The following is a 65654-nucleotide window of genomic DNA, read 5'->3' as shown; positions in this document are numbered from 1 at the left end:
AAGTTGATGAACGATGTCAGGCTCAGCTGGACATTTTTTCAGAAATTGCTCAAACCCACCAGGCATCCAGATGTTTATTGAAATAGCCGCATGAAACAAAAATATTAAAAAAAAAAACACAACTGTATATTTAAAAAAACAACACTTTTTAGGAAGCTTTCAAAAGACTGATTTTGTTAAAATATTTATTTTCGGGAATTACATTTAGACTTTAGATAAAAATATATTTTTTAAAGAAATATTTTTTCGAGTAACACATAAAGTCGTGGGTTTTTATACATTTTTCACATAAAACAATTCATATTCTTTAAATTTTAATTACAATTAAATCACGAAATAGCCAGACTTCCTACCTTTCATATGGCACACATTATTTTACAAAAGAGTAAGGAATAGCCGCTTAAGTGGGTCGATTATACAGCCATAACATTGAAGAAACGGACTGTGCACCATTTTAACAGAGCACGCATTTTTATAAAAAAATCAATGATTTGTTTGTATGACTATTCATCGTTAAATTATAGCCCGAACTGAAGATGTTTGGCAGTGAAACAATACACGAAATACATGTAAACTGTTAAAAACAGTGTTTCCAAAAGGATAATAGCCAAAATATCACCCTTTATAATTGTAAAAATTTGGAATGACAGTGTATAATAAAACTTCAGAATTTCCTCTAACCATATCTGGAAACTTTATAAAAATCGGTTTAGTAGTTGTCGAGATATCTGTATTTCAATTCAACGATGGTCCGAAATACACCTCCTGCTCGATTCTGGTCGCCTATTACCTGAAAATGAAAAACCACACAAAAATCGGTCTTTTAAAAAAGGCAAAAATTGTTTTCATAACGTCTGCTGTTGTATGAAAATTATAGCATACTTGTAGGGGCAAAGGGCAGTTCGAGGTGCAATTTCTTGTTGCTTGAAATACTTAACCGATTTTTATGAATTTTGCAGCAATGGTTAGAGGGATTTCTGCAGTTTTATTACACAATGACATTATATATTTATTACCCCTATAAAATTGATACATACAAACGATCAACGCTTTCAAATCATTGAATTTAAAAATTAAAATGCGTGCTTTGTTAAGAAAGTTCATTGCGCGTTTCTTCAATTTTATGGCTGTATAATGGATCCATCGAAGCGGCTATTTTTTACTCCATTTCGTATATATATATTTGGAGACGGAGAGCCATATTTTGATGCCATAAATGGAAATTTCATAAATCTAGAATTTAATGTCCTGGTTTTTGTGTCATAACTTTGGAACTACTGGAGGTATTGTAATACAATTGATGTGATCTATTTATTCTAATTTGTATATTATAGCCTTACAAAAGTTTTTAAAATACAATTTGCCGATTCTATGTCAAAGACCAATATTTATCCTTTTATTTGTGTTAATAGAGCTAGTTACAGGCCATGAAAGACATTTCTGGAACAAAATATTTTGCTGTTACCGATCATTCCTTTCAATAGATAGCGTTCTTGTAGGGTCTTGTATGGTGATGGGCAACGTCTTACGTCTTACAGACACCAATAGACACGCGGACGATGAGTTTATAAAAATTGCATACTCCATTTAATTTGGTAATTCGTATTGCAGATATGTCATGTGGAATGTATAAACGTATAATTTCTTGTGAAATAAGTAAAATTTCAAAATTAGTTGAATATTAATATGAAATTGGAGTTTCAAAGTTGGATTTAAAATAATGTAATATTACTTTGTATTGGGATGCACCAGAAGCGGGGAACCGATATTCCCCATCTTCGAACTTGATTTAAGTAAGGAAGAAATTTTACAGTATGTAATTGGATAATCCCTTCGAGAGCTATCTCGCACACCAGTCAGATAGACGGACATTTATGAAGCCACTCCAAATTGTGTGAAGCGGATTTGGTCCAAAGAAACATGGAGTCTAAAATCAATATTTCGATGAGGCAGTGTATATACCCTTAAATGTTTTCTTATTTTCTTCTTCTTTTAAAATATATAGTGCTAATGTAGATGGCTTGTCGGGTTCTATAAAACGCTGCTCATGATCAGACAATACCCTACAGGAAAGGAAATTTAATTTATAGCTTCATACTTACCTTTCCGCAATCAACCACAAAAATAAAATAAAAAACAATTTTTAATATTTTCATACTTTCATTTGGAAAAAGAAAAACAATTCATTTCTTCGTTTCTTGTTTTTAATTCATCGTTGCATTTACTTTCAGTTATTAAAGACTTATAAAAAATATTTGTTTATACAAAAAATACACATAAAAATACACTTCTAATTTCGAATTTACAAACAAAAATATGTATACGAATTCGAATACAAAAAGTGCAACACCTTTATAATATTAATTTATTTTGAAGAAATATTTTTACAATTATATACTCTATTTATAAAAAAAATTAACATAAAAATATCAATGGAAAACGTGTATTACTTTAGAAAATTATTATAAAAGAAATAATTAAAAATAAAAAAATATTATTAGAAAATTATTATAAAAGAAATAATTAAATGAATGAAATGAAATATATATTTCAGCAAATTCGTACATTACTTCCATTAAGCACGAACACATAAGTACACATTTTCAACACTACCTCCATACCATCACCTACATCAATCCTAGACTCTAACAGTAATCTTATTTCCACCAAAGTGCAATTTGTAACAAATTTAGTACTTTTCGTACCAAAATTATATCAGATTTGATACCATTCTGTACTTTTTGTACCTATATTCCAAACCTACTTTCAAATATTAATCCTAAGTTCAAATTTAAGAATTCTAAATGGTACCATATTTAGTACTTTTCGTACGTATGAGTTCGAATTTCCAACACAATCATGTGCTTTAACAGTAATTTTATTTTCAAATATACATTTTTCATCTCTATCATTTCATTCAAATCTAAATTGTACTAAACTTAGTACCATTTAGTGCACATAATTGCGTATTTTTAAAACTACCTCCATGTTTAATACAAACCGGTCACACAAAATGAATTGTACCAACTGTAAGTACGAATTGCCTAAACTACCTCAATTCTACACTCCAACATTTATTTTAATTCCCAATTTTAAGACTCCAGCTCTAATTCAACATGCACCAAATGTAGTATCATTTAGTACTTTTCGTACACATAAGTACGATTTCTAAAGCTATCTCTATCCTGTACTCCAATAGTAGTCCTAATTCCCCTTTTCAGAATTCTATCTCTATACACTCAACTAAATGCAAATAGTACCAAATTTAGTAGCATTTTGTACTTTTTATACACATAAGTACGAATTTCGTAAACCTTTTTCATACATCAACACCACTTCCCAACCTGTATTCCTTATAAAATTTCAAGATTCAAGTTTTATATGTACAAAATATTTTGTTCCAGAAATGTCTTTCATGGCCTGTAACTAGCTCTATTAACACAAATAAAAGGATAAATATTGGTCTTTGACATAGAATCGGCAAATTGTATTTTGAAAACTTTTGAACTTTCTTAACAAATCACGCATTTTAGTTTTGAAATTCAATGATTTGAAAGCATTGATCGTTTGAATGACGATTCATCGTTAATTTATGGACCAAACTGAAGATGTATAACAGAAAAAAACACGAGATGTGTGTAAACTGTTAAAAACAGTGTTGCCAAAAAGATAATACCAAAAAAATCACTTTTATAGGTGTAATAAATATATAATGTCATTGTGTAATAAATCTGCAGAATTCCCTCTAACCAATGCTGCAAAATTCATAAAAATCGGTTAAGTATTTCCGGAGTTATTCGAATTTCAATTCTACCATGCTCCGAAATACACTTTCTGTTCGGTGCTGGGCGCCTATTACCAAAAAAAGAAAAACACCACAGAAATCGATCTTGCAAAAATGGAAATTTATTGTTCATACAGCTACAGTGTGTACATGTGTAAGTAAATATATTTTACATTGCATATGTGCATAAATCACATACAATCACACCTACATATCAACTACTAAACCGATTTTTATAAAGTTTCCAGGTATGGTTAGAGGAAATTCTGAAGTTTTATTATACACTGTCATTCCATATTTTTACATTTATAAAGGGTGATCTTTCGGCTATTATCCTTTTGGAAACACTGTTTTTAACAGTTTTTAACACTGTTTTTAACATGTATTTCGTGGATTTTTTTCTCTGCCAAACATCTTCAGTTCGGGCTATAATTTAACGATGAATAGTCATACAAACAAATCATTGATTTTTTTATAAAAATCCGTGCTCTGTTAAAATGGTGCACAGTCCGTTTCTTCAATGTTATGGCTGTATAATCGACCCACTTAAGCGGCTATTCCTTACTCTTTTGTAAAATAATGTGTGCCATATGAAAGGTAGGAAGTCTGGCTATTTCGTGATTTAATTGTAATTAAAATTTAAATAAAATATGAATTGTTTTATGTGAATTAAAAATAATGATGAAAATTTTCAACTTTACAGCCTTACCTAAAATTCGAGTAGCTCGTTCGACGTTTTTCACCACAAAAGTAGAACACATGTATTTATATGAATGTTACCGAAATACGTCGAGCGTACAAAATTTCAAGGTGAAAATTTTCAACTTTGACAGAACGTATTTTTTGTATTTTTTTATCTTGTTGAAAATAAAAAGAAAACATTCAGAAAATATGAAATTTCGAATGTGACAATACAATATTTGGATTAATTTAATAAAATTTCAACTTTGTTTTGCGGTTTGTGTTATTCGCTTGAAGATATGGATTCGACGTATTTGGGTAATACGGCCGTACACAACATTTTACAAAAGTGGGGAAGTTAAATTTTTCTGTACGCCCCGTCGAATTATAGGTAACGTTGTTATATTTTTATAAGCTATGCGTACTTGGGTAACATTCATTGAAATACATATATTTAACTTTTGAGGTGAAAAAAATCGTACACAACATTTTACAAAAGTGGGGAAGTTAAATTTTTCTGTACGCCCCGTCGAATTATAGGTAACGTTGTTATATTTTTATACGCTATGTGTACTTGGGTAACATTCATTGAAATACATGTATTTAACTTTTGAGGTGAATAATGAATTTAGGTACGACCCTGACAATTTATTTTCTATGACAATAATGTTGTTTTTGTAATACGTTTAGGGATCAACTTAGAGAAAGTCCATTGAAAATATCATTTGAAGTCGAATTTTATAAAAAAAAGTAAATACCATTTAATACCATTAATAAACCATGGATACAACCATGGTACAATAATACAAGGTAGGGCACCTTGATTTGAATAATAAAAACAACTATGTAGGTGGTGGCTTCTTCTGCCAAATATAAAATAAATAGCATATACCCGCTACTTCGTTGGCAAATGTGGGAATTATTTCAAACCAAATACCAAACATTATTAACACCATTTAGTACCTATGTTCTCTTATAGTACATTTTTCCAAAACTATCTCCATATCTCAACCCTACACTCCAATTCTGATCGCAAAAGAAATTTAGCTCTATACAAAATTTGTTGTAATTTTTTACTTCACCCAAATCCAAATTAAGTACCAATTAGTAAACATTAATATAAATTGCCAAAACTTCCAATGGAAATCTTATTACTCAATTTCAGGATTCCAGCTCTATCGGTTAGCTTTTAATCCAAACTGTACCAAATTTAGTGCCATTTAGTACACATTAGTAGACATTTCCAAAACCTCCAACATAGCCCAATTCTACACCCCAACAGTAATCCTAACTTCAAATTTCAAGATTCTAGCTCTATCGGATCACTCACCTACCTTAACTTATTTCCAAATTTTAAGGTTTCCAGCTCAATTGGTTCACTTAAAATTTAAATTGTACCAAATTTAGTACACATTAGTTGTAATTTCCAAAACTTTCCAGAAAGCCCAATCCTACACCCCAAAAGTGATCAAACCCGCATTTGGTACCATTTAGTACAAATTTCCAAAACTTCATCGCATCGGTTCACCCAAAATTTAAATTGTACAAAATGTAGTTCACATTAGTAGCAATTTCCAAATTTTCCTAAATAGCTCAATTATACCCCAACAATGATGATAACTCCAAATGTAAAGCTTCCAGCTCTATCGGTTCACCCAAATCCAAATTTGGTACGAATTTTCAAAATTCTCTAATACAATAATCCTACACCCCATTGGGCTTTCTGGAAAGTTTTGGAAATTACAACTAATGTGTACTAAATTTGGTACAATTTAAATTTTAAGTGAACCAATTGAGCTGGAAACCTTAAAATTTGGAAATTAGTTAAGGTAGGTGAGTGATCCGATAGAGCTAGAATCTTGAAATTTGAAGTTAGGATTACTGTTGGGGTGTAGAATTGGGCTATGTTGGAGGTTTTGGAAATGTCTACTAATGTGTACTAAATGGCACTAAATTTGGTACAGTTTGGATTAAAAGCTAACCGATAGAGCTGGAATCCTGAAATTGAGAAATAAGATTTCCATTGGAAGTTTTGGCAATTTATATTAATGTTTACTAATTGGTACTTAATTTGGATTTGGGTGAAGTAAAAAATTACAACAAATTTTGTATAGAGCTAAATTTCTTTTGCGATCAGAATTGGAGTGTAGGGTTGAGATATGGAGATAGTTTTGGAAAAATGTACTATAAGAGAACATAGGTACTAAATGGAGTTAATAATGTTTGGTATTTGGTTTGAAATAATTCCCACATTTGCCAACGAAGTAGCGGGTATATGCTATTTATTTTATATTTGGCAGAAGAAGCCACCACCTACATAGTTGTTTTTATTATTCAAATCAAGGTGCCCTACCTTGTATTATTGTACCATGGTTGTATCCATGGTTTATTAATGGTATTAAATGGTATTTTCTTTTTTTTATAAAATTCGACTTCAAATGATATTTTCAATGGACTTTCTCTAAGTTGATCCCTAAACGAATTACAAAAACAACATTATTAAATTGTCATTCATTATTCACCTCAAAAGTTAAATATATGTAAATTAAAAATATAACAACGTTACCTATAAGTTGTAAGGGTCGTATTGTCATAGAAAATAAATTGTAAGGGTCGTACCTAAATTCATTATTCACCTCAAAAGTTAAATATATGTATTTCAATGAATGTTACCCAAGTACACATAGCGTATAAAAATATAACAACGTTACCTATAATTCGTCGGGGCGTACAGAAAAATTTAACTTCCCCACTTTTGTAAAATGTTGTGTACGGCCGTATTACCCAAATACGTCGAATCCATATCTTCAAGCGAATAACACAAACCGCAAAACAAAGTTGAAATTTTATTAAATTAATCCAAATATTGTATTGTCACATTCGAAATTTCATATTTTCTGAATGTTTTCTTTTTATTTTCAACAAGATAAAAAAATACAAAAAATACGTTCTGTCAAAGTTGAAAATTTTCACCTTGAATTTTTGTACGCTCGACGTATTTCGGTAACATTCATATAAATACATGTGTTCTACTTTTGTGGTGAAAAACGTCGAACGAGCTAGTCGAATTTTAGGTAAGGCTGTAAAGTTGAAAATTTTCATCATTATTTTTAATTTGTTGTTTTTTGAAAATAAAATTCCAGTCATTTTTTTTTTTTTTTTCATTGAAAATATTTTCGGTTAATTAAAAAATGTTTCATCCATGTTCGCCGTTTTCAACTGACACACAAGTAAATAAGGTCCTACCGAATGTGGGTAATACGGACGTTCAACAAATCCTATGAAGGTGAAAAGGTGGGTATTGTAAAACGCACATATTCTGATAATTTATTTCACAAAATAGTAAAAAACAGACTGATTGTCACTTACACCTTATATAAATACACCTTGATTATAACATGCTGGACTACATAAAAAATAAATTGCGTAGAAAGAAAAAATAACTGAATTTCCAACTCATAATGCGAGGTTTTGTAGAAAATTATTTTATTTTGGAATAATAATTGAAGAGTTTCTCACTCACTAGTCAATCTCATCCATTCACAAATGGGTTCGTCGTCACGACAGCATATGATTTTCCAACTCATAATGCGAGGTTTTGGAGAAAATTATTTTATTTTGGAATAATAATTGAAGAGTTTCTCACTCACTAGTCAATCTCATCCATTCACAAATGGGTTCGTCGTCACGACAGCATATGATATATAGTGTGTGGGCCCTTTAGAAAAGATAGCGGTAGCCTAAACTCAATATAAATCAAAAAACCTAAATATTTGTTTATTATTTATTTTATTAATAATTCAAAATGGTAACAAAATTCAATATGGTGTTTGTGGTTGCTATAATTCATGTATTGAATGTAAAAGTAAACGGTAGAAGTTATACAACCGAATATGGGGGGTGTTTGCTTACATAGTCAAATGTGGAGTTTAAATATTTTAGTTCATTATGATTTGTTTAACAATGGAATTAAGACTAAGTTATTGGGACTTAAATATGTTATGTACTTGAACTTTTACATATAATTGTTATGTAAATACTGCAATAGAAAAATAATCGATTGCATATGTTAGAGATACACATGTGTATATATAAATAATTATAAAATTACTAAAATATTTCTGTTAAATCTAAAAATAGGGAATACTTATGTACAAAAGGAAAATGTGGGTTGGATATAGAACAGTTCTTTGAGGTTACAAAGCGCTGTGCTTCATTCAAATTGTGTGGTTTGTTGGATGTCTTCAGCTGTAAAACAGTATAGCTATAATCTTACATTGGATCAAATGTATTTGGTATGATGGAATTATGATCTGTTTGGATTGCTCAAGACACTTCTATACCTCTTCTTCGACAGAAACAAAACATACAAATACTCGGTATGTGTTAACACAACGTATAGCCCATTTACGGATAATGTAAGGGTGCGAGCATAAGAGCTAATCACTGGAGAACCGTCAGTGTTGTTAGGGTTTGTGCATTTGTGTTGCCACATTGATTTGTTATTCAACCTACTATTTATTTCATAAATACTGAATTCAATTATTTTATTATTTACTATTCATCTTCTACCGTTCATTACTACGCAACAAACCCGTCTCTATGTGCTACTTTCTATATTATATGTATAATCTACAAAACGGACATCTAATTTAGATTAGTATTTCGATCATTTATATAAGCTCCCAATCATTCACTACCGTACCTCGGGTTGAGCTCGCTTCTTTGAGATTTTGTTCATATTTGGAATAAATGTACATTAAGCAGGTTTTCGTATCCAATCCTCTTTTTATATCTTAAGTATACTTAATATTACTTTTTGGTGTAAATATTTGTGTTGATGTTGTATGCATTGTGATTAAAAGAAACGGGCGAAACAAACGAATTGTTAAATACTAAGATGTAGTCACTGCCGCATTCTATGAAGGTAAAAATCTCCTCATGATAGGCTCCGGGTCAGAATGGCAGCGACGTATTTATTGTGTGGAAGAGTGAACGGCTGAACTAATTCACTATTCGATTGGTGTATATTGTCGATTCTTCTTCGAGAAAGAATCACAGATTTGCGTTAGGCGTCGTTGTGCTGCTTAGCATTTCCTTGTGTTTATTTAACGGGGTTAGCAAGTGTTTTACACGGCACAATTGGTTATTGATTTTCTAATTGTCATTTGCTTGGCAAACTTCGATTTAGCGTAATTCATAATTGTTGTTGTAGAATAGTTCGTTGTGTGGGTTGTTTCTATTAGATGGGGGAAATTGAAAGGGGAGACGCTGCCACTTCTGGCATGTATTCCTTGAGTAGATCTCTTAAACGTAATATCTCTTTACCCGCGGCGGCAAGATCCCCCTGAAGTGAAAGTTCTCGTTCTCGAAGACGCTTAATATCGCGTTGGCAGGTCTGAAAAACGTATTGTGAAATGTGAGATATTTTATTATAATTACTGACAAAAATAAATTACAGGTACTACACTTACCACATTTTGACGCAACAAATCTAATTTGTCACACTTAAGGCGAGTAACTTCTTGTCTGAGATTGTCAATCAGAACTATCGTTTCATTGCTAGGCGATGAACCCATAATAGTTTGGGAGCCATCTAGGCATAGGGAACATGCCTTTGTGTTTGCTTCGGCAGAGGACATGGACTCGAGACCGGTATCGCTGTCAATGTAGACTGCACCCCCATCCAGGTGGGCCATCATAGGGTCAAGATCCACACTGTTGAGGCTGGAATCATCACTGGTCTCCGACATTGTGGCCGTTCCGCCAGAGACCGCATTGCCCCCAGCACCATTATTGGGGACGATCGACGAGGAGTTGTTTCCATTCTGCGCTTCTTTGTCTCCATTCCCACCGTTATTGTTATTTCCACTGCCATTGTTGCTATGGCTAAGCGGAGCTCTGGACGTAATGTCTGGAGATGAGGATGTGGACTCATTTGACGACTTTGATTTCGAAGAAAATTTCGAAGTTGTGCGACTACATGTCTGGAATATAGAAGGATATATTTAAATGATTTTGTCTTCCAAAAAATGTTTGATCTGGGCTTACGTTTAAATTAGGCGTTTCCACCAAACTCGTGTCTTTCTTCGAGTGAGTGCTGGTTGCAGATGAATTCATTTTTGTGGATACACAGAATTTTTCGACGTTGGCGATGTTGCTGGTGTCGACGCTTTGTGAACGTACGCGAGATATCAAAGCTTTTTTGACCGTATCAAATAAACGAGATCCCGTCGTAGTATTATCGGACTTTGGTGTTTCCGGCGTAGGGCTTGCAGCAACGGTGCCACTGAGATCTGCGCCCAAAAATTCTCTAGTCTTTTCCTTCAGCTCATCAACAAGATTTTGTAAAAGAGACGTTCGAGTCCGCAGCTCAAGTTTGGCAAACTTTTCCGCCTTATAGCAAGCGTTTTCGGCGTTTATCAATTTGGTTAAGATGAACTCTTTGAATTCCTGGCCTTTACGGAACACAGCAGGGTTGGGTAAAGTTGGGCCGAAGAAGGGTACATCGTCGCGCGCCGTTACACTCACTTTGTATCGCGTATTTGGTGTGTTTGGCTCCAGGGGTTGAATTACGATGAAAGCATGCAAAAAATGACTGGCTATCATGTCTGGTGAGAAGGGTGTATTCGATTCTTGAAACACAATAGCTACAATGTCGTTACCAATGTGGCGTTTGCGTTGCAATTGTTGTGGGTCACCCTCGGTATGCGGCAGCATTGTGGACACATGAAATATTACTTCACGCTCCTTGAATACTTCGTAAATGGCAGTGTCGCCGGTGTGGCCATTCTGTATATCCAGACCTCCGCGATACCCCTTGTGGTCCTTAAGACGAATACGTTGGCCCAGCACGTCAAGAAACTCCTCAAATGCCGGCGATGATTTGTTATTGCAAAAGAGTTCTTCCTCAGTAGTTTGGCCATATCTTTGGTATAGAACGCCGAACTTGAAGTTAGAGACTAAAACATGTTCATCGTAAACTCCAATCAGTTGAGAGGCCTTTGGGCACAGAACAGGCATGAAGCTATCGACGTTTATTTGGTCATTCAATAGGCGAACCATTTTATTTGGGCTAGGACTGGGGCCCATGCATGAAACTGGGATCAATTCGTGCATGGTGCCCGTCTTAAGTCGCAAAAGGATGCGAATGTGCTCCTGATTGGCCACGTTTTCACTTTTGATCGAAATGAGCACTGGACCTAGCAGATCGTCGTGACCTACCAAGTTCGAGTGTTCCCGACCAGCATAAAATCGCCTATAACACTTCGCTGTATCGTCTGTTTCGAATTTGGCCATCCAGGTAGTTTGTGGCAACATCGGCTGACCGCGAGAGTCATATGTGCACTCATGCTCCGTGCCATCCACCCAATAGCCACTAGCTGGCAACACAATCATGGGGTACGGGGCACCCTTAGAAATAACCTCTTCAAGCAGTCTTTGAGATGCTGGTATTGTTGAAATTATCGATGATTGTGACGAAGATTGCGATTGGTAGTGATGACCATTCGAAAGCATTTGTCCTCCCGATGCTGTTATAATCCCACTCAATTGTGGTGACGCCGGCGTGCTACTTGAAGTGGCCGAGATGGAATGTCGCATTGTTGTGCGCGAACTAGAATGCTGCAGGCTGTGGTGTGTGCCATGCGACGAATGCATTGCCATGTTGCTGGTACTGACTTCATGAGACGAATGTGGATTAGGTACACGTTCATCATTAGATGTGCGGTGTTGTGTCTGCAAAAAATTAAATTTATTAGATTAGGATCTACTATTGTTATGTATTAGAGATTGGTTTTGAATCTTTCAATTCTAATTCCAGAGATTTTCTGTAAAATTTATGTCTATAACGTCAATAGTTTAAGTCAGCCCCCATTGTTCAATAAACATAAGTGTATATATTGGATAATTGCTAGTAATTATTATCTGCTTCGCTTTAAAACTTTGGAATTACTTTGCACAAATTACATTCTTGCAATTAATTTTTTAAGTAGATAGAGGGGTCCGACCGACTTATTCGCACTCAATCGACAACATATACAAATGCATTTGTTGATGTAGAAAATGTTATTGACATCACATAATGTCGTGGATCCCATCATCCTTAGCAAACACTAAATATACAACACAGTAAAAATAGAAGAGTATTGGGAACTGAACATTCATGGAATACGGAAGAAGTCAAACAAATGAAATATAAAAGATACGTCAAATGAAATGAGTAAAATCCGACATAGTTGGCACTACCTCAACAACAAAGACCGTGAAAAAAATTGAATTTCGCTTTGAAACCTTATTGAGAGTAGGTATGTACTGTAAACTGTTTTTAGTTTATTGAATTAGTATTTTCCAACATGAAACTATAATCGATAAGTCGGGGTTTACACAAGCAACAATTGTAAGCAATTCTGCGGAGTTTTTATTTTTGGAGACGGAGGTGCGAAGTATGGAAAGGGCTAAGAAATTCAAAAGAGAGTCGTAAAGATCAAAAGCAGAGTTGCGTATAAAAGTTGCATGTGTAAACTCGAAAAGACAAAAATATTATATCGAAACACACAGACATGCCTACAAGAAGCAGAAAACCATTGCTCAATCTGATACTTCCGATAGAAACTAGCTTATAAATAACCCCATGATGCGAACACCAATGTAATACATACAAATAATTTATGACCTATTTCACCAAGCCTTTAACAATTTAAGGGGTTACAAAAATGCAAATGGAACTTTAAATTATATTCCCATGTTACTTTTTGGAAATAACTCATTAATTCCCAACCCTTGTCGTTATCTTGCTCCACTGGTTTTGCCCATTGTCTTGCAGTTGGCATTTGGAATTGAAACTTGAGCTTAATTCACTACCCATTTCTATATTAAGTCTAAATCTAACCAAGCGTCGTGAGAATTTTTCATTACTAGCATGTAATGATCAACAGTAACTCCATTGGCAAGAAGAACTACTAGGTACGTTTGTAGGTGGGAATAGTTTTATTCACTGGGAGATGAATACAGTTTCAGGGAAAACGAGTATTCAACAAAGAGTGACATGTAAAATAATAGCGCTGGATTCCATCAAGCAAGACGACAACGCCAAACGTTCAACCCATACCTATTCAGATCAGTAAGCTAAGATCAACGAAGCGGAAAGAAACACCAAACCACATCAATGTACATGTGTGTAGAAACGTTTGTTTTTTTTTCTTCATACTTTAATCAACCTTTCCATCGCTGCAAAGTTATGATTACGTGAATTTCATTCATTTTCGGCCGACATTGTGTAGGTTTTTTTTCATTTTTTCTTCGTGGAAAACATTTTCTACACATTACGTGCGAAGCACTGCTCTCCACCTAATTTTTGCCAAACAAACGTATTTAAGCTGTTAACTATGCATGTGTACGAATGTATGTGTATATAAAAGATAACTTAGTGCAGTTTGACTAGGGTTCAATGTCACCGTATTTAAGCTCATTGCCATATACGAGAATCTAACACAGAAGCTCCAAAGTTAGTATATTCGATGGTAGGCCTATGACCTATGAATTTTACCCGATTCCGTTTGGATAGTTCCTGGGATTTTTTGTGGAACAAAATTCATTCCACTGTCAGTCTCTGTGTGAATTCACTTCAAAGCCGAACCTAGCCAATATGCTATACATAAAACACACTACAGTCGACGCCCCGTATAACGAATACTAAGTTTAACGAATTCGGGATATAACGAATAAGCAAATTAGTCGACTTTTTGCACTGACTATCGCATATAACGAAAGTTTTCCAAATGTATATACTGGGTATAACGAATGGCGCAAAAATAATGGGCCAGCCTTATAAAAAACATATATAAACCCGCTTTTGTTACTGTTATTACGTTCATTAATGAATTTTTTATTAGAAATCCAATGAAAAGTGGATTAAAATTTTTGTTTTTAAATAAAATGGCACCATAAAAAACTTCGCAATATAACGAATTTTTCTCTATAACGAATGGGTCTGACAATATATCATTCGTTATACCGGGCATCGACTGTACAATGTTTTGTTTAGTCAGTCATCATAAACAGTCCAGCCTGGGTTTCGGAACAGTTTGCATAGTAATAAATTGAATGCGACAATGGTGGCAAACAAATAGTTGTATTCGTTCCACGACGCACTCACGCATTACTCCGGTCGCATTAAAACGAGGTCATCCCCAACATCTATCACATGTGTGTACATAGCACATTCTCGCACACATACACATACTAGTGCATACCCCATCAATATGCCACACGGCAGCCCGCTGTAATATACACCACATATGCATGCTTCTTCCAAATGCTATACATGACTTGGTTGATATTGGGATCCAGCCAAGTTGTCAGAAACAAGTCATGCTGACGTCATAGTTTGGAAATAAGTAATTTGCAGAAGGGGAATCGTGAACCGCCATTGTTGTCTATGATGTTGGATCTAACTTCTCTGTAACGACGTGTGTATAAAGCACAGGGGAAACTCCGTCACAACTGCCACATTTTAGAAAACGTAGACTTTACCTGCAGACATATATTGCATTCATTACTTTACATGGGACAAAGTTTTTATCATATACTGTTTGAAACAAAAAGCTATCTATACGAGAACTGTTAACACATCACATCCAGTGCGAACGAATTTTTATTCAAATATAAAATTATGTGAAAATACATAGTTGCTTTCAAAACTAATTGATGTGAATGGTAAAGTTTTTGAAAATTCTGTATTAGAATCTTTGCCTATTTTGTCGCATACGCCAAGTTGACTATTAACAGGGAACAAGACATTTTTCACTTTTAAGGGGACCCCCCCCATTCTCGGGGTCAAAAATTTTGTTGATATAATTCGAATCTACACTAATTAATGAATGTCCCTACAAAATTTCAAGTGAAAATCTCAAGAACTCTTGAAGATATTGTGACGGCTGAAGGGCTTCTCAAATTTAAAACGCGTTTTTCTCTAAACATTTTTTTGTGAATGGCGGGCACGATAACTCAAAAACTAATAACCCAATCGATTTCAAATTTTTACACCTTTCTCTGTGAGTGTATAGCTATCGTATGAACTAGGATAAAGCCAATCGGTGAAGATCTTTCTTATTTTTTAACTTGGTTTTTGGTCAAAAATCGGCGATTTTCCAAAAATATTTTTTCAAAGGTCCACCATTTTGTTAATTTTAGAGCGAAGTCAATAATTCTAGTTCATACGAGAGCCAGACATGTACTCTTTCTAACACCGTTAGAATTTTCGGATTCCGATGTTCCAGTGAGGAGTTATCATGCCCGCCATCAAAAATAAGGAATTTTCTTTCATTACAAAAAACAACAACAAAACAATAACAAAAATTTTTTGTAAATTATTTTTCTTCTCTTTTAAATCTTCAATTATATATGTGCAAAGCATTGGTATTGAGTTTTTTTTTACATTTTCCATTTAAAACGAGGGAGATTGAATTAAAAAATGTATGATTTTACTGTTAACATCTCCATAGAGCTGCGACGTAAAACAGTTATTCCAAACCACTTTCTTTTTCAATAACAAAATAGGTTTTACTTTCTATTTTTGTTGATGGCAAACACTCGCCAAACGACTAATGCGCAAGATTAACTTTTCTGTATTTTTTCTCTTCGATCAGCAGTCAAATTCGATGTCTGTCGAACAATAAATGGTTGCTTGTATAGATTATCGCCTCAACAGGAGAATATACCAAAATAAAATCACATTTGTTGTTAGACAACAAGGTACATAACTGACATTGCCTTGACAAGTATTTAATTCAGTTCGATACTTTTATTATTTCTTCTTTTTGTTTTCTTTAGTGACGATTTTGCATATCCGAATTGGTAAGTGTGGCAGATCGCGTTCATTTAATGATTGCCATGAAGGTTATTCATTAAACTAGTCGATGCCGAAAAAGACGCACATTCGAGTATTGTTTGTGTTCACAATGAGTTGAATTTAACAATTAGACGGGTCAATAAGCCAAATATGATACAATTTTCAGAGCAATTTGAAGAAAAATTGCAGATTTTATTATGATATTATTTAATGATTCAAAAATATGAATCTCAGACTTTATTTGAACAGTTTTTACGAAGATTTAAAAAATAATTAATTGTAGTTTGGAACTTCCAGGCTTTGGCGTATACGTTCTTCTTGGCAAGCAAACTAGTTTGAAAAAGTCTTCAAAAACGGTTTTTATTTTTATTTTGTGTTATTTTCCGAACTAACAGAGCAATTAAAAATGTGTTCTCAACTAAGAAATCTTTATATCGTTATACAAGAGAGCAATTCTAATACAATGATGGCCATCAACATCATTGTATTAGAATTGTTCCATCGTTAAATCGCATAATCGTTAAACGGGAATTCTACTGTATTTTAAATGGTTGATTTTTTTCCTATTTCCAAAAAACTTTAACATTCCAAATGTATTCGTGGATTAAATTTCCTTAATATACACATTACATATACAATGATCGCGGTTTAGTCATGTGCGAGGAGGATATGGCATTAAGTTTACCAACAACCAATGCAGCTGTCTCTCAGGCGAAGAAACCCAATATGGGTACTTATCCAATTGGCAATGCATGTGGTTTAGATCAGAGTGGCTCGGCCCTTTAGTGTTGGTCGAAAAGCAGCGTTTATTAAATTTCTTTTCTATTGACTGCGACTGCTACCGAATGATCAAGGGAACCAGGTGAAAACATACAAGTTCCTTAACGGAAATATCAAGCTTCTGTCGTAAGAACACATATGTCCGATGTGATTCAAAGGCCATTTTAAATGTGTATTACATTTTTGTAAATGTGTTAGGGGAGTATTTTCTTGACCGTCATCAATGTAGCATTGCCTCTAAAGCATGTTTATGTACAAGGGTACAGGTGAGTTTTTTTTGTGTATTTAAAAATGGGCTTTTAAAAGAAATGTTAAAGCAAATATGATAACTTATGTGATATGCAAATTAGAGAAGAACAATGGTTATTGTTGAATCATGCACTTCACAAACGGGGTTGAATGGAAAATGACGATGGTACGAACGTACCTTACGATGCAGTTTACACACAGCCGACTACCGTATAAATTACACTATGATACAAAACAACAAACAAAATTTATCCTAATGCACCAATTCTTTTTACTTGGAGTCCCTGGATCACGAAAATACCTTTTTCACATATTTTAGTATATTTCTAAATAATGAACTAACAAGTTAAAATAAAAAAATGTGTATAAGTCATCCATATATGAAACCACGTTTTCCTCTACATTTACCGTTATAAAACAAATTTACGAAGTGACCCAGCAAAACCAAATGGTGCATTAGAACCGCTGAATAATTTTTGTGTCGCACAGCGTTATCCATTCGGCTTCTTACAATATCATGCGAAGTAAGCCAAATCTTTAGTATACACGATTTCACACAATAAAATGCACTAAATATAAGTAGCGGATCATTAGTACTGGAAATATGTGGACAGCATCGTGTTAAAAAAATATTCAAATAAGCGAAGATGTACAAACGTTGGAAAACGCTTGCTCAACATTATTCGAACACAGCATTTCAAGATAGATACAAATTCACACGGCCTTTGTTACCGTTAATGTCTCCGACAGACAAGTGACTTTGTCCATAATTACCCGATGGTAACTGTTGTTGCTTACTTATGTTAATGACTTAACTTGGAAAGACAATGGGGTGTATGTACTCCAAAATGAAAACTTTGAAAAAAGTATTGCATTGACAATTCGAAGATGTGGGAAAATTCACACAGTGACAACTTATTACCCCCTCAAAAATGAAGAGTAAGCTCGTCTCAGTGTGTACTTCTAATTAAATGTTCGTGTAGTGCTTTGGAGTTTTTAATGATAGCAACAAGGAAAGACAGGCTATTCATCTCATGACATTACATGACCAACAGACACTACCTACATAGGAATGTAATAGACGAATGAGTTTTGCTATAGTTTAAAATGCACATCGCAAATTTTATGTGCAAACTCCCAGCCGTGCTTAGTATTATGGTGTATATGAGAGGCACTAATAGCGATGCATTATGATTACAGTATGCATCGGAGTTTGTTCATCCTAATGGATCACACACACACACGACGAACAAACTTCAAAAGCATAGAGGCAAAAACGGCAAACTCAAACAAAAAAAAATTGACTGCATCGTTATTGCACCGAATCAAACTTTATTTCATTTCTCCAGCAAATTCGGACGATACATGGAGTAATAAACCACAAGTCAATAGCCGACCTGTAAGACTGTGAGCTGTGGTGTTAATGTGTTAAAATTAGAAAAAAATATCAATCTTTGAGTACCATACACTATTTTGCAAACACTTTCACTGTTCGCAAGATCATAATGGATTCATAGACACTTCCCTAGCAAAATCGACAAGTATTCCCCTATATATCATGTTAATTTTAAAGTACAATTCGTTTACAGTTTTTAACTTTTTCTCATATTAATAAATCTCGTGTCTTATAAAAAAAAACAACAACATTACGCCTGACTGTCTGAATCAAAACAAAAAAACCTATATTGAAAGTTGAATGTTTGGAATATTATTTGCTTACATTCAGAAAACTTTCAGAAAATATTTGCCCTCCGAATCATTAACACTAACCATTAAGAAAATTACAAATAAATAGAACTTGATAATATATACATATATCGTCCATCAACTGTGCACTTTCAGATAGAAATGTTTGATTTTCCATAGACGCACACATACGCACCAGCAATATACGTGGAAATATTGTTATCAAATAAAAGTGATCTTAATACATTGAATAGATACCCTGCATTTGGCTCCTGTAAATATAACATGTGGCAACCCCTATATATAGTATATATATATATATATATATCGCCCTCAACTGTGCACTTTCAGACAGAAATGTTTGATTTTCCATAGACGCACACATACGCACCAGCAATATACATGGAAATATTTTTATCAAATAAAAGTGATCTTAATACATTGAATAGATACCCTGCATTTGGCTCCTGTAAATATAACACGTGGCACTATTTTGCAGCCGAACAACCCCTATATATAGTATATATATATATATATCGCTAAAATGTCAGTAAAACAAATAGTTTACAAAATTGTACTTAAACATTTAAAAATGCTACAACGGGGCTAGAGCTGTTGTGGTCATGGAACGGATAAAGAATATTGCTCCGTTATGTGATTTGAGAAAAGCAGGCGCCACAGCATTAAAATGTAGTAGACACATCCTTCGTGATACGATCCTTAAATAAACTGAAATAAATGGACTGGGAATGTTGTTTTATTATAAAGAAATTCTCTTATTTGGAAAACTAAAGTGAAAGTGAACATAAAACACAAAAGACTCATTTTAAGGCCTTTGATTCGACACAATACAACATTTCTCCTCAAATAGGTTAGACTTTAAATCGAGTTGCAGCATTTAGCCTCGTTTGCATATGAAGAGGGAGAGAATAAATCATGGTTGGCGCAATCATTTCACGATTTGTTTTCTTTGCGACAATAAAGCGTGGGCCGTGTATGTGAGGGCACACCTATTTCTAGATCACTCATTTTTTTTCCTCGACAGCGGCAACGACATACAAGACACCGTATAATAATAAGAGTAGGAAGTCTTAAATGAAACTAATTTAAGTGGGTACCTAAATATACCCGAAGCATACAGAGAATCAAATACATACATGCTTACAAATGCGAATGTAAGAGTACACATTCGTGAATATTTTTATCAATTCAAAGTTTATTGCTGCCGAGAAATACCCGTTTAAACTTGGTATCGAACACAACAAAGCATCAGTGCTTGGAATGGAGAAAACCCGTTTTGAACTAAGCCATTTAATTTAATTGACCTTTTGGAAAAATAGTCAGTATGTATAACAAATGCCAGGCAACAGCATACATTCAATACTGCAAATCTGAACATTTACACAATGTGACTGATTGCCCTAATCGAGTCGACACAACTTCGAACTCTTACAATGAGCCGAATGTGAACATTTTTGACAATTCCGAACAAGTTCGTACGAAAGTAACATATAAGCCAAACTTTATTTTGCCACATTAAAAGAATATTTTACAAACTGGTATTGGCATTAAAGCTGCCAAGTATGTCGTTAACAATTGCATATTCGAAAGCGAACCGCCACCAACCACAAAGTATGGTAGATTTACTGTAAAAAATGCTAACTGCAACGTTTTGGCTGATGTCAGCCGGCTGGTAGTTTTTTGTCCCTCAATGTATGTGTATGTCATTCTGTCCGTCCACAGTATGTAAATAAAAATATCTGCAATTGCTTTTATATGCATACATGTTTTTAGTCTGTTTGGCTTGCAAAATTTCGATCTATGTGTATATACTCCAGCGTTGAATCTACCATGCTGAAGGCAGAGTAAGCAAATGTGTGCAAGAAAAACACGAAAATACCCGACTAAAAAATAGTACCGATTAATTTCATGGTGGGCCACTGCAAGTGCAAGCCACTTATAGAAGACAAACAACCGTAATCCACAAACAAGTCATGGGACTTATTTCATAATCTGAACCAAAACTTGTTCAATAATATGAATGCAATGACAATCGTCTTATTAGTCCGTGTGTGAGAATGTAGTCAAATGTGTATGCATGCTGTATTATTTACAAACACATACGAACATTCACTATTGTACAAAATAAGACCGAATGTAAAAATAATCAACTATCAAACTCAAATACAGTCGACTTCGCTTATAACGAACGCCGGTTATAACAAACTTTCTTTATAGCGAACACATTTCCTGGTCCCAACGTTTTAAGACATATTATTCGTACAAATCTTTACTCTTATAGCAAACTACGACAATAGCGAATTTTTTGTAACGAAGTATCTATTCAGTCCCAACTTCCAGTTTTCATTTATTTTAATTCGGTTATAACGAACTTGCTATAAATATACAAAATACAAAAATTAGTTTATAGCTAACGCTTGTAATCTTTACAAAAAATCTCAGGTTCATCAAATGAAAAGAGAAACAGCCAAAGTATTGCCAAAAGGGACACAACAATTTCATATTTAGGAACTTAATATATTTTTCTGCTAATATTTGCCTATATTTACACGTACCCCATAAACCATTCCCATAACCCATCCTTAGTGTTAAATAAGCTTACAATTGACAATTTTCCACAACCTATTAATTTCTTATTTATGATTGCTTTATTAAAGAGGGAAATATGAAAACCGTGTGTTTAAAACGGTTAAAATAGTAACTGTGTTCGCAATAACACTTAGCAAATGCGATTACAAATGACTTACGTTCGCAATATTTATATACAAATTTTTCGGAATAACACTTTCAAACTGTTAGTACTGCAACAGTATTTGCAATAACACTTGCTATACATTTCGTCCGAATAACAATTTGGCAAATGACTTTCAATTTTGATTTATCTTATTCTTCGAGTTGTATTTGATGAGTGACGTTTAAAAAAGTGCATACATAAAAATGTTGAATTGAAACAAAAAAGTAAAGGGTACTAAAATATTTAATTAATTATTAGTATACGTAAAACTTTATATATTCAACAAGTACTAGTTGACGAACTGGCTCAAAATATGTGTTGGAAAGGAAAAACAAAATATTAAACCGAAGAGCTTGTAATAATATTACGAATATAAGCTTATTTCAAAAATGATTAGGAAACCATTTTCTTGAAAGCTTAATTTATATTTAGGCTTCTACGCTTGTTGCATACTATATAAATCAGCAAAATTAATGCAAGGATTAAATTTTGTTTATTTAACAGTTGGTTACAAGATCTTTATAATAGTAATCACAAGCTTATTCTAATTTTTAATATCCAAACTTTTTATAGCGTTTTGGTTTGTTGGGTAAAACTTCCAGAATAATACAACACAGCGGAAAGCGGAAGATGTAGGCACAACACATACCTACACATGCTCACCAACTTCCATGCACATGTGTGTACTCTCTTTTTTTAGTACACACCAGTTTACGAACAGTAAATCGGAAACTAAGAAAAAGAAAAACTATATTTCCGAAATCAAATAATTAGACAATAGAAATGAGCCAACAGAAAATGATGCAATGGCAAGGCAACTCCTCCCATGCTATTACATCATCAAATCATCAAGATGAAAGTGTAGAGTAACCAAAAGGTATTACACTCGATGCAAAGCAAACAAGTGGCAAATTAAACATTGTTCGGGTATATCGCTATTCAAAATAAAAAATTTCACCTTCTCTAATACTTTCCTCCATTATAAGCATCATTATTTTTAAATTATTAAACGCTTACAACGACATGTTTCTGGCATTAGCCAAGTAATCAACAACGATGACCGGCGTTTCTCAGCGTTATTTACTGAGGAAATATCCACTTTATCAGTTAATAATTTAGGTTAGACTAAGCAACAGTCTGGTCCGTTCTCTGCATAGTTGACGCTAAAGTCCGTTCACTAACAATCTTCATTTCTTAATTTGCAAAACTTTCGCAGCGAACCTATTTCACCTGTCCATCCCATATGAATGATAAATGGTTTCAAATTAAGTAGCGTTTCCACTGACTACAATTAAGAGGAATTAAAAACATAATTATTGTAACTTTTTCTAAGAATAATATGCGAAACTAGAACGAATGCCACAGATCGCGGGCAAACTTTGCATTCGAACCAATCATTGAATGTACTAGCACAGCTGGCTTTAAAAGTGGTCATAGTGTTATTGAAATTTAACAGGTACTCCAAATTCTTGTATGCATTGTGATCAGAAATCAGTGCCTGTCGCCAAAGACGCATTTCATTCCAATGGCCGGACACATAAATATTTCACCTTAGCCGGCACAATGAACAATCAACTGGGTCGATGCGACTACCTAATACATCTACATTGTTTTGAACATTTTATGATTTTGTGTGCGTCAATTGCTGGAGTAGCTCTATGTGTACACCCTAATAAAACTTATAATGGTTTTGACAAACTTATTGAAAAAAAGGCAAACATCAAAAAAAAAAAAAAAAACGTGAACATTACCGGTCACAATAATGGAAGTGATTGTGTGGAAGGCCCATTACGGGCCATCGCTATTCGTTATTAAATATGCAAATACACGGACATGTGTTCCATAAAAGAACAAAACTGAAAAATAAAATAAAACAAACATTACATAACGACGCAACTCCATTAACCATAAACGTTTATAGTAATTTTGAGGAAGGTAGGTACGCGTCAGTGTAGTCTCGAACAAGCGACAAATTTTGGTAGATAACACTGTCTCCCACTATCTGCGGAGTAACCGAATTTGTTTCGTCTACAAGCAGATGATGTCGATCTTTTTCTAAGCGAGAACCTTAACCCCATTACATTATTGTCTAATCGAGAGAGCAATGTCTTGAAGAAGAGATTATATATCAGATTCTGTCCTCCGCTCTTCCATCCCACTACCCCCTTCCACAAGCCGAATTCGTGAATTGTTTGCTTCATATTGAATTACATTGAAACGCAAAATAGCTGCAAACAAAGAAAAGTCTGCAATGCAATACATCATGTGATCCCTCGCGCACTGTCCCTTCCACATTGCTTTTATTTTTGTGTATGCTGGTGGTCCGATAAGACTTGGCATCAGAGTCATATCTATAAGATAATAACTTCGTATTTGCAGGAAATATAATTGTAACGCAGTTCCAAATTGACTCAAAGTCTTTTTTAAAAGATGATACTATGGAACAGAGATGACATTAAAATGCATTAAAAATACTTTTTTTCTACCATTGATCGAAGTTATTATCGATTTCCCTTTACAAATTTAAAGTATGGAACAAATCACCATATACGGTTAAATCCGCTTAATTGTAAATGCCAAAATGCAGTTAGTATGTCTCAATTATCATATGTTTTCAATATTTCGAAGTTTGAATGATTGATATATGTTTCAATTTCTTCCAAAAACTGGTCCGTTTGACAAATTTTTAGATTTCCGACTGCCAAAATGTTGACACATCGGCGTTGTATGCTGTGTATCCTTCAAAGTAGGTAGGAAAGTTATTTTGCAACTTTTTTCACTGGGCATATTTTTAAATTTTATATTATTAAATTCATCTGTGATTCTTATTTTCTTAAGTAAGGCAAATGTACATGTATGTTAACCCCGGAAAATACATGTACATTTTGTATATGCAATTGTTATTATTAATATTTATTGTGGCGACAGTTGCATAAATAAAACGTAAGCTTGTATTTGGAAACATTTTACAGTTGAAAATGTTCCTAGGTCATTGGTAGGAATTCAATTGTATTCAAACATAGGCCTATTTGAAACTAACATACAATCAGTATCGTCATTACATACAATACAAATAAAGGAGCAGGTATACCTTTAATTTCGTAGGCGGTAATCACTGCGTCCGCACGATAATTCTAACCATGTGTTGTAAAAAATCACAAGTCATTAAGTTGCAAAACAGGGCGCGAGTAAATAAATTTCTTAAAATCGATATACATACGCACATCTGATGGTAATTAGGTAGAAGAAAATACATTTTAAATGGGAAAAATAACCGCCGCTCGTAAGGAGACTCTCATATGTCTCATCAGTTGATCATTAGCGGATGAATAGACAACCACCAAGGAAATAATGCAGACATTGTCGTCTAGTTTTGGTATTCACAATACCAAACAGACATAACCTTCCGTAATCATTCAAGAACGAATGGCAATGTTGGAAATCGACTTTTCTAAACAATTACACACGACAAACAAAATGTTCGGTGACTTGTTATTGTACATGGTTGTTTTGAAAATACCACCCACCACAGCAACAACTGTGTCGCCTCGTAGCGAACTGCTGATAACGGCATTGAGCATATTTGTCTCAATAATTCCAAAATTCAAATGGATTTACCAAACAAAACATGAGGGAGATTATGAAATTTGAAATAGTAAAAGTGGCACGCCACAGGGCGCTTTGTATGTATACATGTATGCCCCTTATGTGGATGTATGTATGTGCATATCTATATGACAATGGCAAAGACACAAAATATAACTCCTTAAAGCAAATGTCAAAATAATGTCCGCACAAAACACATACATAGTTACATGTATATGTGAATTCTTTATATCATTATCTGTTCAATGTCTTCCAAGACCTAAGGTATTAGGCCATCCAATAAGGACCCAGATTTTGTCTAAACATATTACTATTTGCATTTTCTACATTTTCGACAGAACAACAACATTTGATAATAAATTTATTTTTTACGAATTCGCTTTCTGGATATTTTAGACCAATATTTCTCTTTAAAATTATAAAGTTTTGCCAGTTTGTTTTCTGTACAGGAACACACACATACTCACATCTCTATTAGGCACTGTATACACTTACTTATGGTAAGTAGTGTAACTAAATATTTATGTATATGAAGAAGGCAAACGAATAAACCAGTGTGAATGACTCCGCCTGTGACTGAGTGTAGCAAGCGGAGCGTGTGGTTGGTGTTTGTCTTTAGCGATATGTAAAAACTCACACAACTAATTTTGCCCAAAATAGAACGTCTCTTCCGAAGTGAGGGAGGAAGAAATGGAACGTATGGTGTACACACAAAATATTAGGGTGCCCCGGGGACAATCATATCAAGTTGACGTTGCGCCTCGAAATGCATATGCAAATCAACTACTTTACATATAGACAAGCTTAATGAAATATCATTTGGAAGTAAAGCCAGTTTGAATGTTTTACATACAAAAATATTGTCCAAAAAACTGCTACTGCTACAAATACTATTGACGCCGGTTTACCCTAATAAAAAGTGCCCATGAAGCAAATGGGATAAAATAGTTGAACAGAACAATGTGAATGACGATGATCAATAAATGTTGTAACAATTCCGTCTACATTTGAAATAGACGACGACCTTTCTCCCTGATAAATAAAGGCACGCCTGACTAGATAGAAGAGAAAACTAACAGAATGTTGACGGATCTAACGTAGATTGTTAAAAAGTGGTGCTCTGCAAAATACCGCCCGCATATCGTCTGGTAAAAACATATGTACAAACCGAATAGGCGAGTCGAAAACTCCACAATACTTCAAGATGGAAACAAGACCGAAACAAAAGAGAAAGTTTTTGTGGCCTCAACAATTAAACTGTGATGATTGTGATGGGGTTAATTTCACGCTTTCGCGGATAAGTAGCGTAGGTTGCGTTTTTAAAGCACAGCAGCGGTTCTAATTTCAACATATTTAAAGAAAATACTATTACGCCATTTCTGATCTATTTTTTTATTTGTGATGATGTTCGCCTCTTAACAGCGCCTAATATATTTCAGTATAATGTATTTTTTTATCCATTTTCACAAATACGCACACACACTCACAGTAAACTTTTAAATGTTTGTGAAAGTTACCATCTTCTGTAATTTTGAGGTGCTCAGGCTGACGCCATACTGTTAAAAGCTAGTCGGTGTGATTCAATGGTACATGCAGCTAGTTAAATAGCTCGTACGGATACCGTAAATGCATACAGCACAGTATTTGGGGATTGGTCGCTCACGGAGCTGTTTTCGCTTACGACTTACCTCAACTCGGTTATTGTTGTTGTTGTTCGACTGATTGGTAGTGCTGGTATTGTGATTGTTGCCTCCGACTGATATACGCGATCCGGGATCGCGCCATCTTAATACCCCCATGACGGCTTGTCGCACCCAACGACGTTCAGCGCCCTCGGTGTAAAATGCCACTTTTAACCAAAACGCCAACGATTCTTTGTTTTGTTACAGAGTTTGGTAAGTTGGTAGGTTTCCTGGGTAAAGCGGAACACCTTACGTGGGACGGTGGCAAGTTGTACGCGAAAGTAGACCTCAAGGAATCAAAGTACAATATCTGACTTGGTTGCTCGGCTGCAGTGCATTTGTGGGCAGTTTGAAAATAATTGGTCGGCAGGGGGTGCCGCGGTAATATCCGAATGTGGTTTCTTCTCCAGTGGGCGTCTAAACGAACATTGACTGCACTTGCTAGACCAGAGAGGGTTGGGGGGCACAGATGATGTGTTTCGCCTTCAAACACACTGAGCACAGTACCTGTATTGTTGTGACTGTGTTTTGTTGTTGTGCTATTGTCTGTTACTGTTGGCAGAAATGGGTTGTGGTACAGACAGAAATTTTGCTTCGCTTTGTTGTGGCTATTTTGATTTTTATTTTCTCAACTCGACTTGTCTGACTGGTTTTGAGAACTTTGTGGCGTATTCGCAAACGAATTCACAAAATTTATTAACAAGCTTTGTTTATACATTTCTTAAATGTCAGTTGCCTGTCCAAGCTTTAACTTTTTAAAGCTCTGACTCTGGCCAACAACAACTACGCTACACACTACTTATATTTGGCCTTTTTGTCATCGGCCTCACGGCGATTCTAACAAATCTTTACACTTTTCGTTAAAAAATACAAAAGCACCACGAACTACTTGCTCGGTCTGCTCTTATTTTTTAAAAACCATTATTTAATATTGTGTTTCTTTTTGCTGTTTGGTTTTGCACAGTATTTCATTGTACACATTCACTTTTGTCACTCACTTTATTCTCGCCATTCGGTTTATGCTTTTTTCGTTCGGTTGGCCGCAAATACCCGTTTTTGCAACAATACGCGGATGCATAAAAAATAACTTTATTTGTTCCCTTTTATTCAATTATTCATCACCATCATCGGTATTTAACCAACCACAAATGTTTGATTTGTCATCAACTGCTTTGTCGGATGGACTGCTAGTGCTTCTACGGGGCATTCTCATGCTTATTTTATAATTTGCATTTTGTCATCACAACCACGAATAAGCTCAAATTGTAATTATCCATATTTTTTAGTGTTGCTTCACTCCTCTTTCAATTGGATTTCTTTTTTCTCTTTTTGCGCCGAATCGAATTAAACGAAAAACACTCCGAATTCAAGCACGTCTCACGAACGAATGATTTACTGAACATTTGCTGGTTGCTTCGTTGTTTACTTGTGTAATCGAATAGACGAATAATCGATTTCCACAGTACAACGATAAGAGAGCAAGAGAGAGAGAGAGAGAACGATATAAAGAGTAAATGAGAGGAAAAAATATGAGGAGTTGGAGTTGCCACTCATTTTTGTTTTTGAAATTAAATTATTGTTTATGTGGTCGACATGTCCAGTGCAAGTGGCAAACCCACAAACTGAAGTTAACAGGGAGGCATATATAATTTGGCTAAAATGACGAGCGTTGAGTTTACAGCACGCACTGTATATGTATGACACAATGCATTTTGGGGGAAAAAAGTTTATCGGAAAACATGTGGGGCGTTTATCTTTACATGGTAAAATAAAGAAGCCATGAAGTAACAATATGGCATATAGAGGAAGAGATGCAAATGTGGTATAGTCACTTTTTTTGTTTGTAAACTGAACATTTTAGAATAACTGAAACATGTTTTATAGTTTGCTGTTCTCAAAAAAATAAGATAGCAACGTATCCGTTAAAAATCTTAAGACATAAATCTCGAGCTAATTCACATTCATTAAAAACAATAAATTATATAAGATATAAATTGGAAGTGGAAACTATACTACACCACATTAACATCATATGGTATATTTATTATAAAATATAAAATATATAATATTTTCTCAAATATCTCTTAAATTGTTAGAATAATATTATTTTCAAATTGATACATGGGAAGACAACACATGTAAGCATGTTAAGTGTAAAATTTCAATTTAATCGGATTAAAAATAAAAATTTGGCAATCTAAAAACAATGTCTTTACATAGCGTTTAACTTAAAACCCAAAAATAAAATAAAATTGAATTATAAACGAAAATCTCCGAATTTTAAAGGGCTTGTTCGCCAATGTATATTTATTTCACGTTTTCAAATGCAGCATCAGAAAATATTAGCATTAGCTTACACAGCTACTTCTTGTGGATTTTTGTTTTGGCTCTAGGTCAATTGAAAAACTCGTTGGTTATGTTTTTCTTTTTTGTTTATTTTTATTTTCCAATATTTCGACTGTCTTCGGCAGTCATCTTCAGGGAAATACTACAAAACAAACAAATATTTTAAAGATATAGACTTAATTGTATTGCACAGATCTTACTTTTATGAGAAAAGCAACCGATTTTCATCACCGTCTATGCTAAACTAAGTTTTTCTTTTTTCTCGTCTGTGCTTATGAACTATGTTTCTATAAATATGTGCACAGTGGTCCGCGTCAGTCTTATAATTCAATCTTCTATCGTTAGGTACATTAATTATGTTTAACATTTCTAATGTGAATCGTCGCTTATAATTATTTTCTTGTGTCAATATGTCCACGTCTTTAAAATTCGGTGTAAGTCCCGTTTTTGTGCAATGTGCAGCAAGCGCCGTTTTTTGCTCTAAAGTTTTGTCTGTATTTTGATCTGACTTATGTTTGGAAAGTCTAGTCTTAAGTTTAGTTTTTGTTGTACCAACATATACCTTTTGGCATACGTTGGATTTGTCCCCATTACATTTTATCTTATACACTACATTGCATTTGTCTTCCTTTTTAATTTTTGATTTTGTTTTGCTGAACAGGCTATTGACGGTATTCTTTGATTTCAAGGCTAATTGATAATTGTTCTTCTCATATATATTGGAATTACGCAATCTCTCTGACAGTCCAGGTATATAAGTCAATGTTTTGTATGATTTTTCCTCTTCTTTCTTCTTTTTGTTCTTGTGATTGGATGTTTTTAGTAAATCGTCAATAGTTCTCTGTGGGAAATCATTTTTCCTCAGTATATTACGTATCCTTTCTTTGTTCTTTTGGTGGAATTGTTCGTCGCTAATATCAAGTACTCTGTTGATGAAGTTTGTGGCCGTATTTATTTTTATTCGTCTAGGGTGCTTAGAGTAAAAGTTTATTAATAGTCCAGATGCGGGGGGCTTTTGGTACCAATCTATTGTTAGTGTTTGGCCCTGTCGGATTATTATTGCGTCAAGATAAGGTAATTTTTCGTTTTCTTCCAATTCGTGCGTAAATTGCACATGTCAAAGGAGTTCAGGATATTTAATGTATTCTCGATCTCTGTTCTTTTCACTATGCAAAGTATATCGTCTACATATTTCGTAACTAATTTTGGTTTATTTGTCAATTTCTCCATTGAAGCGTCCAATAACTCCTCCATTACTATATCTGCAATAATCGGTGACGCTGGAGAGCCCATTGGAAGTCCTTTTCGCTGTTCGTACACCTTGTCCTCATATATGAAATATCGTGAGTCTTTTATACAAAGAGTCAATATTTCGATGAAGAGGTCCTGTGGTATTTTTGTGTATTCCTTAATTATGTCCCATTTTTCCGTGATTGTCCTCAATGCTAAATTTATAGGTATACTAGGAAATAGCGAGATAACGTCAAATGATAGTAGAGTAACTTCGGGTAATGTGGACCACCATTTTCCTTTTTTGATATTGTGGGCGTAACAACGGTAAAAAATAAAAACAAATTGTTTTCACAGCATGGTAGATTTGTTGGCTAATTATATTCCAGGTCAAAAATTATATATATTTGTCCATAAAAATGTTATTGCATTATATTTCAAAAAACTCTAAACTGCAAATAAAAATAACTTGGCGGGTAATATGGACCAGTATGTGTTGGTAATGAGGATCAGTAAGTTAAAGGTAGGTTGTGGATTAATTGTGATAAATATCAATTTATTGCACTTGGGTAACAATGAATGCAAAAATATATGGGTCCATGTTTTGGAATAGCCCCCATTTAAGGGTACCACCCCATTTGCGGCATTTTGAAGGTCCTTGCTTCATTATTCAACCGAGGCACCTATAATTTCGGATATCGAGTTTTCAGAGGATAGAATACCTCCTCGCTTTTTAAATGCGCCCTTGTTTCGAACTCGTCCTCATGAAAATGTCCCACTTTTTTATAGTGGTCCACATTACCCGACATTGAATATTTTTATTTAAAAATAATTATCGGCTTCAAAAATGAATAAAAATTTAAAAATAACCGAAAGTAATTACAGATAAACGTGTATTTTTGTTAAAGAAAACAAGAAAACCACATAACTTCTTTATATTCGAGAAAAACAAAATGTTCGACTATTTTACAAAATCGTTCGACTATTGTGTTAAAAAATTTTCAAATCACACTTTACAATCAGAGCTACATTTTCACCTACTAAATTTTTATCATTGCAATTATTTATTAAAAACCAAGTTTGATGTTTGTTTTCACTAATTAGGAAAACATTTATCAAGGCGGCATTGGCATATTTCAAGCATTTTCTTAGATATGGTGGGTGGTCCACATTTGACGCATGGTCCACATTACCAGAAGTTACTCTAGAACTTCGTCTTCGTCAATATTTATATCTTTAATTTTACTCTAAGCACCCTAGACGAATAAAAATAAATACGGCCACAAACTTCATCAACAGAGTACTTGATATTAGCGACGAACAATTCCACCAAAAGAACAAAGAAAGGATACGTAATATACTGAGGAAAAATGATTTCCCACAGAGAACTATTGACGATTTACTAAAAACATCCAATCACAAGAACAAATAGAAGAAAGAAGAGGAAAAATCATACAAAACATTGACTTATATACCTGGACTGTCAGAGAGATTGCGTAATTCCAATATATATATGACAAGAACAATTATCAATTAGCCTTTAAATCAAAGAATACCGTCAATATCCTGTTCAGCAAAACAAAATCAAAAATTAAAAAGGAAGACAAATGCAATGTAGTGTATAAGATAAAATGTAATTGGGACAAATCCAACGTATGCCAAAAGGTATATGTTGGTACAACAAAAACTAAACTTAAGACTAGACTTTCCAAACATAAGTCAGATCAAAATACAGACAAACCTTTAGAGCAAAAAACGGCGCTTGCTGCACATTGCACAAAAACTGGACATACACCGAATTTTAAAGACGTGGACATATTGACACAAGAAAATAATTATAAACGACGATTCACATTAGAAATGTTAAACATAATTAATGTGCCTAACGATAGAAGATTGAATTATAAGACTGACGCGGACCACTGTGCACATATTTATAGAAACATAGTTCATAAGCACAGACGAGAAAAAAGAAAAACTTAGTTTAGCATAGATGGTGATGAAAATCGGTTGCTTTTCTCATAAAAGTAAGATCTGTGCAATACAATTAAGTCTATATCTTTAAAATATTTGTTTGTTTTGTAGTATTTCCCTGAAGATGACTGCCGAAGACAGTCGAAATATTGAAAAATAAAAATAAACAAAAAAGAAAAACATAACCAACGAGTTTTTCAATTGACCTAGAGCCAAAGCAAAAATCCACAAGAATTAACATATCACAGGTCAACAATAACAACAACAACAACATACACAGCTACTGCTAAAAAATATTGGCATTATGACTAAATTGTCATGCGACCAACTTGATTAGTTCGTAGTATCTGTGCTTAACACGTTTTTCGTTGCCGACCAGGGTTGTTTTCATGCTAAGGTGTTGCCAACGCCGAAATCGAGAAAAGTGAAAATTTATAATTTTATTTTGTCTTTTCTCATTTAATTTAAAATTTTAAAATCATACTCAAAAACTGTAATAATACTAAAAACTAATTGTACATTAGCAATTATTAAACATTGTCTTTGGTCGAAAAATAAAATTATATCGATTTTAATGTCTCTCATATAATTTATAAAATTTCAATAGGCAACATTGAAATCGAAAAATGTTCGCATTTTGTTCGCTAAATATCTTGCTAAGTTGTCAAAATGTTTAATTTTTCTAAAATTAGTTCCACAACATTGAAATCGAAAAATGTTCGCTAAATATCTTGCTAAGTTGTCAAAATGTTTAATTTTTCTAAAATTAGTTCCACTATTATTTTCTCGAATGCTAATCAACAGATTCGAAAGTATAATATATATTTTTTATTATTACATATTTCTGACTATTACTTATTAGTCCCGACAAAAAATCTAAACTTTGTTGAGAAGAAAATTTTGAAATTTCATATGGTTTCATTAAATCATGGGTTTCCATGTTTTCAAATGGAAAATTCTTGCATGCATTCCTGAGAGTGAAAATGCTCGAAATAGAGTAAGAGTTCGCTCTAAGAGTGAAATCGAGTGGAGAAATAATTTTTTAATTAAAAAATGTCCACATAATTTTCTTTCACAATTGCCAATCTTACAAACTGGCTCCCTTTCTTTGTATTTAATTTGAAGTAAACAAATTTTGAAATGCGTATAATTTCATTTCAAAATATTTCCAATCAAAACAATGCTCAACTTTGTGAGGGAATTGTACACATCAAAGCCACGGTAGATATTTGTCTCGCCAATAGCTTTATTTCGTCAAAATTCTACGGCATGTCAGAGAGAGAAAGAGAAAAAAATAATAAGAAAAAATAATAAAAAAAATAATAATCAAAAAATACGATAGATAGATAATATCGTAATAATATCGTCGATCGATATACGATATACGATTTAATTTTATCGAAAATGTTGGATAAGGTTGGTTGGTGTCTTGACTATAATTACGGACGGATAAATGTTGGATAAGGTTGGTGTATTGACTCTAATTACGGATAATAAAAATTTTCGCGGAAAATTTTTTTATCCGTGAACAAAAAACATTGTTTTTTTGTTTTTCCATCCAATTTTCGCGGAAATCAAACAACAAAATCAAAAAAATAATCAAAAATCATTAATTTTGGAAAAAATTTTGATGAAAATTAATAGTATAACAGTTTTATAACAGTATAACAGTTAACGGTGCCGCCATCTATTGATTGTTATTCACAATTGTAATGCAGGGTTCGTTACTTTGATGGTTGGTGCAACGAATAAAGGTGAATACATTCAGAGTATTTCCACAGCAAAGACATAAAGGAATAAACCAAAGACAAAGTCCAAAGACAAACGTAAACAATAAAATTAAACTGTTTGTTTGAAATATCTTTAGTCGGTTAGTTGTGTTAAATTGGGTCAAAATTTCATAAATTTCATCATTATGTGTCATTTGGATTTCGAAAAAATATAATATTTTAATTGATAATAATAAATAATTCTATGTGGCATTTTTACTGCAATAATAGATTTTACCACACCGTCATCTATCGATAAACATTGACTATTAAATGTCCCATGACATATATTTTACGTAGTTGGCAATACTATAGCGGGTTGGAGTATTAGATAGAGGGAAACGGGTATAATCCACCACCACTTAATAACGTAGTACGGACAACAACACATTTCTAATTTGAGGGTGCAAAGATAGGTTGGTGGCTTTACTATGTTAAATTTGGGTTGAATTGCCATAGAATGCCATACCACGGACAGAAACATTGCATCCAGTTGGAGTTGCCACTACAATTTAAATATACGTCGGCTGAGTTTTCAGGTTTTTAAACTCCAAATAACCAAACAAATCTAACATCTCAGAACGCCATAAGAATATCTCAATGTCATTTTTTACATACCTGGGAAAAGTAGGCTGGAAGCTCACATCTTTGGTCTTCTAAGCGGGAACATTGAACTCTTTCCAACAATTCAAAGAGATCTTGTGTGGCGCCACGAAATCTTTCCGGGCTATGGTTCAAACTGCCGCCACCGTTGAACTTTTGTACACCATTTGCTACGAAGGCATGTTGTCGTCTGAAAAAATATAGAAATATAAAAATATAGAAACTCAGAATAAGTCACAATAAAAAGTTACAGCAAGCGGGTAGCGTCATATTAATAAATATGTTTCCCGCAGATCACGAATAATTCACTAAAGTAAAGTGACGAGAAGAAACCAGCAACGGAGTTCTCAAAAACCAATAAATGCCAAAAAGCCGTAACAATATACCTTTCACTCATAATGTTCGAGGGACATATTTTCAAGTGACTTTTGATTTTGTATTAATGGAATAAACGTGGTGAATACCTTTGTTTATTTGTTCCACTTTTCTTGGGCTGTGTGGAATGCTAGTTCGAAATCGCACCAAGCAAAACTCAAAGAATGAAATTTCGTCAAAATTTATGCAAACATAAGTTTGATACACATATACATACACATGTATATGTTTTAACAAAAAATGTGTATTGTCTTTCATTGCACCGTCAACGTAAAAAGGAACAGGAAGTCCCAAACAAATAGTTTTTTGTTGAATAATGAAATCTTACGCTTCCATCCAGTGTAATGCAATGTTGACACACAAATCATAGCCGTGAAAGGACACATTTCACTACGTATTGTGATGACAGTGAGAGTGCCCCCCTGACATTTCCAGATCGATCAGCGGAAAACAGCTGCCTCTTAGTGAGAGCACCCACGCCATATTACGTCAACACACCACTTTTAATATCACAGCTCTTTCAGCTACTCACGTTTACCATTTGTCTTTCTCGTTTCTCTACTCCAGCCACTTAGGCGGATACTACTAATAAATTAACACCTTGGCACAGTTGTGTTACAACTGAAGGGAATCCTCGCGAAGGACTGACACCATGAACATGCTGTAACATATTGGATTGTTTTTGTGGTGGAAGTAGTAGTGGTGTTGCCGTTCCAACATGCACGCCTCCCGTCAACATTGTTCGACGGGTTCGACCAAAAAAGCTAAAATTTAGAATAATGTTGCTAATGCAACACTCTTCTCCAGTGTTCTCCATTTTCTTACCCGTATTGTATGATGGATTATTACTTACTCACTCACTTTTATTTTTGGAGAATTTTTTAAGGATCCCTGATTTAGAGACTATCAATGTTTCTAGGCCTGGGAGAATATTGAAATTGACCCATCTTTGTTCGCAGTCATAATGGCTTAGAAGAACTAAAGCCGACTACTTCCGTAACAAAAAAAAAAAAAAAAACATGGGGTAATTACCCATAAAGTCGCGACTGTTTTACACTATATATGGCACAATCCACATTCAGTTAAGCGGCAGTAGTTCACCCACACAAACTCAATCTACTGTTTGAGTCTAGAATGCTAATTTATTCATTCAATTGGCTGGTGCTAAACATAAGGCAAGCACATTGCTGAGGTACGGCAAGAATGAAAATAATGTCGCACAAAGCATGAACTTCACATGGACAAATTCAAAAGAACACAACTGGGTACTTTTCGTTTCCATGCCGTCTACAAAGTAGTCGCACGCAATAAGCGAAGATAAATTAAATTCTGAATGTCAGTGGAAAACACCGTTCCCGTTATATGAAGATACATTAGTGATTTATCGGCCCAAAGATCTGATGTGCCGTTGAAACTACGGCCACACATATTTTCCGAACCTAGAAATTTTAATAACAATGGGGCGTTATTTTGAAAAGGAAATGATTTCAGGCGACTGCAGTGGGAGCATACGAACGATAAAGTCTATTCCATTGGGAACAGAGATGCATTTGATACAGTGATACGTATGTATGTGATAAGCAGTGCATTAACGGCTGCGCCGTCAACGTATTTCACCGGCAACTGTATGACACACACACACCCATTTCCCCATGGATTGTTGTTTTTTGGAAATTCCCATGACTTGAGCACTTCGGAAAAAGAACATAATAATGGGTTGCAACACACTCAAACACACACTTCGAAGGAAATACAAATTGTAACACTCCACACGAATTACGAAATAAATCCAGAGTAGTTCCATTCAATTGTGTCTGTTTATGTGTGCGAGTCAACAATAGAACGAAACATAAAGGACAACAATACATAGTGCAACAACAAATACGAGGAAGGCAATGTCCTGCAGAGAGACATTGTTCTGCGTTCGCTCAACCCGATCAAGTTTAGCAGATAACGGCGAAAAAGGCAAAAATTCATTATTTTTAAATCCAGTCTAAGAAAGAGTCAGGCGCTGATAAAGCCGAGACATTTCCGGCGACGGTAGTACTGCTAGAAAAGGGAATACGAATTCGCTGAATGGTCTATTAATGCCCCTGCTCGGTACAATTGACTTTTAACAGACAACATTATTTGAGTGTATTGATCGCATTGTTTCCGCAGACATGGAGGACTGTGAGAAAATCCGATGCCCAATGGAATGACGAATCAAACGAGCAACCGTTAAATGTCCGCAAATTAAAAAAAATGCTGAAGGATTCGTCGCTGCGATGCAGACAATGCACACCTCGCCACCCCTCGTCGTCTTAATAGCGGAAATGGGGTGGAACCACATTTACAAATTCTTAAGACCACCGCTTCCGCGACTCAAAGATGATATTCAAGTTTCGAAGTGAATAATAAATGTTCGGAGCGCACACCGTTGAAGAAACATAGTAAAATTAGAAATTGTCGTTAGAAGGAAGGAGGAATTACCAAAAACTATGTTTACTTGTGTAAAGAAAGTGCTAGTCAGTTACAGGGGTAGATTGCATTGATGTACGGCCGTCACAAGTGACCTAGGAAATGCCCGTGCACAACTCACCTCCTTTAAGACGCCGGAAAAGGGTGTTGAAATAATTCCGTTGCACACAACTTTCAAGAGAAATTTTACAATTTTCGTTCACCATTTTCCGCTGAACTTTCATTAAAAATTAATGGATTTAAACAAAAAAAGTGCCAGAAATGGGTTTACTTTGCAGTATTTAACGGTGCAGCTGTTACATTTGTGCCATGACCGCCGTTTTTGTCGAAGGATAGTTGGTGGACGCAAATGATCAAATTCAACCCGTGATGATGATCAACACCACATTTCACTTGTAGCAGCACGTCGACGAATAAAAAAAAACAAATTCCATTCTATCGCGATGAACAAATTCTAACCCCTACGATAGCAAATTCGCACGAAGTTGAAAAAAATTAATGTCCTAACAGGCATAAACTTGAAATGTTTATTGTTGTACAGTGTCACGCTAATATTGAAACAAGTATTTGTTGGTGTCGCAATTACGCCCGCTATGCTTTCGACGGTAAGTTGGAGCTCCTCTCCTACCGCCATCCGCTAACATATTATCACAATGTGGTTACGGACTTATATAGGAACTTGATGTATATTTGGATTGGTCGTCGTCTTAATCTGTGTTGCTGTCACTCACAGGCACATACACAGAATGTTTTCGATTGTCGAACAGTCCAACACGATTATATTGAACTTCACCGAAGTTTGAGACTAATTCACATGCTGAGGAAACATGGTCGTGACGAAAACACGAATGTAAAAATATTTCATTGCTGTTTGGACGAGGAATCGGTTAATTTTTTTGAATTCTCGTCTGGGAATTGCAGTAATTCTATAGCAGTTTCTTTATATAAGAATTGACGGTAAACAAATTTCAGGTCTCGGACGTTTGACTGTAACAGTGACAACAAACAAACACGTAAAAATATTAGTGATCGACGAAATTTCTTTATGATTTCGAACTACAATAAGTGTTCCAAATGTATAGAATATACTACAGTGCGGACACACATATGCATCTACTTTATACAGAGTCAATACGTACAACAACTTCTTCATATATCTCCTTCGAGCCACCAGTGTGTAGGACTCCTTGTGTCCGTTGCTTATATACTTCATGCTTCTGTCGATCAGTGACTGCACTACGTGCCGCGATTTTGATTTTCGGATGGTTAAATGGTAATCCACTAGACACGAATATTCCAGGATGGTATTTGCTTTGTTTTTCTCGTTGCTTTCTGTCAAGTACACGTGGTATGTGTTTCTTTGGAATTCCTTAATCCTAGTGGTTTCAAATCAGGTACTGATGTGTTTCACACAAAACAACCTCTCTCTTCCGTTGTCCTTACTAAGTATTAGTTATTCTTAAAAAAATATTGCACAGGTAATGAAAACTAGCATATACAACAAACACTTCGATTCTATCAATTGTTTTTCATGGACGTTAAATTAATTATTAGCGATATTGTGTTTGCTGACATTTATGTTTCGAATATATAATTCCGTTCACGTCTATGAAACTCTACGCGGCGATCGTGTAGACGAACCTCTCTCAACGACATCAACTTCAATACTATTTGTAATAACAGTCAAACACGGACACCAAACGTGTCGTTGGTCGTACAGCAATTTCATCCCTTGTTCGGTCGCATTGTAATGATAAGGGTGGAATATGCGACTAATACACAGCAACCATTACTTCTTTGCTGTCTAATCGAACATCGCACAAGGAAGGTCTAAGGGAATATCGTTGTGAGTGGGATGGCGATTGGATCCACTTATAGAAGTTTCAAAAACGTTTAGCCTTCAAAATTCTAATTAATTATACTGCTTGAAGTAACATCAGGCTCATACATGTTGCGGTTGTATACATGTGTTGTGATGTGACTTGTCCAACATTTCGACTCCTCGCCTTTAGAACAAACACGGTTTGGACTACCATGCGCTTAAAACAAATCAACATTTTGTCAACAACAACAATACCGACAGTTGTTAAGTGTTTCGGAATATGCCCCGAAGGAAATGTGGGGTGGTGTATCGCTTCTGTCGACTATTAAGGCGACATGTCTCCATATTTGCTGCAACTTGTCTACATATCATGTAATAAGAAGAAGCATTGGTTATGTTAATAGCCAAGCGATCATGGTTATGCTTCTTCTTAGTTTTGTTAATTTTTTATTTCGACAAACCGACAAAAAATACGAAGCACAGTGTCACGACCGCGGCCAAAAATGGTCAAAACCAACTTCCTCGGAGGACAATTTTTTTATGAGAATTGATAGAAAACACTCCAAGTAAAATAAATATGAATTTTTGTATTGTATTGTTCTTCAACGTGCAACAAAAATTAGCTGCGGAGACATGTCGACCTAAACTTTATTTATGTTTTTTGGTGACAACCTTATTAAAAATATAACATATTCAAGAAATAGTTAGACGTTAAGGATCGAATATGTTATGCATACCTTTAAACATTATTTAGAGTCAAATGGGAAGGAGAAGCACTGATTCAGAACATAGTAATCATACAATATTTTATTGCAATATTTTTTGCAATTAATTGGAAAATAATGTTATCGGTAGCGGAGATATAGTCGAATTAGTATTACAATGTTGCTTTTTCATGGTTGCTTTTGAATTTTATTTGGCCAGCTTGAAGATTATACTAATTTAACGCATTATTTAGTTCTTCTTTAGGAAAATTATAGTCAGAATTTAGGCAACGCACTTGCATTACCTTTATGGAAAGTTCATACAGACATTTTTTCGTACATGGCATTGGAGAGGTATTGTACAGTACTTTACCTTTGGAGTGACATTCAAGTCAAGCCACAAAATAATTAGGAGCAACCCGAATATTTGGAAGAACCGAGTCAAATAAGGATTTTATTCAGTATTTTAAATAACAATCCGACCCTGTTATATCCTTGAACAGCCATAAAAAAGGCCCAAAATTATAACATGGATGATGATCGTACAATTGGAAGACAATATTTAATTTATTCCAGATGTATATCTGAAAATCTGATGAATGATAAATCAATAAAGTATGTGGTAACTAAAGTATATGAAATATGTTATTATTAATAAAAATAACAATACAAATATAGTAGTAAATACTGAAATAGTGATTTTATGGTATAGAATAGTTACTCATTTAGGAATATAATTACTTATTATTACTTACTTGGCTGATGTTTCAGAACGCTTACTATACAAAGGACGCATGGTAAGCGTTCTTATTACTGTCTTCGTCCAAATTTTAAGTGAACTGTCAATTTTCATCGAATATGGCAGAATATTAACGATTTTATAGGCACAAAAAGCCAATTTTTCAAGACCCTTTGTATGGGAGGTATACCAAATATTGGTCCTATCTATTTTTTTGTTTTTTTGTCAGTTGCTTTATGGGCCTAAGTGGATATAAATTGCCAATTTTCGTTGAATTTGGTTGAAAATTAAAGATTTTATTGGCCAAAAAGGGTAAAATTCTAAATACCCTCAACCTCAACATGGGAGTTATAACAGAACTTGGTCCGATCTATCAAATTTTTTGTCTGTTGCTCTTTAGGCCAATAATAAGCACTTGTATCAAATTTCATCCACCTACGACAACGCCTTCTATTTTTGGCAGCAGTTAATATGAACTCGCGACCAGTGTTCGCAAAAAAACGGTACACTATCGTAGTGTACCGTACCAGGAACACAAACACTAAAAAAATTTTAGCGTTTGTGTTCCGGTACACAAACATTAAAAAATATTTTAGTGTTACTGTTCCGGAGCACAACGAAATTCGTAGTGTACCGCTGTCGGTACACTAAAAATCGTAGTGTACCGCGGTCGGAGCACTAAAAATCGTAGTGTACCGCGGTCGGAACACTAAAAAATCGTAGCGTACCGCGGTCGGAACACTAAAAATCGTAGTGTTCCACTGGCCGGAACACTAAAAATCGTAGTGTTCCATTTGGCGGAACTCTAAAAATTGTAGTGTTCCACTTGACGGAACACTTAAAATCGTAGTGTTCCATTTGTCGGAACACAAAAAGATGTATTTGTTATATTTTATTTTTTATGAATACAATTTATATTTTTATTGTTTTCCAATAGATTTAATAAATATAAAACTTTTTAAATTTTTTTATATATTTTATTAAAAACTAGTAATATTTTATTAGCATCAACCGTTTAACATAATAAATATTTTATAACTAAAAAAGGTCGTCTAGTGAAAATTCAATCAGATGCCAACTCGCAACTGAAAATTCCATAATCGATTGTGCTGATCGGAAAAATGTATTGTATAAGACTACCTGTGCAAAAATCATAAAAAGGAAGAATATTCCAATAATGGATACGTATATGAAATTCGTTGTTGATATGGTACCTGTGTGTGGTTTTGTAATATTTATCCCAAAATCATAAAAATATGTTTTCCATATCCGCGTAATGTGTACACTTCTTTTAATGAATAAACAGGTAATTATTATGTTGATTGTGTGACAATCACCAAATTTTGAATATTTTTGCTAAAATTTCCTAAAAGTATGAATCATAGATGGATGCAGGTATAATTGTTTTAAGAAATAATGTTTTCGTACTAACATTTTACAAGGAGATCTCCCAATATTATGGGAAAAATCATGTTCGTTGTGTAAATCAATGAACATTTTATCCAAAGCTGAATAATTTTGTCACAAAAACTGGCCAAAATACCTATTTCTGATGGACATTTTCACTTTTGTAATAGCAAATAAAGTTATATTCAGTTTTATTTTTTATTATTTTATCTCATTTTACATACAAAAAAACAGACGTGTATGGTACACTACCAGTACAGTTGAAGTAAGTGGAACGCTACGATTTTTATTGTTCCGACCAGTGGAACACTAAGATTTTTAGTGTTCCGACCAGCGGAACACTAACATTTTTAGTGTTCCGACCAGTGGAACACAATGATTTTTAATGTACCGCAGTCGGTACACTACAATTTATAGTGTACCACTGCCGGTACACTACGATTTTTAGTGTACCGCTGTCGGTACACTACGATTTTTTAGTGTACCGCAGCAGGTACGCTAAGATTTTCGTTGTGCTCCGGAACAGTAACGCTAAAAATATTTTTAGTGTTTGTGTACCGGTACAGTACGTTATTTTAGTGTACCTATCCACCTTGGTACGGTACAGAACACTAAGGAACGGTACCATAATGTTTATTTTCGAACATATATTAACACAAGAGAATAATTACAAAAGACGATATAGATTAGAAATGCCCCAAGTGACGTCATAATGAATTATAAAACAGACACAGACCACTGTGCTCATATATACCGAAACTTAGTCCATAAACACTCACGACAAAAAAAGAAAATCTTAGTCTAGCTCTAACGACGCATGTGGCCAGTGAAATTTCTCACAAAAACGTAAATTTATTACAATCGCTTTTTTTAAATGTTAATATGTATTTTCTTATAGTTTATCCCTGAAGATTGGATATATTGGAAAATAAATTAATAAATGAAGAACAATTTAAATTCAAATATTAAAAACATCTTTCACTGACCTCAAACCGAAAAAAATCTGCATACAAAAGGTCAACAATAAACAACAAAAATAGAAAAAAACCTTCCGTTTGGTACATTAGGTAAATTAAGCAACGACAAAACAAAAAATTAAAAAAATAAAACTGAAAAATATATCCACATTGACAAAAGTCTGTACAGAAAACCTGACATTGAAAAAATCAACTTTAGAATTGGTAGATATCAATAAATAAATTTTTAAATAAATAAATACATATGTATGTCATATTTATTTATTTACATAAAATATTTACATCATTTGCTTAATGTATTATTTTTAGAGATGGTTATATAAAAACCTTACATCTATAATGTATATGCTATTGAATTACATACTTATTAAAGTCTAATGGAGAAGGAAAAGATTTGAAAAAAGAAAGAAAGAGAAATAGGAATTATCCTAGAGGACCGATTCGATTTATGTGAGGAAATATCGATTAATAATGGCATTTATAATATCAAATCGATTGCTCGAGTAGCAGAAAATATATTAGCACACATATATTACAATTTGGCATTACGAATGATATACTAAAGCAATAGTAGAAAAAACTAAACAAAACGAAAATCTTTAGAAAAAGATTAAATTTGTTTATAAAATTAATGTGTTTATTTTTTTTATATATAATATTTTTTGTGATTCTCTTTTATTTTGTTCTCCATTATATGGTCTTTGTTATGATTATAGAAATATTGCCATATTTAAACTAAGTAAAAGGATTTCGTTTCGGTTTTCGGAATTCTTCAAATCGATCGGAATATAAAGAAGTTAAAAAAGATCGAAATGGTATAACGGAATTGAAACCATCCCGCTCTGTGACATGCCTGATAATCTCCTTATTATAGAGGCCCATCTTCAAAATGTATGGACCAAAAGAACATACATATATTTATAATCAGGAACCCAATGTTTTATGGTACAACAACCACATAGAAATTTGTTGTTGGAAACAAAATATACAAATTACCAATGCTTCAATATATTTCCTCTAATTGAACCATTGCCAGTTACATGTATAGCACATATAAACATGCTGAAAACTGCGTATTATTTCAGCTGAACGATTTACTACTTCAAATTTCAAATTTTTTGACTACGCAATGTTCCTGTCGGGTCATTTTTAAAAACATAATTCGTCATATTCATATTGACACGAGCCTTGACAGAACATACGATCTCATATATGTTCAATATCAATCAAATCTCCTTTTAAAAAAGAAGGAATGGTGAAGTTAATTGACCTGCAGCTACCCCTACCACCTCTATGCCCAAAATCCCAAATTTGGAGGCATTGAGTTTAAATCCAATTCGCAATTTAATGAAAGCATTGACCTGCAGCGCAACCTCTTTTTTGGTTTTGCAATTGGCCAGTGATAGCTCACCACATGTTTCATAATCGTCGGGCATTTGCCTCCTTTATTGCTTTATAAATATTTACATAATGCATTTAAATTTAATTGAAACTTTTGTGTTCTGTTAATTTAGGAGAACAATAGCTGGTCAACAGCAACAACACCATTACAAATCTTCTCATAGAAAGAATACGACTTTGGCAGAAATAAGAACAGAAGCGGAAAGGAGTGCAGCAAATGCAAACATGCAAAAGTATGGTTTCTTTCGTCGACACATACATACTTTTATATATATATTTAGAATGTATGTGATGTATAGGCGACCCCAAGCGCACCTAGTGAAGTGCAAGGGGCGCACGGGGCGAGACGAGGCGACTCAGAGTACGTTAACATATTTGGAGTTTCCTTTTCCTATGGTGTGTCGTCACAACATGGTAATTTAATACAACACATTTGTAGTCACGCTGCCTACAAACATCGTCCTTAGATCCGAGTACAGCTATCGTTGTGTTGCCACGTACCAATTTTCGAGTTGCAAATGGGTAAAATGTTATGTTAGCCCAGCTAAGAAATTGCAGACGAAGGTTACAATTGCGTGTGGTACGAAAATGTGGCAACACCATTTACTTATTTGCGTTGAGATTAGAGACAAAAGCAGCAACGATGGATGCCTTTGTACCATCGTAATTCACAAACATAGGATGGGCACAAGTGGAAGAAGAAATTCTTTGCCCACTGCTGACTTGTATAGAGTCGTGTAGAGAGTTTGTATGCACGTGTATAATCCCGGGAAGAAGACAACGAGGGTAAGATGGACTGGGGTGGGCTGGTGGTACATCGCCAGACTGATCAAGTGGCATTACATCGTTCGTACGTAGTGGGCCTGTTTATTGTATAGAAACGGTCTCCTATCACAAGACCAGCAGAATGAAAGTACATGTTTCAATATTGCCCGGCGTTTGTGAAAACAATATACACGAATAAAAATGCCACACAAACGATCCCATTCCAAATGCCTCCTTAACATCACTCAAAAAGAGACACAAATCCACACTCGGGAGTTAAATGGCAATGGATGTGTTTAATTCAAAATAATATAATCGAAGAATTGCAGTAATCCATTCGCATTGACATAATGTTGGAGCATGTCTCAGAATCAATGTCAGGCTGACCTTCCAGCTAACGACAAATGTAAGACTAAATTTTTTCTAATTCCACAAAAATTCACTGTAGTGATATTTGGGACGATTACAATTACAAACTTGTATTTTTAATGTTGTGACCTTAAATTATCGGCAAATGGAGATTAGAGCATTTCACCACTGGTACAGAAAATATGCAGTTTTTAAGTCCATTTTTATCGCTACGTTATTTTAATAACGACAATTTGATATGAGGAAGAAACTTGATACTTTTTCAGACTCATGTCAGTCACAGTCAATATTAGGCGACACGAGCCGTATATTTTGGGTTGCTAATGCGATTTAAAGATTGGTAAATCCAAACAGAAGGACGAGTTCGAGTAGAAAGTGTGAATGAGTGAAAACTCTCTGCATATTTGAATATTAATTAGGGCCGTACCATTCCATTCGGTGCGACATTATTAAAAACACATAATTAACCTTTTCTCCACACAGAATACTCCTATGTCATCCATGCACAGAAAACAGAGATGTTTTGAATAGGAAATTAGATAGGAGAGTCTACGCGTGCTACACTGTCCCAGCAATTGTTTCACACTTAGCTGAATGCGGACTATTTGCTCCTTCAATGTTTACAATAACTGATGAGTTGGTGTCAGGGAATTTCTGGAATAAAGCGGATAGTGTTACACCGATTTAAAATATTAATATTCTAATTTTGAATTTCTGGCTGTTAGAGGAGAAAATCATGGCTGCGATAGTGTTTGCTTATTTTTCTGTCGACATGATCCGAATGCTCGACGTTGCAATGAAAACGGACAGCTACCGTGATGACACACACACAGGATCCGTAATAGAGAAAACAATAATTATGACTTGGTGGCGCGTAGAAACTTTGAATATCAACAATGCATCTCGGGTGGGTTCGTGATGGAACACACAAACACAGATATGTGCATAATCGCAAGTAACATGTCTTCGAACTCTTCACTGTAACTATCTCAAGTTGATACATTTCCAGTCGTCACATTAACTGCCTAATAAACCTTTCCTCATCACATAAAGGGTGACAATATTATGCGACACATCTATACACATAAATATCCTTCTTAGCGATAGGAAATAAAAGTGTCAAATTAAAAACACATTTACATCGACTCAACGGTTGACACCTACCAACACCAGACAATGGCGTGTGCATGCAACTTGTTTGGGTGGTGGCTCTGACCGCAGCTGTGCACATCGGAAAGAGGATATTCGTATTAGGCTCTTGGCAAAGATCATTAATCGATTATTGAGCCTTAATTGTTGGCCATATGCCGTCACTTGACCAATCCTTTCAACACAAGGTTATTGTGCGCTCTCATTCCACCTGTAAAGTGTAAACACGTCAACACCGAAAAACATGTGTACCTTTACGGACCATTAACTTAAAAATTCGATATGTTTGAGACTTGTGGATTCTTCGAGACGTCGTTATTGTTTGTATCAACTTCAAAAAAAAAAATTTTTTTTGTGGAAGTTATTGTAGTCGGTATTGGGCAAAAACCCATCAGCAGTATAAATATCTGTCATTTTATTGATTGCTTCCATTTGTAACAAGTACGCAGTAATTTAAATATGTACAGCATGTAAGTATTCACATACTATCCTAACATATAAAACAGTGACACATATATCTGCAGAATAGACTGTAGACTGTGCATAGGACTTAAGTCCACATTACTTTACGATTGCTTGTACATATTTACATTCTCTGGAAAGCATAGAAGAGGTCAAATTGGTTCATCCATCATTCGTTGATGCTGATGTGCGATGTAGGAGAACTGCGGAATATTTCACACGCCAAAAGCAGAAGAGCACGCGCAAAGACATGGAGAATCTGTTGGAACATCAAAAAGTGTGGGAACGAACTATGGCTATTTTTATTTTTATCGTTGAACCCAAACATATGAACCCTTCATCACACTGTGACAAAGACATATCATTTGTTGATTATAAGATGCAAGAGGAAACAAACGTATACATGGAACCACTTTCGTATCCGACTTTCGAATCAAATTTTCGTAGAGTACAGTTTATAGGTCCTTTGACAACAAACTGTTAACATAATTGTTTATCGACTTTAAAATTCAGAATTTAAATTTTTTTACATTTTTGACAGTTTAGATGCATCTGTGTATTTCTTTTTTTCTGGATTAATGCTAATTAATGAGAAAAGTTGTAGTAATGGCCCGCCGGCTTGACTTGCAATCCGTTTTATTGCCACGACAAATTGTATAGACTTGGTCTATGTGCCTAATGAATTAGATTTCAATTTTGATTTCGCTTATGAATTTTAACTAGTTGGTATAAGTGTTCTCATTGGAGTTTAGTCATGAAATCATCGACAGAGAGGATGTCATTACAGGCTGGGTAGGTTGCTCTTAAGTAGCTATATTTGGTGCATTCGAAAGTTATGTGAGGACAATTTCTTCTGTATTGCACGTGTCACAGTCGCCAGATTGTATGACTTTAAATTTTGAGAGCGTGTTTCTGCTGAATGACTGTTTGCTAAAAATGCGATTTCTAATTTTCTGGTCACCTGCACTGAGTTTTGAGTTTTTGAACCATGTTGAGTACTCATCGAAGAAGAGATGTGATTAAGCCGTTGTTACTTTGACAATGCCTATGTTAATTTATTTTCGATTTACTTAGTTTCCCATACTGACACTGCCACTAACATTTCTAACAGTGACAAACGACGTCCCAATAGAGCAGCAAAGTTTAACAAACAGTAGAATAACCACTGGAAACTGGGGCTTAGATTTGTAGAAAAATGTTAATAAAACACAATTTCAAACCAACAAAAATAAAAAACATTTCGCATTGTTCGGTTATTTGCAAATCCATATCGGACCCCATAAAACATAATGGAAATTCGTTTCACGACGGACAATTTGTATTTCTTTATTCATTCACGAAGACGGCAAATTGGTCCTATTGTTGTTGCCAGCATTGTATTTCTGACTTGTCCGACCTGATACATTAACATAACAATCATTGAATTGTGGGAACGCATTTAATTGACCGATATCGCCTGCTCTGACACCATTTACTGCTGATGGATGGAATCCAAACGATTAATTGCTGTTAAATACGACTGTTCCAAATATTTATTGGGATTTGTAGCATAACAACTTAATTGTGAATCAAAGAACTCGATTGAGAACAAACAACATTGTTATACGAAAAATCGTTTATAGAAGACGGCCAAAAAGTGCTCGTGACGATTTCACCCAAAAATGCCCTAGTACCACGTGACTATTTAAGTACCATTCCAATTCTTCATGAAACCATGATTTTTTCGGATTACAATCTATTATTTTGAAAAAATACGATCGCGCTGCATCAAATGATATTTATAAGATCGTCACATGGGTACAAAATATTCCTACCCAAAAAGTATCAATAATGGCCCAAGTTTCGGAGTAGTAGTATTTTTGGAATTTTGGGTACGTTTTCCAATCGAATTTGTTCTAATTTGACATTTGGGTTCTCATTAGGTGTCCAATCTTCCTACAAAAGCTTATCGATATCTATCCGCCATTTGGTATAGCCCCCATAAAATTGTACCGACAATTTTTGACAATTCGAGGATTTCGGTATATACATGGTCCTAGCCCAAATTTCCAATAGCCTGTAGTTTGATATTTCATTTTCTCTTGGCAGTAATTTACCATGACATAATACCCATATAAAAGTCCCAATGGATTGTAAGTATTTGACTGTGCACCTCATGGTTTAGACTATACAAAGTTAAACTTAACGACGTTTTTACGTAATTTTATTCATATTTTTTAACAAGTTATGATTTCAAAACAATCTACACTCTTTTAAATAAAATTTGCATGCAAATTTTAATTTAATTATTGCATGTATTCCAGTAATAAAAAATATAATAAGATACAAGTTGTAAGAAAAATACCTATGTCCATGAAGACATAAAAAACTTAGCAAAAGAAAAAAACTCAAAAAACCTTTAAAACCTTTAAGAAAATAAAATACACATACAATACAAAAACAAATTGCATTTACAGATTTAAAAATAAATTATTCAAAAGAAAGTTTGATTGTTTTTTGTCTCTCCTGGAAAATTGTTTTTACTCGTTAAGCCAGAGATATTTGTAAATTTAGTCGTAAATATTACAAAAAACGTGCGTAAAACCTTTCAGAATTTTTGAAAGAAATGTTATGCCATGTACAGACGAGCGTTGTTCGCTCTCTCATTCGTTGTTCGACCCTTAATTATGAAGTAATTACTTAGTTCCCCATACACAATTTTCTGAGCGAACACCGATTTTTGTACGTTATTCAATTCGAATCACTCTCTGAATAACCAAGAAATTTGTCCCATCCCTAAGAATTGAGAGCATTTATCGAAAATAAATTAATTTTGACAGCTTGAAAATATTTATAAAATTTTCAAACTTTTTTAGTAAAATTGAAAATGATGAATGAAAAGTAAAAAATTGTCTAGTTTTTATATATGCAGCAGGATGTACATTTTGTTATCTACATAATGCAATATGGATTTCTTTCCTCTTGGTTCTAATTAGCGTACAAAACAAGAAACAAATTTTGGGGAAACTCAAACAAAAAATTCTTCAAATTTTTATATGTGACATTTGAATTTAGAAAATATAAAAATGGATGATAACAACAATATTTTTAGAAAAAATGGAAATGATGAATTAAACGTATATAGATATGGGTCATTATAGTCAAAAAGAGAATTAATTTTTCTATTTAGATCTATATGTGATTCATGCAAATATGTTAGAATTTTGGTGTAAAACAAGAAACAAAAAGTTTGAAATAAAAAAATCTGATGACATGAATTAAGAATAGTGTTGTATGAACGGGTTAATTCATGTACGTAATTCTGAGAGCGAACTACGTTGTTCGAATGCCCGTCAGAACATGGCATTAGTTTAATGGCGATTGCAACCCAATTTTGTGAAAAATCTAAATATTTTCTGTTATCGAAAAATTATAAAAATTAAAAAAATGAATAGCAACCTGTTTAAATTCAAATATGAAGCACAGCACAATGAATGCTTACATTGTAAATAATAACAAATAAAAACGTTTTCGGCGAAAGTATGCGTACCAGAAACAGTGACGTAAATGGCATACATTTCCACATACCATTAGGTTTGCGACAATCGAATTATTTCTATAAGTGAATATTAAAATTATATATCCTTTAATGAAGTCCAAAAAGTAATTTTCAAAATGTTCTATTTTTTGTCAGGATTAGTATATTATATATATATTCTTACAAATAACCGTATATGTCGAAAATATTGAAATAAATGACGCTTACTACATTCATTACATTTTATACAGAAATAAGACGTTTCGACATTTCGATTCAATTCGTCACACGTACCATACATGATGTGTACTAAAAATTTGTTGATGTTTAAATATTGTTTTGAATGTAAACTGTTAAGAATAGATGATTTTTCGGAGTGTTTTTCCCAGAAGCCATAATAAAATACTCTCTATTATTATTATTATTAATTTTTATTCATTTCAAAGCCAAGCCAAAAAAAGCCTTATATGGCCATACTACTACAAATAAACTTAGATCGGGCCCCCCGATCTATATTCGGGATATTTTTAGCGTTTCCTTTATTCAGATTGCTCTTCCCAAAATTCATTGATATCTTATATAATTTTAGAACAATGTCAATAAATTATCGAACATGTTTCACATAATTTTCCCGGCAATTAAGTGGCAAAGACACGAAATGTCAACCTAAATTGGGGGAAGAGAATGTCATTGGCATACATGGTGATTGAAGAACAATCTGTAAATTTCTCACTCGTCAGTCTGAAGCAATTGGACGCAAACAAAAATTCACGGCACCATTCGAGGAAACCCATATGACCCATATATATATATATATATATATAACAATATGATACTACATATTTCCGACATTTCCGCCATCAATAGTTCCGATAATATATTGAATTAGATCGTACAGCTCGATTGTCTGAAACACATAAACCAAGGGTAACTTCCACAATTTGTATTGTCTGTATTTAGTAACAGTAACAATGACAATTAGATCTATTCGGGAACAGTGCCGCACAGTTGACACATACATATCTACAAACCTCAATTTGATGGCTAAATATATTTCGATTCTCATCTCTTTAATGAGTAATTCGATTTTGAAAACAATCTCAAGAACATTTTATGGTCAATGTATTTAATTTCATTCAGGCCAAGGCTTCAGAATACAAACACAAGTGTGGCTATAATCAATTTCAAATCGAGAGACATTTGTCATAAAATTGTCATCATTCCCAAATACTGACTAGGAGATTCGCTCTGTTCTTTGTTTTACACGAAATTAATGTGGTACCGCATAGCTTCGCAGCGAAGATAGGCCGTTTATTTTTATACACACCCACCCGTCCCCATTAAGGTCATACAGAAGCGTTATTTACTTTATGGAATGTTGAAGTTGCTCACAAACACCAATAGTGACAGAGTTCTAATTCATTTGGAAATTGTTTATGCGTTGTCCAAATGATCTAATATTGAGTGTACGTACTGTGCGGTAGTGGGAGAGTAAGGAGACACACGTCCGCGCTAATCCAAGTCGCGACATTTGTTCAAATCCTTTCACAAATAAAATTATATTTTCTACAAAGCCCCCTTTAATCAATGCCGAAAAAAATAACCTGAGGAGTGGGCGCTCGAGTTCCTCCATTGAGGCGCAACTTATTCTGATTACGTCATTGACGTGTTTACATTTCTTAGAACTCGATCGATCAAACTCATGGTGTATATTGGGAAGTGGAAATGCTGTAGAACTCGTTATGAATGGAACAAGGGAAGCATTGATTGGCGCGTATCGCCTCGTTGCTTGGACTGATTAACGCAATCCGATTATCACTCTTACCATTGTGAAAACATCAGTTTTTTTGTATCATTTAACTGAGATTACGACACAATTGTATGTACGTAGTAGAAAAACTATTTTTATATTAATAGGGAAAGTTTTCGACAGCATTCCATTATGTCGTTAGACTCCGTAATGGAATACAGTCGCTTATAACGACCAATTTCGGCAGTTGTTATAAGCGATTTCAACGACATATGTAAACAGTGGAGGTCATCTAAAAAGCACGCCATATAAAGGCAAAACATTTGACCATCCCTGGATTCGTTTGAAGTATTTTTTTAATTTTTTTTTAAATATAAATTCCTAACCCTAGAATTGGGGATTTAGTGTGAAGACAGAAAATTATTACAGATAATTTGTCTTAAATGACTGTTTTGTATACAGTCGAAATCGGATAAGCGAACACCGATTTATCATTGCTTTAAAAATGTTTTTTTTTAATGATCGCACATTTTCTATAGAGTTTAATTTATTAATACGTTTCCCATAGAATCCACGGAAATCTTGGGTCAAATGCAACCATGGAATTCTGGTAATTTCAATTTTAAGAGGCATATCTGATGCATGTGTGGAATTTTTCTCAAATAATCATGTAAAAAATAAGCAAGTTCGGTCGGGCCGAACTTCTACCATGAGGCTGATATCCTATATATTGATCATGGGAGGCCCCCTCTCAATACAAATTTGTTTATAATTGTAAATGTTTAGTAAAGCAGAGTGTGTTAATAGCTATTGACCACAATTAAAATGTAAATTTGGTTAATGTACATACCCGGCAGGTGATGATCCCTGACTAGCGGACTTCGTACTTCCACTTGTCGTTTGCCTTTGCAGTATATTATGACCGTTGTGCAAAGGAGACGACGTGGGCGTCTTGCAGTCATCGGCATCCTCTTGACTGTCGCTTAGTCTTCTTCTTGGAGAAAGGCATGGCTCTGCAGGCGATTCTCGAGTTACTGGACATTCATTGCTACCAAGGGTTTCCAACATTTGAACTTTCAGCATTTTTGGTTTCAAAGCTTCGTACAGGCTGCTCGCGGCTCTCCGTCTCTCTTAGATTATGACTATTCTTAATTTTTGGTATAACACAAACAACATTTGGTGTTTTAATTTTTTGAAAAGTTTACATTTTTATCATGACTTCGGAACTTTCAACTTCAGCTGGGTTCCGCTAAACTTTCATTTTGTTGTACTTTTTATTTTGTTTCTCTTCTCGTTCTTCCTCCCTTCGATTGGCTCTCCTAAGTAAATGACATTCGTTCCGAGGGCAGATATGACTAAGGTGACCTTTGAAATAGTGGCTTTAAAAACATGTATCGACATGTCTCAAAAACAACAACAACAACAGTAACAACGTAAATAATAAGTAATTACGACTTTCTTTAATCGCTCAACGGTAATAAAAGATTTGTATGTATCACTAAGCAGACACAGTGGCACCATACTGTGTTAGAAATCATAAATTGGAGCTCCATAGCCACAACGTAGCAGAGCAGAGCACCAACATACAACGAACCCCAACCCAATTACATTACATTATAAATGTTTTCGAATTTATTGTGAACACAAAATGGCAAAAATTCAAAAATTGTGCCGGAAGATACAGATGTACACACATGTAGACATTGTTCGTAATGTTTCACAAAAACTGGAAGTGCTGAGCAGCTCAAATTTAAAAAAAAAAAAAAAAAATTAACAGCAAATATTTGTTTTCGTGTTTATTTAATGGGGACCTAACAAGTTATCTTAGTTTCATTTGTAATTGCACTTTAAAAATATCCAAACCACAATAGATTAAAGACATTCATGTCATTTGTTTGTCGGGATGAATTGAATAAATAATAAAGCCGATATAAACAGCGGTACTTTGTTTAATCGGATATATGAATGAATGTATATGTAATCAGCAATTGGATTAAGCAACGCCCCACAATTCCATCCACAACAAGTATGCTAGCATTAAAGAACTGTCACTAATCGTGATATTTTTTTGTCGAAATTTCATATAATTTTTTATTTACACATTTTTGGGTTTATGTCACTTTGCTTTTTGTCTATGGCGGTGAAGTGAAATTGGGTGCTGCTATAATTTGCACACATTGCGATGAAACGTGTATCCAATGTAGCAGACATTCGTCCGCAATTTATGAGCCATGACAACTTAGTTTATATTCGTTTTAGTATACTATTACACAATTGCCCTATAAATCTAATATTTTTTAGCCTCCCTCCCCCATTTCCTTTTCTTCCGCAGGTGTTCTTTGCATCGGTTAATATTATTTTGATTGGCACTGATTCAATTGGTCGGAATTGCTTGTTCACGACTGGACGATTCCAATATGACAAATGTTTATTTTTTTATTTTTTCAGTATGTTGCTTTGCTCATTTAAACGTTTCCGTTGCGATATTAATCCATCAGACTAGTTGGCCGGAAATGTCAAATGCTTTTGAAAATAACATACCGACTGACCTGTTGTATCCCAAAAGCCAAGACATATCTTAAAAAGGATTTTTGGCCTCGTGCGCATTCATAATCACGCAAGTCTTGTCCGTCCAATGCACTATGACCTTATTTGGTAAGAATATTACTAAAAAGATGGTATTGAAAATCATGATACAGATAACAAGAGTGTCCAAAATAGGGCCACAAGAAAAATTCTCGAAAGTAAAGCATTCGAATGTCATACAACATTTCGAAGCATGTGTAAAATGGTGCGATCAGAATAATATTGAAATCGATCGATGAAATCGAGAAAATATGTCACTCGGTATAATGATATTTTCGATTTAGCGATGAGGGCTGACACTATATAAATCGTTTTATAGAGATTCTACTGCACATAATTTGGAATGTACACACAAATTAGTCCTGTGCACATTTTATTAATATGCCATTGGGCAGACAACATTGAATAGAAAGAGTAAACAGTAAAATCTCGTTAATGCGATTGATTGCATACTCCAACTGCCATGTTTTCCTGCTTATCAAGGGGTTTTTAAATTGGTTTAATTTTGTATTTTATTATTTTCGAAAACCTACAAATCGTCACACGGACCATTGTTTTTTTTTTTTTGCATTTTCCTCATTATTCTTCACCGGAAAAAGATGTATTGCAACTGAGAGCATCGTTTAACTGAGAAAATTTTGTTCCATTCTGTTCATACATAAAAAATGGAGCAATTTTATCGTTGTGACTGCTGGGTTCATCCAATGTACTTGGGTACCTTAAATGGTGAAGGTTATAGTCGGTCATCAATTAATCCTATGTACGTGAACATCTGGCACGGTTTTGCTTTTACAAGCACACAAATCTTCCCCAAAATCCCACAGTCTGACCTACGCGACATATGACTGCCATGCTTGCACACACATATTCGGATAACTCGTTGTTGCATCAACTAGCGTTGCCGCCATATTCTCTGGAATATTTTCCTTAGCTTCCAATAAAAATATTTACTCACGTGCACCAAATGTCAGACGCCCAACATACTCAGTGACGAACACAAATTCCGACATCCAACCGCATGTACCGTTAATGTTCACGGTACAACAAAACTATTTTAAGCAAAGACAATAAAATCCAGAAATCATTTTTAGAAAAATGTCTAAACACATTGCATCCTCAAAATGAATTTCTGTTGTTTGCCCAACATTTTTCGGAATAAAAAAGAAATATCGTGACATTGAAAATCTTATTATTTAACAATCCCATTACGAGCGTGCTGATACGATCAATTGCTGCCGCAATGAAGAGAAAGTGTAAAATTAGGCACACTTACTCAGCAACCACACAGACGAAAGATAAGACTAGAGTTGGGAATCCACATAAATGTGAATTAGATATGACGTACGAAAATCAATGTTGTCTCAAGGCGAAATCAATTAGTATTATTTAGTACGTGTGCAATCGTTTTGTCCACCACCACCACTAACCTAATCTAATCAATATTTCATTAAAAAAAAATCGCAGATAACAGCTAACATAAGGCAATGCCGCCGACTACAATGAGGGAATTTGGTTAATTTTAGTTGAGTAGATGTTTACCAGTTGACATGGAACCTTTACGACTAATATTAGGGGTCCACATTTCGATTACTACTAAGCTATCTGATATTGATGAAAAACTAACGATTTTGTCATTCTTGGTCACATATACGAAAGCGAAGTTTGCATCAGACATAGAAGGGCGTTTTAGAATATAATAAATATATATATATATCATCAATATTAACGGGCGAAATTCGAAAAAACTGAAACTGAAGAGCCAAACGACTTCTTAGGCACTATAAGCCATTACACCATAAGCAGTAGATATTAGATTCACCGCCAGTTATCTGGCATAATGGTTATCAACGGAACCGTGGAAAGAGGAATTCAAAATGTTTGCGTTCCACACTGGTTATGTTCCATATGCACCCAAATTTGCCAACGACCGAGCAAAACATTAATAAATATGTATGTACATATTGCTCATTGGCTGCAAGACCGGTATAAATCAAAAATCGTGATTAAAGGCGCAGAATTGTTCGCTATATCTTATGTATCTCTTACACACTCTGGTTGCGAGACTGTAGAATTGTAAGGTTTGAGTCAATTGAAAATTTAAAACGCATTTTCCGCAAAAACATTTTTTGATTTATGTCGGTCTTGCAGCAAATGACGATATTCATGTATAAACAGAAACGGTGAAATTCCCTCAATTGTAATGTCACGCGTGTTTATGTGCATCTCTGCACACACAAACACTCTTGTACACTTTACGTATACGACGTTGGTTGTTGTTGCTACCATCGTTGTTGTTGCCTTATTTAAGAAAGGTCAGTTAGTTTCGTTTGCAATTGAAATGCACGTAGTTATTTTGTAAAACAAATCACGTCTCAAGTTGATTGCGAAACACACGCTCACGACGATCCAACACGGTCGTACAAAATCACTTAATTCTTCCAATGGACTATCATCAACCGACTATTTTCGCAAACGTCACAAACACACTTCTTCACGGGTAAATACGACCTAAACAACAAACTAACAGACTGACAGACAGACAGACCAGTAGGCACTACGTTTCCTGCTGCATTGTCACTATCTGCCGCTTGTCAACAAACAACTGTTTTGTTTCGCCTTGCAATTAGCTTCACCGTTATTTTTACGCACTTTTGCATTTACCTAGCTCTGATTTTTTGACTGACGAACGGCAATCGCTCAACGATACTACCGCCGAGATTTAGCACTTGTTTTCTTTGGCACTTATTCCGACTTTTGTTTCTGTGGAAACAATTTCTTAAACTTTCACACCTTTTTATCTAAAGACGAACGACGCTGGTTCTCATTGAGAATAGAGGCTGCGACTTTTTTAGATGTGTTCTGAATGCTTTCTTTTGCCTTTGTTTATTCCCAATCGCGTGTTTAACCGACCGTCGACCATTGCCGTTAGATTTACCGAATTGAACTAAGGCGAGAAATGAGAATGCGACCGCAAAGTGTAAAGCACAGCCAGTCATCCATCCAACAACTCTCAAATACAGAAAGCATTGCTCACATGCTCAGAGACACCACAGTCAGTCGGGACTGCGGAGAAAATGCCCAGTGCGCTCTTACGCAAACACTACCATACACTCACACATGTTCCACAAATGCACGTCGGCCGGCAAGTTTCGGTGCTACTTATTTTATTATTTGTTTGAGGTTGTAGCGCTACTTGAGGAATGTGAATGAAAAAAAAAGTAAACAACAAGCACGCTCCGCATAATTATCGGCGACAAGATGAAACGTACATAATACTCCCAATCTCTGCATATGGCCGAGAGTTCCGTTGTCGCAGAAGTTATTTGTTTTGGAAGTGGTGCTCTCATTTCAGAAGAGAAGTCGTTGTTGCTACAACCATTATTCCTCGTATGTCTCCACCCCACAAGGCAAACGACTGACTGGAATAGTGGGACGATATGGGCAATATGCGGAAGAATGTTAGTTGGGAAAACAAAACCAACCATACATCCGAATTACATGAATCGTAAAAACCGATCACATTTTGTATCCGGGTACTGTATTTTGGCGTAACAATTTATCTGAAAATACCATTTTGACACGAAACGCCCACTGTCTGTGGACAGAGCAGACTCTCTTGTGGATTGTATTACACGCCATTCGAGTGGATAGCATGTCTTTAGTGGTTTGTTTTTTCTCGGCTCCATTCAGTGGAAGCAAGTTTTCTCTTTGTAAGAATGCTACATTGCTCTCCTCACACCCCTTTGAAGCCATGGACCAGCTGATAATGATGTTGTGTTTTCTGTGTTGGTGTCATGGTTTTCATATTTTGCATTCCCAAGTGCCATGTGGGGACATATTGTTTCGCAGCCGGAGGAAAGTGGCGTTGATAACGAGGTGACGATTTCCAACATCAAGAACTTCGCCTGCATTAGTGGTTGTTACGATTTCTTTGCAGTTGTTGTGATCCCATGTTTGGATATCTCATTCATCGACAAAGAGCAGTAGTGGTTAAAAGTATACACGTTGTGTTTTTTTTTTTAAATATCAAACTGAATTCTAATCCAGTTAAATTGAAATTTACAGGATTAGAATTTATGTTACACAAATTATACTTACAGAATACGAATTATATTCCACAAATCCACTTTGTATAGATCCATACTTTTTGCTTAAAATTAAAAAAAAATATTTTAGTGCCACCGTAACGGAACAAAACGATTATGGAGGTGTTCAAGATAAGATATGCCAAACTTAGGGCACTGATCATTAGAGATGTGTAAATACCCATATGTCGGTATTTATTTGGCTATTTACTATATTGAATCGCTAATACATCTTACACCAACGACGTAGCCAGAGGGGGAGCTCGGCCCAAAAAATAAAATTTTTTTCATTTTGTACTAGTCTACCAAGAAAACGAAATTCATACTCGTATACAGAAGAGTCATAACAAACGACCTATTTCCAGACCTATTATATTCGGCCCTACCACGTATACACAAAGTATATCTTATATAGAGGATCACTGTTTCAGTTTTGGTTAACTGATCGAGTATATAGACGGCACGATCACAGGAAATTACTTTGCGATAAACACCGCTTCGAAAATCCGTTGCTCGGCAAAACAAACACAGATGTTTTGTGTCTGGCACCCTCTTATTCTTTGTCGACATAAATACAATGCATGCGGGGCTATGTAAATGGACCTAAGTAAACATAATATCTTTATTGGTACACATCTATGTTTCATCTGAACATACAACAAAACTCGTCTAATAAGATTCTGAGCTAAGTCACTTAACTGCACAATAACTCCTGCTACTTCGATTCCTGCGACGCTATGATTCCCTTCGCTGACAAATAATATTTACCGCTTGTTTGGGTGTTTCAGCTTGAATAATCTCCAAACACAAACATAATATCTTTATTGGTACACATCTATGTTTCATCTGAACATACAACAGAACTCGTCTAATAAGATTCTGAGCTGAGTCACTTAACTGCATTATAACTCCTGCTACTTCGATTCCTGCGACGCTATGATTCCCTTCGCTGACAAATAATATTTACCGCTTGTTTGGGTGTTTCAGCTTGAATAATCTCCAAACACACACCCAAACATGACATATCGTTAGCTAAAATGCAAAATATATCAAATGTATGATATATCAAATGTCATTACGGATTGATATTTCCTCATCTACTACAAAAATACACTGGGTTTCTTCCCCGAAGCCTTTCGAAGTCCAAGGTGTCCTTCAAGTGAAGTTCAAACGTTTGATTTTTTATTTCGGAGTTTTGTATATTTTTATAAATATTTATCGATCTCTAGTTATTCTAACAAGTTTCCGTGCCATTCGCATCTTAATTATTTATACAAAGGCTGACTTTCCCAATTTTAGGTTTAAAGTACGAATTTTTGCAAATTTAAATAGATTTTACAGAATTTAAATTTTCTTCTTTTGAAAACGAAGAAGGTTTTTGTATATATTCTTTAATATTAACGGCATTTAAGTTATAAATTCCAAGATATACTAATTACGTGTCCCCCTCAAATTTGACTTGTTTCATAAGTATTTTGAGTAAAAAATGATTTAAAAATATTCCATACAAATCGAGGGTTAATCAATACACTTTTTCCTTCAGGTGTGGGTAATTAGGTGACCAGCATGTATATGTAACATAAAAATATTGGGGACACAGCCATATTTATATTTCAACAACTATTCTGGGACATACTGTCAACTTCTCCGGTCTATGTCTTTCAGGAGTAAAGGTATACGCCATAGTCTGGGTCCATTTGATCCGCCAAATATTCCTTGGTCAGATCTTGAATACCATTTATTTTTTATCGTTTGATACTATTATGGCGTTTGTCATACCGCGTTAAAGCACGCGTTAAAGTTAAAAAAAAAATTAAATAAATAAATAATACGACGAATAGCTCAACAGATCCATTCTGCTTGTGGCTTTAGCGTTGGATTTTTTATTCTATATATATTTTTAACATAAAATTGCTACATATAAGTTTGATAATTGTTTATAAATTTAGCGATGCTATTTTTCGTTTTTCCGGGAATATTCGTGTCAAAAAAAGAAAACGGAAATACCTGGGACGGGAATAATAAAAGTTTTGTTTTTCTACGTTCATAAATATCAGCTTTATCTTCAAAATTTAAGTACAAATGTACTCAAACCACAAATAACCCGCCAACACTACAGAAATAAATACCTGTTTCTTAAAGCAAATAAATATTTCAAATAAAAACTTGAAAGTTGGGAATTCAGCTAAAGGAACGATTCGAATTTGAAGGGCTTTATTGAAGAATTCCCGTATATATTTGCCGTATTTGAGACATCTATAATATCAAATCGATGGTTGGAATAGCACAAAATAAATAAATAATGATGGAAGTTTTTCAATGAAAAGGAAAGCCAGATTATTCATAACTTGATGAAATACAAAAATACACAAAGCAATCATCACAACTCATTGACCACAAATCGGTTTAGAGAACGCTGCCTCATTTGGAAAGTGACGCATTCGTATTTATAAAAAAAAAAACGATCATCTATTGTGACTGATACTGACTAATATATAGCTCACGAAGAGGTCAAAACAGATTCCTTACCTCAGCTTGTCCAATTTTGATTCGTCGTAGCTTTCTAGGCGATGGTAAACCATATTTGAGGGGGTCTTCCGATATTCAATGAAGCTTGAACTTTTCTTTAGGCCCCTTACAGTCCTTGGTGAGTTGCGCCAGTATTTGATCATACGATGAAACGTGCCACTTTTGGTGGAAACGTTTTCCGAAATCGGTTGATCGTAGTCGGTAAATGACAAGGTGCTGTACGAGGTCATAATGTGTATACACCGAATCTGGAGTAAAGCGAATAAATTCACGAGCCAAGGAATTATATATTGCAACTGCAGTTGTTATTTTGTCCACTTTTTCTGCTGATATGACTAGCAAGAGCAAATAAGTATTACTGATTGTGGGAATGTGCTGCTAATCGTTTTGTGCCAGTGGGCACAGACATAACAGAGCCATATAATCGCCAAGTTCTGCCTCATTCACAATCGAAGTTAGTTCGACGTCTTCTTCGCTGTAGATAAACCAATGCGGAATACATCGAAGATGTCGAGAGGACTCGGTATAGTGAGAACGATTTTGAGCGTTTGTATTACGTACCAGACTCCGTTAGTCATCCCAGTGTTGCCAAGCTGCAACGCTATTTACCGTTTTGTACATTGCACTATAGGTCATTTGGACAGTTTTTTAGAAACAAACACATATTATTAAAAGCGTCTTCAAAGCTGGGTACATCGCGATCAATCCCCCACACTTTGAAAATAAAATTTATAGCCAGTTTCGTTCAGACGATGAAAAGGTTTCTTTCGCTTCCATTCGAAAAAAATATTCGCCATAAAGTTTTATTACAAATCTCGGAATGTATCAAAACTCGAAAATCTGCTTAAAAGTCAGCAATCTTAAAAACATGAAAACTCATTTACAAACTATACGCAGTCAAAAATATCCACTTGTGTTTTTATAATAAAAATGCACATGTTCACATATTCTTTCCCCGACCGTAAAACACGGAGAAGGCTCTGTAATGGTATGGTGCTATATGAGCGCTGCCGGAGTAGGAAATCTCGTATGCTGACTGCGTAGAGTATCCATTGGTGTATTCAAACCCTTTTATTAGCAGCATACGTTTGATGGTCAGCATCCATTCATGCTGTGCCCAAACGATTTCTCGGTTTTATTGAAGGAATTATGGATACGATTTATTATTTCAACATTCTAAAAGATAATTCGAAATGTGTTGCTGAAAAATCTTACACGCAAAACCTGATAAACTCTATGCCGGCAAGGTTGAAAGCAGCAAGAGATAACAAGGGATGATGTTAACCGCCCAAAAATCGTTTGTTAAAAAAAATTTAGTTGATTTCCGATAGTGTTAATTATAATCATGTTATTTTGCAATTCTAGAAATGTGTTAACCTTAATGTAGACGACGTTCTCAACCCGAATCGATCTTTTTTTTGTCAAAATAACACTGCAATATGAAATGCTGAAGCAATCTTCCACGCTTGCACTCTTCAATCAACCAACGCCATATTCCAAATATCCGAATAAAAGACCTCGATTGAGCGTCCATAAATTAAAAACTTAACATCATTTGTACTGGTGTGGCCAATACAAAATCAAGTAATCCACATTTTCCCATTGAAATCGACGTCAGAAATTGACATATCTACGATATTATACGATGAGAACAGCTGCTAAGTCCAGATTACAAATCATTGCAGATTAATCAATATTACTTGATTTTGATCCTGCCATGCGTATGTGCATGTAATTCGAAATTGGTAAATGAAAATAATAACGCCCATCTGAAATGATATATTTAAAGAGCAAATCGTTTGTTACTACAACTAGAGTGCCCTCCCTATGGCAAATTAGCTCCTCAATGAGCGATAAGAAACACTACAAAGAATACCGTATGCTGACTGCGTAGAGTATCCATTGGTGTATTCGAACCCTTTTATTAGCAGCATACGTTTGATGGTCAGCATCCATTCATGCTGTGCCAAAGCGATTTGGTTGGCATGCCATACGAGCTGTTGCACGGCATCAAATGCCAGATGTTGTGCCTCAATTGTACGCATTGAGTTGATATCCTATATTGTACATTAATCACATCACACAGATGCGATTTAAAATACTTCGTAGCAGTGCTCCCCGGAGCTGTTTTTCTTAACGACATCACCTTTTTCCCTGTTCATGCCACGTGCCGATAAGAAAACATCAATGTGTTGTTGGTAAACAGATGGAGTACTGACTTTTCCATTGTCCTAATATCACAATTAGATAATTGACGATCTTTGTGACTATCAATTTCTGTAAACGGGATATTCGAGGTTTATCCTTGTCGATGGACTTTCTCACCAGATGGCATTTCCTTCAGTTATGCTCTTTTAATTGGACCAAAAAATTAAACATTTATTGACCTCGATCACCGGGTTCACATAATGTATACCTGGTATTTTGGAAAATGATTGCTGCGTTAATAAGGCCCTATGTGGAAGTGTAACAACTGAGCCATAATTATTAGTAAAGTTAGTGAATGCGGACATTCGGAGAATGTAGGCTTATTTCTATTGAATAAGTTTAAATTTAAATGTAAATTTTTGGTTGATATAGTTTGGTTTAAGGTAAGTAAAAAGTGTAAAGCAGACATTTTTCGATCAATTAAAAAAAAATGTTTCATCCATTATCAGGTTTCAATTGACGCACATAGAAATAAGGTTCTTGCGTATTTGAGTAATACGACGTGGAACAAACCCTATAAAGGGTTTTCGATCAATTTAAAAAAAATGTTTCATCCATTATCAGGTTTCAATTGACGCACATAGAAATAAGGTTCTTGCGTATTTGAGTAATACGACGTGGAACAAACCCTATAAAGGTTAAAAGGTTGGTATTTCAGTACGCAACGCACTAAAATAGGTTCGGGCATCCGACTAAAATTTTGTTTTTTAACGCAAAAATTTAAAACAGGGTTTGCCATTTTGTCAAAAAATTGTTTAATGCTTATATTTTTCTTTTAAGCCTCATACAATGAAAACAAAACAATTCAGTCCATATGATATTGTGGACATGGCATTTTTAATTTACATAAAACTGAGTCGATAGTCAACAACGCTACAATATCTTTTTTCTGCTTTATTATGATAAAAAAATAAAGGAGCCTGTTTTCCTATTTAAAAAGCCCAACGTAATTTCATCGCTTTTATTACAGCATTGTACTAATTTGTAGTGGGCTGGATTTATTGGATTTAGACTTTCTCGGAACCCTTGCACTTAAGATATATGGTGTGTTAAGTCCGCACTATAGGGACTTGGTTGTTGGTAGGTACAGTCCAATAGATTCTTCCAATAAAGTCAGTACGTCTATTTTCTGTTTTATTATGATAAAAAAATAAATGAGCCTGTCTTCCTATTTAAAAAGCCTAACGTAATTTCATCGTTTTTATTAGAGCATTGTACAAATTTGTAGTGGGCTGGATTTATTGGATTTATACTTTCTCGGAACCCTTGCATTTAAGATATAAGGTGTGTTAAGTCCGCACTATAGGGACTGGGTTGTTGGTAGGTACAGTCCAATAGATTCTTCCAATAAAG

At 34.6% G+C, this 65654-nt stretch overlaps 1 protein-coding gene across 1 annotated transcript; it reads right to left on the bottom strand.

Moving 5' to 3' along the window:
- Nucleotides 1–9467: 9467 nt before the first annotated feature.
- On the bottom strand, nt 9468–53976 carry LOC133329898 (rap1 GTPase-activating protein 1). Its single transcript, XM_061538355.1, has 5 exons — nt 53744–53976; nt 35012–35186; nt 10517–12202; nt 9940–10452; nt 9468–9863 (listed from the first exon to the last, which is right to left on the bottom strand). The coding sequence occupies exons 1-5, from the start codon at nt 53974–53976 to the stop codon at nt 9708–9710; spliced, it is 2763 nt and encodes a 920-aa protein (XP_061394339.1). The 3' UTR covers nt 9468–9707.
- Between the last annotated feature and the right edge of the window lie 11678 nt (nt 53977–65654).

Source organism: Musca vetustissima, unplaced genomic scaffold (genome assembly GCF_032173495.1).
Source record: "Musca vetustissima isolate MV318-11 ecotype Yass unplaced genomic scaffold, APGP_CSIRO_Mvet_v1 utg7565, whole genome shotgun sequence".
Taxonomy (NCBI): Eukaryota; Metazoa; Arthropoda; class Insecta; order Diptera; family Muscidae; genus Musca; species Musca vetustissima.
This window is presented reverse-complemented; position numbering and strand designations above follow the sequence as displayed.

Coding starts and splice junctions, on each gene's coding strand:
- LOC133329898 (XM_061538355.1), bottom strand. CDS start 53,976: ATGCTGAAAGTTCAAATGTTGGAAACCCTTGGTAGCAATGAATGTCCA. Junction 12,203..35,011: donor TTCCAGCCTACTTTTCCCAG/GTATGTAAAAAA, acceptor AATTTTTTGCAG/ACACAACACCGCACATCTAA. Junction 9,864..9,939: donor ATTTGTTGCGTCAAAATGTG/GTAAGTGTAGTA, acceptor TACGTTTTTCAG/ACCTGCCAACGCGATATTAA.